The sequence below is a fragment of the Miniopterus natalensis genome, chromosome 6 (assembly GCF_054644295.1).
Source record: "Miniopterus natalensis isolate mMinNat1 chromosome 6, mMinNat1.hap1, whole genome shotgun sequence".
NCBI lineage: Eukaryota > Metazoa > Chordata > Mammalia > Chiroptera > Miniopteridae > Miniopterus > Miniopterus natalensis.
The window spans coordinates 54,304,858-54,365,805 of record NC_142086.1 but is presented as its reverse complement, the minus strand read 5'-3'; the positions used below and the strand labels follow the sequence as shown (position 1 = coordinate 54,365,805).

General features: G+C 40.5%; 3 protein-coding genes, 5 non-coding genes and 2 pseudogenes across 12 annotated transcripts; 7 read left to right on the top strand and 3 right to left on the bottom strand.

Annotated features, from left to right (window-relative positions):
* Positions 1-390: 390 nt before the first annotated feature.
* Positions 391-6,694, top strand: EIF4A2 (eukaryotic translation initiation factor 4A2). 3 transcript variants are annotated; one of them, XR_001602245.2, is made up of 12 exons: positions 392-489; positions 1,290-1,335; positions 1,423-1,555; positions 1,834-1,973; positions 2,738-2,906; positions 3,017-3,126; positions 3,368-3,511; positions 3,828-3,965; positions 4,210-4,299; positions 4,522-4,601; positions 5,062-5,172; positions 5,890-5,980. XR_001602245.2 is itself a non-coding variant. In XM_016200076.2 (11 exons), the coding sequence occupies exons 1-11, from the start codon at positions 461-463 to the stop codon at positions 6,032-6,034; spliced, it is 1,224 nt and encodes a 407-aa protein (XP_016055562.1). In that variant the 5' UTR covers positions 391-460; the 3' UTR covers positions 6,035-6,694. The 3 variants fall into 3 exon arrangements, 2 of the variants coding, with proteins under 2 accessions (XP_016055562.1, XP_016055563.1); XM_016200076.2 differs by lacking the exon at positions 5,062-5,172 and having other exon boundaries at positions 391-489; positions 5,890-6,694; XM_016200077.2 differs by lacking the exon at positions 5,890-5,980 and having other exon boundaries at positions 5,062-5,562.
* Positions 1,665-1,732, top strand: LOC148092916 (small nucleolar RNA SNORD2). Its single transcript, XR_015714726.1, has one exon. It is a non-coding gene; the product is annotated as a small nucleolar RNA SNORD2 (small nucleolar RNA).
* Positions 3,173-3,299, top strand: LOC148092915 (small nucleolar RNA SNORA63). Its single transcript, XR_015714744.1, has one exon. It is a non-coding gene; the product is annotated as a small nucleolar RNA SNORA63 (small nucleolar RNA).
* On the top strand, positions 3,559-3,736 carry LOC148092914 (small nucleolar RNA SNORA81). Its single transcript, XR_015714747.1, has one exon. It is a non-coding gene; the product is annotated as a small nucleolar RNA SNORA81 (small nucleolar RNA).
* Positions 4,015-4,146, top strand: LOC148092913 (small nucleolar RNA SNORA63). The gene has a single exon (XR_015714743.1). It is a non-coding gene; the product is annotated as a small nucleolar RNA SNORA63 (small nucleolar RNA).
* On the top strand, positions 4,328-4,467 carry LOC148092912 (small nucleolar RNA SNORA4). The gene has a single exon (XR_015714713.1). It is a non-coding gene; the product is annotated as a small nucleolar RNA SNORA4 (small nucleolar RNA).
* A 2-nt stretch (positions 6,695-6,696) lies between the features above and the next one.
* RFC4 (replication factor C subunit 4) lies at positions 6,697-19,050 on the bottom strand. Of its 2 annotated transcripts, none has more exons than XM_016200080.2 (11): positions 18,803-19,050; positions 17,463-17,605; positions 15,332-15,410; positions 13,461-13,540; positions 11,262-11,381; positions 9,721-9,864; positions 9,421-9,541; positions 8,377-8,502; positions 7,113-7,193; positions 6,924-7,040; positions 6,697-6,843 (listed from the first exon to the last, which is right to left on the bottom strand). In XM_016200080.2, exons 2-11 carry the CDS (start codon positions 17,591-17,593, stop codon positions 6,748-6,750), a joined length of 1,095 nt encoding a protein of 364 aa, XP_016055566.1. In that variant the 5' UTR covers positions 17,594-17,605; positions 18,803-19,050; the 3' UTR covers positions 6,697-6,747. The 2 variants fall into 2 exon arrangements, with proteins under 2 accessions (XP_016055566.1, XP_016055565.1); XM_016200079.2 differs by having other exon boundaries at positions 18,820-19,050.
* A 6,792-nt stretch (positions 19,051-25,842) lies between these two features.
* LOC107527372 (MKRN2 opposite strand protein pseudogene) lies at positions 25,843-27,541 on the bottom strand (annotated as a pseudogene).
* A 2,703-nt stretch (positions 27,542-30,244) lies between these two features.
* LOC107527371 (POU domain, class 5, transcription factor 1 pseudogene) lies at positions 30,245-30,725 on the bottom strand (annotated as a pseudogene).
* Positions 30,726-35,506: 4,781 nt separating this feature from the next.
* Positions 35,507-44,374, top strand: ADIPOQ (adiponectin, C1Q and collagen domain containing). Of its 2 annotated transcripts, none has more exons than XM_087817892.1 (3): positions 35,507-35,588; positions 42,526-42,747; positions 43,854-44,374. In XM_087817892.1, the coding sequence occupies exons 1-3, from the start codon at positions 35,507-35,509 to the stop codon at positions 44,372-44,374; spliced, it is 825 nt and encodes a 274-aa protein (XP_087674018.1). The 2 variants fall into 2 exon arrangements, with proteins under 2 accessions (XP_087674018.1, XP_016055666.1); XM_016200180.2 differs by lacking the exon at positions 35,507-35,588 and adding an exon at positions 40,205-40,244.
* The last annotated feature ends 16,574 nt before the right edge of the window (positions 44,375-60,948 follow it).

Sequence of the window (60,948 nt, the reverse complement as noted above, 5' to 3'; positions counted from 1 at the left end):
GCCCTCCGGCGGCGAGCGCCCACCGCGAGCGCCCAGCGCAGCCCACTGACCCGGCCGCCCGCCCGCCCGCAGCGCGCCGGGGCTTCCGCCTCCCTGTCCGGCCGGGCTCCTCTGCGTCGGGGACGCGGAAACCCCGTAGGAGCAGGGTGGGAGGGGACCTCTGTGTGGACACCGTTTGCTGCAATATTCTTCCGCCTCCAAGCAAAGAGTCCCATCCTCCCCCCAGGGTCCTGGGATTTCCAGCGACCCTATAGCATCTTCAAATACCCAACCTGGATTTTCCCACCAACTTGCTTAGGCTATTTTCTAAGGTAAGGACCCCAGGACCACAATTTTGTAGCTAACGAAGAGCGACGAGAAAATTCCTCCGCAGAAAACGGGTTCCGGCCGCGAGGCTATAAAAAACGGGTGGCACGGTCCCGCTGTCTTTTCAGTCGGGCGCTGAGTGGTTTTTCGGAACATGTCTGGTGGCTCCGCGGATTATAACAGGTACGGCACTTTTTCCGCGGTGCTCGTTGGTGAAGGTCATGTGGCGCCATTGGAGGTTGTAGTACGTGGCGTGGAGGCAGGGAACTCGGGTTCGTAGGCGTTTCCTTGGGGTACGGTACCCCTGTGTCCTTCGAGAAGCTTCCATGATGGGTAGGGCCCCGGGCTGCAGGGAGACCGGCAAGGGTAGGAAGACGGATTGGTGTGGTGTCTTCTCCCGAAGACGCTTTGTCGTCCCGGCCGCTTCCCATGCCCATACGGAGCTGACATTTGGTTAAAGCCGTGGCGCAGTCCGTATTCGGTCCAGTGTAACCAGCCTTAACCTTTATTTGCGGCCAACGGCGCGAGTTGGAGTGCTAATGTTTAAGTGGGGCGGGGGGAGGGCGACAGCGCCCATTAGACGCGGCCCGAAGGTGCGCCGAGAACGGACCGGCGACGGGGTCCCGGTGAACCGTTGGCATAGCCCTCGCCAGGCCTTTGCCCGCGTCAATCACTCGGCTTGCGCATTGTAAGGGGCGGAGCTGGGCGTGTGGAGCTCTCGCGAGACGGCCCGCCGCCGAGACGGGAGCGCCGGCGTCCACGGAGCTTTTCCGTCGGTTCCCAGTTCTTAATCTTTGGGCGGGCGCGCAGTAAATGAATTGTGTGCTCTGCTCCCGCAGCTTCCTTTGCTCTCTTAGTCGGAAGGGAACACGTGCAGGAGAGGGTAGCCTGACCTGACAGGTCGTAAAGGGCTGTCCCCCTAACGTGCAGTTGGGTGGCTTGGGAAAGGGATGTTGTCTAACTGCGGTCTTTTTTGTCTGCAGAGAACATGGCGGCCCAGAGGGAATGGACCCCGATGGTGTCATCGAGGTAAGAAATGTGTGTGGATTTTGAAACTCTGGAAAGGTGAGTTTGTTCATCCTATTTATTCCCTTTTCGATTTTTATTTTTTTATAGAGCAACTGGAATGAGATTGTTGATAACTTTGACGATATGAATTTAAAGGAGTCTCTTCTTCGGGGCATCTATGCTTATGGTTTTGAGAAGCCTTCAGCTATTCAGCAGAGAGCTATTATTCCTTGCATTAAAGGTAAAAGGACTCATTGGCATTTTTAAAAACAAAATCATTGTTTTACATAGACCTGGACCATAAAAGGGAAAATAACTTCTGGGGGACTAGTACCTACTTGTATTCCTTAAAGTGAAATGATGGCAATCATCTTTCGGGACTGACCTGAAATGAAGAGAATACTCATGCTGATCACTTGATTATTTGGGCGTAATTCATGTTCCAAATGGAATACATAGTGTAAACTAGAAGTGACGGTTTGATGTGGGATCGGTAAATATGTATCCTACTTTTTTTAGGGTATGATGTGATTGCTCAAGCTCAGTCAGGTACTGGCAAGACAGCCACATTTGCTATTTCCATCCTGCAACAGTTGGAGATTGAGTTCAAGGAGACCCAAGCACTAGTATTGGCCCCCACCAGAGAACTGGCACAACAGGTATTGATAGTGTAGTTCAAAAAACTGCTTGCGTGTTGCATAGGTTTCAGGTTTCACAACTGAAGAATTTAAAACTTAGTGTAAATTGGTCCTATCAGAGCCCTCCTTTTAACTGTCCATGCATGCAGGGAGTTTTTATTAAGAATTAAATAGGAACTGGGTGTGCAAATAGTGTTTGCAGGGTTATATAATAGATGGAGAAACTAAAGCTTTCTATTCAGGGTGGACTAGGTCTGTTCTCATTTTAAGTTTGAATGCAGTTGTGCAACATGAAAACTGCAGTGACATGTTACTAGTTTGTGATGCATCATCTTTTGCATGATATGTTTTAAAGACTCACTGCTAATGTAGGCTTTGAAGTGTACATTGCTAATAAAACTATAGGCTTTATTGAGGTCAAGATTATATATGTCACTGCCCTGTGGGAAAAATTAAAGTATCAACAATTTGTCTTAGCTATATTTGCCGAGCTTGATCCAGTACTTACATCTCTCTACACAACGAAGAATATAAAGGACATGTTTTTAGTTCTTAATTAATCTAGCTGGTACCTGGGGCAGTAGGATCCCAAGTGTGACAAGGCACAAGAGGACATTTCAAGGGAATTTTATCTTGAAGCAGATCAGTCTGCATTCTGAGCTTGGAAGTAGTTAAGTGCTATGCATGCATAAAAGCTGTTTGTAGACCAGATATTTGCCATTATGCTTTGCAAGTTTAGTCACAGTCTGTAATTCTGTTGGGTAATTGAGGCTTTTGCCTTTTAGATCCAAAAGGTAATTCTGGCACTTGGAGACTACATGGGAGCAACTTGTCATGCCTGCATTGGTGGAACCAATGTTCGCAATGAAATGCAAAAACTGCAGGCTGAAGCACCACATATTGTTGTTGGTACACCAGGGAGAGTGTTTGATATGTTAAACAGAAGATATCTTTGTAAGTATTGCTGTCAATTGTGTGTACTTTTTTTTTTTTTTAACTATAATAGTATCTCTGAGAATCTATAGTATCTCTAGAGATGATAGTATGATTTTTCTTTTTAACAGCTCCAAAATGGATCAAAATGTTTGTTTTGGATGAAGCAGATGAAATGTTGAGCCGGGGATTTAAGGATCAAATCTATGAGATTTTCCAAAAATTAAATACAAGTATTCAGGTGAGCTTTATTTCACCTCCTCCGCCATAGCTGGAGGTTAGGTTTAATGCAGGAACTGTTACAATACAACTGAAGTGTTTTATTGTCGTTCCCCCTGCTTAAAGCAATTGATGCATAACTATCTCTGTCTAGCACAATTCCATAGCTAGACAGAGACGCTTGGTCTCAAACATGGTTTTTTTGAGTACCGTAGAAGTTCTGCTAACTACTTGTGTGACAACATCACTGTCTTTTTTTTAAGGTTGTGTTGCTTTCTGCCACGATGCCAACTGATGTGTTGGAAGTGACTAAAAAATTCATGAGAGATCCAATTCGAATTCTGGTGAAAAAGGAAGAATTGACCCTTGAAGGAATCAAACAGTTTTATATTAACGTTGAAAGAGAGGTAATTTGTCTAATTTATTACACATAAAAAATGTAGCCAGGTTTTTTACCTTCTTGTATAAGCACTGTGCTAAAATTGCAGAAGCTAGGATCACATCTTGGTTTTTGTAATAATGCTAGCAGAGTACACACAAGAAGAACAGTAACGGCACTAGATGATAAAGACTGGGGTGGACCTCTTTCTTAATGTCCAATGTCCTTTGTCTTAAAATTTGGTGCAACATGTGTTCGAACAGCCTAGCCTAACAGTGACTTTCTACTGATTTTAAGTTGAAAACAAAATTGTTTTAATGACTTCTTTCTTTGAAATACTGTAGGAATGGAAGTTGGATACACTTTGTGACTTGTACGAGACATTGACGATTACACAGGCTGTTATTTTTCTCAATACAAGGCGCAAGGTGGACTGGCTCACTGAGAAAATGCATGCCAGGGACTTCACAGTTTCTGCTCTGGTAAGAGGTGTTCTGCTTTAGTAATGGTAATTAGAATGTCTTTTCATTAAAGCAGGATTCAGACTACAATATAGCTGCTAAGTGCTGTGTTGTCGTTCCCCCTGCTCAAAATAAAGTTGTTTCTTAACTATACCTGTCTGCTAGACTCCTGTAGCAGCCAGGGACGCTTGGTCTCATACATGTTGTTAAAATTAGATAATTGATTTGACTGGTGATTCTTGAATGAAGGTTTTTTAAATTGCAGCATGGTGACATGGACCAGAAGGAAAGAGATGTTATCATGAGGGAATTCAGATCAGGGTCAAGCCGTGTTCTGATCACTACTGACTTGTTGGTAAGTAAGTCTTACTATTCATTTTAATCTACCAAAAGGTATTTTGGGGGGAAGGTTTTTTAATAACCTTTACCAGCTTGGGCTATTTGGGAGAGTAAAGAAGACCACACTCCACAGTGGGCTATATCACTAAACATTATAGTTCACTACTATTCTGTGGCCTACATTACATAGGTGTCTAATTTATCAATTAGAATTTGAACATCATACATTATGTTTCAGGCTCGTGGGATTGATGTGCAACAAGTTTCATTGGTTATAAACTATGATCTACCTACCAATCGTGAAAACTATATTCACAGGTGAGTAGATGGCACCTTGACTATTACTGTTTTGGTAAAATGAGTTCATGTATTGCTTTCCTTCTGACCGATTTGTGTGAAAGGTAACCTCAAATCAGGGAATTGGCTCAGCCTATAGACACAGTAACTTGGTAAGATGAAATTAAAAATTGTACTTGGGAAGACTGGTCATGCACAGTGGGAAAACAGTTGTAAATGTTGCCCAAATTGTGGGCTTTCATACATATGGATTAGATTGTTTTAGATCTGTTGGTCTTAGCTTATTTTTGAGCTTTATTTTTAGTGATGCTCTTGTGTGTCCATGTGCTTTCTTGGTGATTACTCTATAGTTGGGATTTTTCTTGGTGTCGTCTGGTAGCAATTTGAGCAGTCCCTGGTTTAGTTATAGTGGCTTTATCCCTAAATAAATTGAATTGTACTTTGTTATATGATGTAAAAAAAGACTTTTTAAAAAATACAGGAGTCGATAGCAGCAGTTGATGACGAGATGGCACTCAGAAACGGCGTTGACGTAATTTAGGACGTGGAATCATAAGCGAAACAGCACACTGTTTGAATAAAGAGCGAGTCGGTATTTATATTTGTTTTTCTTTTGTCATGATTATTTGATATTTTTAAGTTGTTCCAGCCAAGGCATTTTTGTATATTAGCCTATTAGGTGGTTTGTATTGTCTGGTTTCTATCAGGAAGGTAGAAAGTTGTTCTGGAGGTAAACACGTTTGAGTAATTTGAGTTACAACGTGTGAAACTGAGCAAAAAAGCAGTGATGAGTTTGGGTTACCATACCAAATACTTGTTTTCCCACTGGAAAAAGTTGTAAGTTTAGGCAATAGTTAACCTTGCAGCATTTGTATTTACAGTTTACAGTTCCAGAAGTTCGCGGATATGGATTACATAACTGTTCTTTTTTGTTTTATCCCTGGTGTGTTTACATCTGTCCCAGGCTGACTTCTGCTCTTGGCTGGCCCACTTTGGTATGGGCTTTTTAATTTCACTACCCCAAACACAATACTGTCATCTGCTTTAAAAATAATAATGCTCAAGACACCTGATAAAATCTCATTTTGCAGCCAGACAAGACAAGCTTTGAATCCTTTTGGCACTAACTGCAAAGGAAGATTTTTTTTCTCTAGATATTGATTAGCAGATAGTGCTCCAATTAGAAGCACGAACTATAACCTTGATAAGTAAACAGCAGCTGATGGTTAACAAGTGGATCATCATGTTCAGTAGTTCATGCATTCTGTTAGAAGTAACATTCTAATTGCTGGTTTCTTTTCTTACACAGAATTGGCAGAGGGGGTCGATTTGGGAGGAAAGGTGTGGCTATAAACTTTGTTACTGAAGAAGACAAGAGGATTCTTCGGGACATTGAGACTTTCTACAATACTACAGTGGAGGAAATGCCAATGAATGTGGCTGACCTTATTTAATTCCTGGGATGAGATAGTTTTGAATGCAGTGCTCGCTGTTGCTGAATAGGCGATCACAACGTGCATTGTGCTTCTTTCTTTGGGAATATTTGAATCTTGTCTCAATGCTCATAACGGATCAGAAATACAGATTTTGATAGCAAAGCGACTTTAGTCGTGAGCTCTTGTGAGGAAAGTCATTGGCTTTATCCTCTTTAGAGTTAGACTGTTGGGGTTGGGTATAAAAGATGGGGTCTGTAAAATCTTTCTTTCTTAGAAATTTATTTCCTAGTTCTGTAGAAATGGTTGTATTAGATGTTCTCTATCATTTAATAATATACTTGTGGACTAAAAGATATAAGTGCTGTATAAAATCAGCCAATTATGTTAAACTAGCTTATCTGCCTTTATTGTGTTTGTCATTAGCCTGAATAGAAGGCCTTTAAAATTGATTTTTTTTTTTTTAATTTTTATTTTTTTAGAAAGCATTTGAATGCATTTTGTTTGGTATTGTATTTATTCAATAAAGTATTTAATTAGTGCTAAGTGTGAACTGGACCCTGTTGCTAAGCCCCAGCAAGCAATCATATCCTAGGTAGGGTTAAACCCCCAGTAAAATTGCCATATTGCACATGTCTTAATGAAGTTTGAATGTTAAATAAATTGTATATTCACTTTAAAGGTGCTTTGGTTATTTTTTTTATTAAAAGCCCCGATATGAACTGAATATAGTTTTAACAATTCTGGGTTAACTGCTGCATCACAATAGCACAGAGGCTAATCAATTGTAGATGTTCATCAGCACCATCTGCTAAGCATTTATCTACTTCCTACAAAATAAAGAAAAGGTGTTTAGTAAATTTCTCTTTTCAGGTATATTTTGCTGAAATGTACAACAGTGCCTACTTACAGCAAGTTTTTCTGTAATAATGGACTTCTGTTTATCAGAAAGGTCATCATTTTCTACAACAACATCATGAAGTTGATTTACAAGCTGAGTTGCTGCATGACCCTCATTTATTAAGTCCTGTAACAAAATGAAATGGTGTCAGCATTTAATTTTCTCTTCCCCAAAGTAGTAAAGTAACTTGAACTTTACCTTTACCACAGCTTCTAGTTTGTCAAAAGAGCCACTCTGACATGCAGCAAATACTCCATCAATTGTCTTGGCTGGTATTACCTAAGAGGATATTTTTGTAAAAGCATTTTGTACGTTACTCTGCCAAGCCCAGGCCCACTCCCTTCTGTTCCATGCTTGGTTGGTCCACTGTGTAAAAAGACATTTCCTTACATAGGACATAATCTGCTATCCTGGTACTGTGAATCCAGAGTTGAGAATGCAAGGAACTAGAAAAGGGCCATCTCTAAGCCTTAAGCTGAATTCTGGGCTCCTGAGGTGATCCAGAAAGCTACTGGACTTGAAATAATCCTCTCCAGATAGCTCTGCCAGTACATGAATCCAGTCACTATTATGCAATAAAGGTGATGCATTTTTGACTTTTAAAATCCTTGAATGGCTCTTGTGAAGTACACAAAATTTCTTTTGCTTCTAAACATTCTCAAGTTTGGGCCCACTGGCTTTAACTGGCCAATATCCTAGAGGCTATCATTCTTCAGAGCAGTGGTTAAAATCAAAGTAATTTTAAGGGAAAGTACCTTTTTTCCTAAGTCAAGATGCCACTGAAGAGACTTGATTTAAAAAAATCTCTTAATACTCAGAAAAAGGGGACTAACGCTGTTTCATTATGGTATGAAAATGCAATATGGCCTGAGAGGAGTATTCAAAGATACGTGTGGCCCTTCCAATAAAAGATTTCTCTAGGTTGAATATGCATGTGCCTAATGACCCTTTATCAGAATAGATTCCATTTGTAAGAAAAGGGGTATCAAGCCTAACTGCCACATTCCTGAAACATTCTGATACTAAGTATACTGTTCCTAGCTCAGTACTTGGCACATGCTCTAGACTAAATGTAACCCCCTCCCCCAATCTTTGTTAAAATATCTAAAGTGATGGCATCTGGACGTGGGCCTTTGGGAGGCAATTCGGTCATGGGGGTGGAACCCTCATGAATGGGATTAGTGTCATAAAACAGCCCAGAGAGCGCTCTTCTGCCACAGAAGATATAGGCCATCGATCAACTCATGAACTAGAACTGAATCTGTGGGCACCCTGACCTTGGACTTCCCAGCCTCCAGAACTAGTAAATGAATTTGTTGTTTGTAAGCCACTCAACCTATGGTATTTTGTTATAGCAACCTGAATGGACTAAGCACATAAGAAGCTTTCTGTATATGCTTGGATGAAAATTTTCGAAAAGCCATGTAATCTAAAAGAATTTCAGAGTAACTAGTGCTCTTACCCCAGCAATGTCTGTGATCACCTTCTCTGTGACCTCCTTCCCACCTGTTAATCGAGTAGCACTTTGAAGAAATGTAATGGCCTTTCTTAAGTCTCCTTCTGATACTTTAACAAGACAAGACAGTCCCTGAAAAGAAAAAGGTTTTGTATGTGTATGAGTGTGTGTTTTTTAATCTATGATGACCAATTAAGGCTTTTTGATTTTAATAAAGTGAAAAGCACTACATTTTAGCCTAGAGTTAGTGGGGGGAAATAAAATCTCTCCATTTTTGAGGGAATATTATCAGTCCTATAGTGGCAGAATTCATGTAGACAGCCTCAGTCCAATGGGAGGATACAGATCTCTTTCCTTTGAAAGAAATTTGCAGAGATGTTCTATACTTACCCTACTTCCTTGATTAAATAAACAAAAGAAAATTGAAATTATGGTTAAATTCTGTTATAATGAATAAGAGACCTTTATATTCCATCACTACCAGAATTTTATCATACCAAATCTGTTTATTTTTTTAATATATCTTTATTGACTTCAGAGAGTAGAAGGCAGAGAATGAGATAGAAAACATCAATGATGAGAGAGTCATTGATCAGCTGCCTCCTGCATGCCTCCTGCTGGGAGTTGACATGCAACCCAGGCATACGCCCTGACCAAGAATCGAGCCTCGATTTCCTGGATCATAGGTCGATGCTCAACTGCTGAGCCACGCTGACAGGGCCCAAATCAGTTTTTGAAGTGGAGTTATTAGCTAGGAGACTAGCATCTTGTCATTATACAGAGATCTGTTGTTGCAGAATTTGCATTATATGTATGAAATCTGCCCCAGTTTTGGGTCACTAAAATACTGATAATAAACTTCTAATAGTAAGAGAAAAATTGAAGTTGTAATTCCTAGACATTTCAATTGTTGTTCATTTAGCTTAACTGCCTGAAGAATTGGCATCAGAAATTGAAGCAACACACATATGACTCCTTTCGGGGCCTCTTCATATGCATTCATCAAAGGAATTAGTAATCAAATAACTAATAATAATAATTAGTAATTACCTCATTGCTAATTTTGACATGTTCTTTATCAGCAATGTCTAGTAATCGCTGCTGTTGAATTTTATCTGACAGAGGTTTGAAGCGGAATTTAGAACATCTAGAGGTCAGAGGTTCAATTATTCTGTAAAATATTGGAAAAAACAAGTCAGTGTCTAAAGGATTTCTCCCAAAGAACTCATTTTTTATCAAGATTTGATGGAGTTGATATTAATGTAGCCTTGAAATATTTTTTTTCTCTCCCTAACTGGAGGTTATCAAAATAAGGCTGCACAGCATCTATCTTTAGGGCAATATACATACCGACTGACATAGTTACAGATGAGACAGAATCGGGTGGTTTTAGACTCTTTTTCCATGGTACGTCTTAAAGCTGCCTGAGCAGCTGAGGTCATAGAATCTGCTTCATCCAGAATCACAATTTTAAAAGGAGGACATGGCTTCCCACTGATTCAGAAAAACACATAGAAGTGCTAATTTACATATCACCACAATCTAATTTTAGAACATACTCATCATCCCAAGAAGAAACCCCATGCTCATTAGGAATCTCCTCTTCTCTTCCAACTCTCTGAGCCAGAGGCAGTCATCATCTCTACTTTCTGCCTCCAGATTTGTCTATTCTGGACAGTCATATAAATGGAATCATATGACATCCATCTAACACATTGTCTTTTGTGATTGACTTCTTTCACTTAGCATAGTATTTTCAAGGTTCATCCCTGTACTTCATTCCTTTTTAATCCCAAATAATATGGCAAATAGATATACTGCATTTTATTTGTCCATTCATTTGTTGATGGATATTTGGGTTGTTCCCACGTTTTGACCATTATGAATAATGTTATGAACATTTGTGTACATGTTTTGAATAGACATGTTTTCATTTCTTGTGGGTATACTTAGGGCTAGAATTACTGGGTCATGTGGCAACTCTATGTTTAACTTCTTAGCCAAACTTTTCAAAGTGGCTGCATCATTTTACATTACAATCAGCAAGGTATAAGGGTTCCAATTTCTCCACATCCTTGCAAATACTTACTATATTCTGTATTTTTTATTATAGCCATCCTAGTGAGTGTAAAGTGGCATCTCATCATGGTTTTGCATGGCATTTCTCCAATGGCTAATGATGTTGATAAGTATGTTTACATGTGGATCTTCTCTGGAGTAATGTCTATTCTTTGCCCATTTTAAAACTGGGTTGTCTTTTTATTATTGAGTTGTAAGAGATCTTTATATATTCCTGATTTAAGTGCCTTATCAGATATATGATTTATATACATTGTCAGTTCAAGGTAGATATAAAAAATTAGTCATACACTTTCTACAAATTCTTAATGTGTGCTCTGATATAAATTCAAATACATACCAGATACCAAAAATTTAATCTTGAAACTTTGCCACCTAAGGAGTATTAGCAGTTGACTAAACATCCCGGTTTAACTCAGGGCAGTCCTATTTAATTATTAATAATACCACCTTTCACTCTAAAAGCATCCCAGTTTAGACAAGAACTTATCTGATCACCCTAACTGAAATATACACTGAAGCTTAAGATAGCTGATTTTTTTTTAATAACACAATAGCAAGAGTTAGGATTTTTGTTACATATATACCACCACACTATCACATTTGATTAATAAATACTCTTCAGACAAAATATCAATGGAAAACCCTTGACAGCTAAACAAAATTAGTTATAATGGAAAGGTCATTTCTCGCTTTAAATAATTTAGATAAAAATATGATCTAACATGAAAAAGGAGTTGTAAATCTGGCAGAAGTCTGTATTTTAAACATATACAATGACATGGTATGGAGAAGGGAATAAGCTTACTTACTCTGAACGACTTCCTGATACAGTTAATTGAGCAAAATTCTTCACTTTCTCTCTAACTACTTGTATTCCACGTTCATCAGATGCATTTAACTCAAGAACTCTTAATCGAAAAAGTTCATGCCTATGTCAAAATGAAGCAAATATGAAACATCATAGAGCATGTAAGTAACAGGATTAACCACATTTTAACATCTGCACATTCTGCGGTAGTTTAAAATCCACCTACTAAACAATAGAAGGTACACAATCGCTTCTGTATTTTCTCTTTTGCAGAGACATGCAGTTAACATTCTGGCTTTCTGCCATGCTTTTTTTAAAAAAATAGGTAAATGGATTTCACATAATGCATAAAATTTTAAAATCAATTTTCTACTTAGTACCGTGTCATAACCATCTTGCCATGTCATCAGAACCTCCAGAAATACCATTTTAATAACTATGTGACATTCCATCCTACGAATGTACCATCATTTACTTAATTTATTTAGCATCCTTCTATTGTTAGACATTTAGATAGTTTTAAGTATGTTACAATTTTAAATAATGCTGCAATATAGTATATTTTGAATTATCCCCATAGGGTAGCTTGTTATAAGGAAAATTACTAGATTAGAACATGAATAGTTTTTTTCAAAGTCAGTCTTTAAGAAAATTATTAAAAGTAGCAAAAATATGAGAAATTAAAAAATAACTAAAACAACTGGCATACCCAAAGCACTATTTTGAAAGCTTCCTTCCAGTCATTTTTCTACATATTTATACATATTTTTTAAATTAAAAAAACCCCTAGATTTAGATTTGTTTTATTTTTACTAAATGGCATAATATCCTAAGTATTTTTTCTGTGGGCATAAACATTTATAAAACTGTGCATATGTTTTCTATTTTAAAACCACATATACTATTAAATTTAAAATTTATAATTAAAGTAAGTTCTTTTAGTTCTATAAGGACAAGCATTCTTTTTAAAAGGATATTTTAAAAGTTATATAATTTATACTGACCTACTCTAGAATAACTAATAATAAATTACTTAATAATTTCATTATGACTACATTGCTAAGGCTGGTTCTAACTGAGGAGTTGTGGAATAATCAAAAACCTTACAATTTCCTTAAGAAACAAAAGTTCCTGTCAAATAAATACAATATTAGGTTCACAGCAGCTTCAACTTTTGTCTTCTCATATTTGGTGGTTGCAGAGGCATCTAATTATTTTCATATGTAGGATTTCAGATGTATCCTTTGGTCATATCCTAATATAAAAATTCTGGATAAATTCAAGATACCATTGCTATGTTGGAGCATGTTGCATGGGTATCAGACCTGGGCTGGTATCTTTTATAGGTAAAGGGCTCCTAGACGATGTTGGCTAAGCCAAGACAGGATCTGGGAAGAGAATTCTTGGAAGGTGGCTCAGAGATTTTCTGCTGTACCTGGAACCATACTGCATCAGCTACTGCACACTCTGCTTACACTCAGGATGCCCAAGGGCAAGGAGCTGGCCTAGCCACTCCAGAGGCAGGGCCTAGGAAAGCCAGAGCAAGAAGGAACTCAAGAAGAGGTGGTGCGGGTCAGTAGTATCATACACAACAGATTTGATTACACAACACAGACGTGAACACAATCATTAAGGGAGTGTGATAAAACTATTGACGTGACTGGAGATAGGTTGGGTTTTCTGGGCCCCAAATCATAATAAAAAAAAAAATCACGTCCTGGCCTGGTGGCTCAGTTGGTTAGAGCATCATCCCGTGCACCAAAAGGTTGTGGGTTTGATTCCCACTCACGGCACATACCCAGGTTGTGGGTTCAATCCCTGGTGGAGGTGCATACCAAGAAAATGGATCAATGTTTCTTAATCAATATTCTCTCTCTCCCTTCCCCACCTCCCCCACCCCCCCTAAAAATCAATAAAAACTTATCCTCAGGTAAGGATTTAAAAAAATCACCAGGTTCCCTGTGTGTAATATATTCAAACATTTGAATAAGGTTCAGAATGAAGGTTACAAAAGATGTAGACAAGCTAATTTACTGGAGAGGAGGAACTGGAAATGGGCCCGCTGGATTAATAAAAAATTCAGAAACAAAAACAAACCCAACAATTTCACAGAAAAACCAAAGGCAAATTTTTAGAGAAAGAAAAGCAGTACTAGAGATTTTCAGTGTCAAGCCTAAAAAAGAGAGCTATTTCAACTTACCCAAAGAGTTCCCTAGCTGCTGCCAAAATAGTGGATGTTTTTCCCGTTCCAGGTGGCCCGTAAAACAGGAGATTAGGGAGCTGTAGAGGTTAAATTTTATTTTTTAAAAATTGTACTCTGGCACAAATAAATGAAGACTGGAAATGTCTGGAACAGTGCAATAATTTTCCCAATAGAGAGGGCACAAGTATCTTAATAAACAGATTTCTTAATATAACTGGTATCATAGCATTCACACTTTCTAAATCCCACTTTTCCACATAATACTATGACTTTTTCCCCAGCATGTCTTTCTAATATTTTAAGCTGAATCATATTTATGATTGCCCTATACCTAATCTACTTAGGTGGAATTTTCAAAGCTGAAATTAGAAACCTTTTATTTCTGAAGGGAATCCCAGGCTTCTGTCAGGTCTCTATCCCACCCCTTTGCTCAGCATTGGGCAAGATTTTATATTTTAAAAGATGTCAGTTATTTCAAAGAGGTAATAGAACAAAGGAATAATTGGATTTGGCCAATAATGAGGAAAAAGGAGTGAAAAGACATAGTAGGGCTTTGAATGAGCTGAAGTTGCAAGAAAAGAAACATTAAAAGAGCTAAATATGTATTAAATGCCAGGTAGCACTCCACATCATGATCATGTACCCTGTAGAATGCCTGCATATATCAGGGAGAATTTATAAGAGAAAGAAAGAGTAAGATTAAATAACTGTTTTCTTCTTTTATACATTATGTCTAGCTAGCTTGGCAGCTCAACAAGCAGGCAACTGATCTGTGGTACAGATTAACAAACGTACTAAATTCTAATGAGCTCTCTTACAAAACCGTACATTCTTCAGTATGTCCTTTCATGTAGGGAAATAACTGCACACAGGAAACTAAGCAGTAGTTTATTTGCTTCTACTCTTGCCTAACCCCCACATTCCACCCTTTCCCATCCGTTCATTCTTCACCCAAATCAAAGTCAATCTTCTTGCTACTTAAAACTATTCAGTGGCTTCATACTCCACGTAGGAAAACAAAAGCAGACAAATCAGTTGGCTTACCATAGCCTTCAAAGACATCCATGATCTGCTCACTGCTTCTCTTACCTTCTAGACTCCAATTTACAATGACCTCCAGTAACTAAACACTTTATGGCCTGCACATATGCTGTCCCCTACAAGCTAGGGTCTGACTCCTTTATTCTGCCTGGCCAATTCCTACTGCATTACAAGTCAGAAGCCTTCCCTGACAACCCAATCTAAAATGGGTCTCCTCCGTTAATCTCTCATCAGTCTTTGTTGCACTGGATGCAATTAGCAATTATTTATTATTTATTTAACTATTGGGTTTAATTGTAAAATACCTGTCTACCTTACCAGATAGTAAGCATAAGAAGGTCAAGAATCATTTTTTTCTTTTCACATTTGTACTCTCAGCATCTTGTGCAGTACTCAATATATGCAAAACAAATAAATCAACATATAGATAACCATATCAATTAGAAGACTATTACTGTTACATTGGTAACAAGTAGCTTAAGATACAAACTATGAGATTCACTGAAAAACAAAACCCAAAAAAAACACTCCTAGGCTCCTTTATTTTTAAGATTATCAAAATAAAAGTGCATGAGTAAAGGGATCCACAGTCTGTCTCGCTCAATGGTCTATATATGAGTACTATATAACAATGCCATAGGATAGAATTGGAGATGTTCAACAAATACTTGTTGAACTAATCATTCATTGTACAAATAGTCATCTAGAGCCCACTGTATACACAGCATAGTATTTAAAGGGGTTGGGGGGTCATAAAGGAAGGAAAGGGTGAATAAATTAAGTCTTAAATCTCCCAATGACATTAAACATCACCTGTTACTACTCACATCAGCTCCTTCTAAAGACTTTTTCAGCACTGCAACCACTTCTTCCTGGAAAGCAACTTCATCCACACATTTTGGGCGACTGTAAAAAAAACACACAAAAAAACACCCCACGGAAAAGTCTCCAAGTGTTCTTTTTGCTAAAATACCGATGATAATTCTCATATATTGGTAATGAAATGAAACTTTCATAATTGGAAGTAGGTGGAAACCCCATTTGTATTTACCTTAAACAAATACATACTAAAGGAGTGAAGTAATTTTTCACTTTCTAGACACATAGTTTGCATCTGTTATGCTTACATAAATTAAGCAAAAGGATTTTATTTTATTACACTACAAATGCCAACTAGTTAAAAATTTAAAGTGAACACTTACACCCTGGCTGGTCTGGCTCAGTGGTTAGAGTGTCAGCCCATGGGCTGAAGGGCCCCGGATTCAATTCCAGCCAAGGGCATGTACCCCGGTGACACGCTCGATCCCCAGGGAGGCAACGAATCGATGTGTCTCTCTCACATTAATGTTTCTCTTTCTCTTTCTCTCTCTCTCTTTCCCCTCCTTCCACTCTCTCTGAAAAGCAATGGAAAAAATATCCTCAGGTGAGGATTAAAAAAAATAAAAAAAAATAAAGTGATATTATTTATATATATATACTAACCTTCACCCAAGGATATGTTTTTTTATTGACTTTTTTAGACAGACAGGAGAGGAGGGAGAGAGAGGAAGAGAAAAAAAAGAGAAACATCAATGTGAGAGAGAAACATTGGTTGCCTCCTGTAGGCACCCTGACTGGGGTTGGAACCCACAACCTAAGTATGTGCCGTGAATGGGAATTGAACCCACAACCTTTTGGTGCAAGGGAAGATGCTCCAATTAACTAAGCCACCCACCAGGCAGGAATATTATATTTTCACAAGATCATGCACCTAAGCTGAAAAGGGAGAATTATTTAGTAACCTAAGGATAGGCAACTATTTTGGTTAATACAGTTACATAAACATAGTTATTACATTGTTAATTGGTTAATACAAATTTCTTCCATTACTCAACTGCATAAAAAAATGAATATCTATTCACTTCATTGAGGGCTCAAAATAAGTTTAACCAATATGAAGTATAACATATAATTTTCACTTTAAATCATTAACTACTGATTTTAAGAGAAGCTAGAACAGTTATATTCCCAACCCTAAGATTAGGCTTTGTGCTTAGTTTACTAATCAAAACTCCTTCTCAGTCATATTTTTCTAATGAATCGGGTCAGTGCCAGACATGAATTTCATGTTAGATAATGTTTTCTAGGAAAACCAGTGTATGTTATAAACTAGTTTTATATTCAAATATTCGCAGAGGCCAAGTAGACAACAAGAGTGAAGAAAGCAGAGTATAAGGCAAGAGAAAATAGGGACTATGGTGTACTGAGGAACGTACGATCTTTCCAAAATGAGGAGCAGTATCCAAGTCCATCCAACTGTTGTCAGGTGAGAATTTGCACCTAGTGTTGCCTAATCTCCAGAGAGGCTGAAAACCTAGATATTTTTTCTCCCCTTGTATATTTTTTAATTTAAAAAAATCTAGATTTTTATGTGAAATTTGCCATTTTTAAAAGAATTGTCAGTGCCAAACAAAACATGAGGGTCTTATTTGGCCTATAAGTAATCTGTAAACCCTCAGGTTACAACTACTATTTGTCATAATACCACTTAGCTGATTGAAATTTAAGTGCCACTTCAAAGTATTGTTTTTGCCAAAACGTATAAAAAACAAAAACTCAACAATTTCCACCTATCAGTAATGAAAGAGAAACAGATTATTTGGACTTAAGTAGAACTCCTGATCAAATGCCAGCTTATTAAAAAAATTCTGTTTTCTTCAATGCTATAATCCCAACCCCTAAAACTGTACCTGAGTTATAGAGAAGACTTAGTTCATCCGTAAAATAAGGGAATTAAACTAGATCATTCTAAGGTAACTTTCAGTTCCAAGGTTCTATTAACATAATTGAGTGATTTTTAAGGACAACATCTAAGCCAAGCAAATCATCCCCCCTTAGGTTAAAAAAAAAAAAAAAAGATCAACACTGATTAGAAATGTAATTTATTAGCTATTTCAACAAAAACACAAGAGTTCTTACTATTTTTCCACCCATGGAACAGGTTTGGCTTTCTTGTTTTCTCCACTACTTCCAGCAATGGCAGCTACTCCTCGATCCTTGGTCACTGGTGGTTTAGTACTGATAGATGTGCCTTTTAGAAATGCCTGCATGGTTACTTCACCCTGACCAAGTGCAAGACAGAAAAATAAAGCTCTTTTGAAGCCATTATGAGGAAGTACAGCCTGAAAGCACACTTAAGTTTGTGCAAAGATATTCAAATAGTTACTTAATAAAGGACATCACCCCATGAGCTAGCACCCTCTCAATGCATTGTACCAAAGACTGCAGGGACATAAAAAAGGCCAAAGTGCTTAAGGAAATCAAAATGCATTTACAATGAAGGAGTTACAGAATAAAGATAAATCTTATGTCAGAAAAATTTTTTTAACAGTTCCAAACATTTCGATAAATATGATGTCATTAATGGCCAAACTCTACATGGGCCTCTACCGTCTCTTCCATTTTAGTCATGGGCCTAGCTCTAGTTGACTCTGGAACAGACTCGGCAATTAGGAGAGCTAGGACCACAAATGAAAACCTTCACTTTTTTTTGGGGGGGGGGGGCCTAGAGCTCCACTCAAGAGCCTGTTTTACTGGAGAGTCCTACCATCTGGGCATCCGCTGTTAAAATGGAAACAGCCGTTTTTGCTCATTTTAAGAAATCAAAACACTGCGGAAAAGCCTGGCTTTTACAAATTCATACAAAATCTCACCCAGAAGATAACCACTATTAACATGCAGGTAAACAGGAGGCTATTTTTAGGCATAAAAAGGCATCATTAGCTTGTCCGAAAATCCCCAGCTTTGGTGGCAATTCTTTATTTTTCACTGCTATATCCCCAAGGCCTAGTGCACTGACTGGTCTAAGACCGATGCTCCATAATATTTGATGACGTAATTATCATTTATGACACACAGGCTGCCCTTCTGTAAAAGGAGCTAAGGCCTATTTCATAATGTAACTGAGCTAAATAAAATAATTGTACAAACACAAAGTTCTGTGCTTGACGTATGGGCATATACTCAATAAACAAAATAAACTGTTAATATCTGTAAACAGCCAAGGTTTTTAACGCGTTGGATTCCTCCGTCTCCGCCACAGGCTGCTAAACAGTAATCCAGCTCCGAGCAGGACTCCGGGAGATGCCGCATTGTGCCCCCAGGTCGCGAGGGGGCAGGGCGTAGCGGGGCGGGAGCGCGGTCCAGCCCCGCACGCGCCACGACGTGGGCGGAAGACCTGACCGGGGAATCGCAGGCGCAGTAGTGGAGGAAGAGGAAGGCGAAGGCAACCTCCGCAACCTCTCGGGCTGGTCGGTCACCTGACACCCCGGCTCACCGCGCGCGTTCTCGGGCGATGCCTGGGCCTTTCGGACGCTCGTCTCGGGAGCGAGGACGCGGCCGGCTCGTTCCTGGGGCTTCCGGGACGATGAAAGGGCGAAGCGGTATCGAAGCCTTAGCTCCGTTCCCCAATCTGAAACTATGAGGCTCTGGGAACCCCGAGCAGCCCGACAGGGTGACTGAGTTGCCGCTGTCAGCACAGTCGCCTCGGTTCCCGCCACAGAGCGGCGGACGAAGGGCAGGGCGGGAATACGCAGGTGCATGCGTCACTTCCGGCCCCGCGCTTCCGGCCCGGGTTAAGGGAGCCGCTTTCACGCGTTCCGTTTTGTTTTAGAGACGAGAAGACGCACAGGCCTTTAGGGATGCGTGGAGTGTAACTATGATGCCACCCTGTCCCCGTGCATTCCTCCCGCTGGAGACTGCGGGGCAAGGGCGTTTGACCCGACCGTGTGGGGGAGACCGGGCCCCGCGGACCCGACCTGCTCAGCGAACGTGGGCGGGGCGGGGTCCTCACGCTCGCCGGCGACGGCGGTGGGGAGGGTGTGCGGGCCTTGAGAATCCGAGAATCCCGTCGTTCACCGTAGTTCTTAAGAGGTCCGCCCCTCTTTGGGTTCCAACTTGCATATCCTGTAATGCAATGTGAGCTTCAAGCCAATGGGGCGTCTCGCTGGCATTTCCGAGGCGACACAGTTCGGCTTTCAACCTGCTTCGCCCCAAGGACGGTGCTTAGGGAGGGTGGCGTCGGTCTTTCGCCAGAAGAGGGCACCCTGAGGATCCCTAATCCCCTCTTTGGCCTACCTTTGGCCTGGTAATCACGGAGTAAATTGAGCGTGCTTTAAGGGCAGAAAAGGTTGAAGAAAATGTCTTTCCTTCCTCCCGCTTTTCGTTTAGTATGTTTTTATTGATTTAGAGAGAGAGAGAAAGAGGGGAGGGAGTGAAACATCCATCGGCTGCCTCCTGCATGCCCCGGGCCAGATGGAGCCCACAACCTGGGTGTGTGTCCTGACAGGGGCTGCAGCAGGCGACCTTTTGGCAACGTCCAACTAACTGAGCCACACCGGCCAGGACTCTTTCCCCTTCTGCGTGCATATGGCTTATACCTCTATTAGTGTCTGCCCACTGGTGAGAGGGAGGACCTTGCCGTCCGGCTATCGTCATTTTCTAATCCCAGAGCCCTGCCCAGAAATCTGATGGTGCAGATACTCAATAAAAGTTAACTAATTGATTAATAATAATGGTTAACTCCACCAGGGTACAAGTGCTGTGGGCTCTAGATTTCTGTTGCATTTGCATCACAGTGTAACAACTGTCCAATCCTGCCTCCCTAACCTCTCAGGTGTTGGTTCCTAAAGTACCATCCAATAAAAACCCTGCATGAAAATCTTAGAATCTGTTTCCTAAGAAATTCAACCAATGAGGGTTGGTACAAGAAATGGTCCTGGAAAAAGACTCAAAAATCAAAGTTTGAAGTTGGGTCACCTGCCAGCCTGCTGGTAATGAGAACCCCATCACTGGTGGTAGTGGAGCACTGATAACCCCTGGAATGCTATGCAATTGTTAAACTTTAACCAGTGGCAAACTAGAATGGGATGCCTGTGGAAGGGAGTGCACCAAGAGGTGCAATATCTCAGGACTTTTAGGAAATAGTAATTGTAAGAATTTTGAACTGGAATGGCCATTTGTGGGGGGGAGGGATCAATTCAAAATGAAAGAAAAACATTGTTAAAGAAAGATAATGAAAGACTGAGAGTGATTAATTGCCTTTGAGGGTGATTAATTATCAGACCAAGTGTGGAAGCCAGAGGGTCTTTTGGGCAGCATATGAAATGATTCACATATCCTGTAGCCAGAGTGCAAACAAAATCTGTGGGCCAAAAACTAAATTATAGGATTAGCAGAGTTCCAGAAAAGGTTAAATTCTCAACCCCACCAAGTCTGCTACACCAAGGTCAAGGTCCTGATTGGTGGGGTGGGGGTTGGGGGAATGCTGAGACTTAAAATGGGTCATCTGGGTCAATGCATTTGAAATTTGAAATTTCCATATTTCCCTGAACCCTGTTGACTTACAGAAGTAACCCATTCTTTTCTGTTAAAGGCTGATGATGTAGAGGTTTTTGCCTTCTAAGACAATACATATCTCTCCTTATCCCCCACTCTCCGCTCCCAACCACCAGAGTGATAGCCAGGATTAAGTCACAGTGCAGCCCAGCTGGAGAAATGCTGGGCTGGCTAACCGTAGAAAAGGACTACATGCTGAAGCAACTGCAGGACTGGGCAACAGGAACTGGCAAAGCAGGGCAGCATATATGGGACTGTGCTGGATAAGGGGGGCAGAATATAAAACTGGAAAAGGGGAAAATAGACCTATGACAGATTTAATATCTTGGCAAAGGCCCCAGGGGATAGTATTTAGTTGGTCCTTGGAAGCTTGGAAAAAGCCATGACCCACATTAAGCAAAGTGGAAATGCCAGAACTATGGTGGCTAATACTGGATGAAAAAAATCAAAAGACTCAGAGAAGTGGGATATACCATGTCAGGTCAAAGCCCATTAACCCACTCTGTTTTTAGGATACAGTGTTATTGTCCAAAGTGATAAGGAACGTGCTGATGAGAGGTCTCCAGCATGGTTAAGAAACCCAGTGTTGGACTGCCCTCTGTAGAACAAGGCTGCTAGTAGGAGATGCTTGGGCAGGGCAGGGCAGGGCAGGTCTCCCAGCAAGTGTCTGGCTCACATGTTTCCATTCGTGTTGGCACAGTGGTACTGTCCAGTGTTCCTATGAAGGAAGAGAAAGCTCCAGGTTCAGACCCTCAGGCAGTAAACAAGAGGCTTCTTTAAGGCAGCTCCAGCTCCCCAGTCAAGATGACCCTATTAATATACTAGAAATTGCCCTAAAATTTGCATATGCAATGTTCAGTTTTCTTTACCATTAGATGAGAGAAGAATATGGAAGGAACCAAAACAAAAATATAGTTTGACCATTTAAAATCTGTGTAGGAAGAGCTGCCTCTGAACTAGCAGGATCTAGAGTGGCTCCATTCCACCATCTAGTGGGCAAGAAGGGAAAAGAGACATTTAGAGCAAAATAATTGATCGTAGATTTTGTTGTCAACCTCTAATTACCAAACAAGTGTTTTCTGACTAGTATAAACTCCCTACTAAGTTCAGCTATTAATAAATTCATTTAACTTTTATAAAGCAAAACAACAACCCAATCTAAGCATTAAGCACTAAAACTAAGTTCCCTAAAACATTTGTATTTGCAAACTGAATTTCGAAGATGGTCTGTGGAAGAAAGAGAGAATGTTCTCGAGTTCTTATCACCATGAATTTTCTGGCCCACCTTCCCCATTTATATTATCCATCTTATGTATCACTTTTGCATTTATTTTGCTACATAGACTAGGAGTAGCCTTGAGCCTCTGAGAGTTATGTCTTCCCAAAATACTGGGTAAAATCAGTGGGAGAAAAAATCATTCCATTTATTTTTCAAAAATGAACACCAACTTAAAATGTTGATATAGTCAAGATGAAAATTGGTTAAGGCCTGTGTGAAAATTAGTTTTTTGTTGGTTTATGTATGCATGTCTTTCCATTTTTTACTTATTTTTTAATTTATTTATCTTTATTTTTGAGAGTATTACAGATGTCCCCCATTCCCCCTCTCCATCCAGTTCCCACCTCACCCCAGGCCTTTACCACACTATTGTCTGTGTCCATGGGCTATGCATATTTGCATCTGTTTTTATTTATAAGGTCATTTCTTAACATGTCTATGATGATTTGCATTTTGTCCAGTGGAAGACACTGGCAGCCGAATCTTCCCCAGAAGGCAGTGACAGCAGCCTGCCTGAAGTGGCCAGTGCTGATCTGTGGTGTGCCAGCACACGTTAGACTAACTCACCCACTACCCTAGATATTGTTCCCTTCACTGTTATGTGAAAAACTGAGGCTTGTGACCCATCACAAACAAATCCTGACTGTGCCCAGGGCCTGACTGAGGCGAACAGTGTCAGTTTGGCTGGCTGGCTGACTGATTCCATTTCCTCCCCTGGGAAATGAAACACTTTCACCAAGGGATGTTCTTTAAGGTTTTCTCTAATTCTAAGAATTCCTCTGCTAGGAGCTGTGGGGTTTATAGAAGTGCAAATGATTTTGTTTCTGTTGCCAAGTAGCCCAGGGTCCAATGGAAAGGACAGTGCTGAGGACACACACAGAGTGGGATGTGGTTATTATAGAGCATATGTTCTTGAAGGGACATCATGGCAAGCTTCTGTGTGACCTCCCACCACATTTCTCCACTGGTCCTCACCTTCTTTCTCTGTTCTTCCTTTCCCATATGTGGTGGCATATTTTCACACTTCCTATAGTGCACATGCATGCAGGCAGTCTTGATGTAGGTTTCTCAGCAGACTTCTCTGCTTTGGCCTGTCCAATGACCAATCACAATAGATGCATGTCTCAATGAGGACATGTAAGACCAGAGCTGGACAGAAGAACTTTCAGGGTTCTGACTATTAGAATAGTCAAGAAACAATCACTTGGGTCTTCTGAAACACTTTTCCCACTGACTAGCTAGCCACTCATGACAGAAACAGCCCAAAGCTTTCTCAATCAGCCCCTCTTCTGATTCTCTTTCTTTTCTTTCTTCCTTCTCTGCCCTGGCCTAGAATGATACTTTTCCAACTGTGGGTTTTAATCCATTAGTAGGTCAGAAAATCAAGTTAGTGGATCTGGACCAGCATTTTAAAAAATGAAATAACACAATGCAAACTATTAAAGGGAATCACCCATAGGGTAATATCATGTAAAACTTGTTTTAATGTGTATCTGCGTGTGTGTGTACACTGGGTCAAGATGTGTTTTAAGGCAATAGGATAGCCCTGCCCCTCTACCCTTACCTGTGGCACCATGAGATGAGGAGGCCATGTGTGCTGACAGTCCCCAGCAGGGAGATGGCATCTGAGTCTTGGCAGTGCTGGGAGGATGCTTCCTTTTTCCAGGCTTAGGAAAATCATTACCTGGAGGTGGGGAGTGGCTCAGATGACCCTGAAATAATGCAATCAATTGACCAAGTGTGTGAGAACCCCTCTGTCTGGTCCTTTCTGACGTTCTTCAGCTCTTTCTGGCTTTCTCATTGGTCTAGCCATTTCTTCACACATACCCTTGGAGATGAGTCTCACCTTCCTCCACCTTTTGATTGCTGTTTCTTAAACATCTGTAGGAAAGGAGGGGGGTTAAGGCCAGCCAGCTGTGACATGCAGGTGAGCTCAGCTTCAGAGGAGGCAGAAGAGTGCTGCTGCTGAGTCTCAGGGTGGTTCTGCAGAGCAACTTCGTTAGGCATTTGGCATAACCAACCATGACCTCTACCTGCATTCAGCAACCATTGAAGGGTTGAGGAGATGTCTTTCCCAAAGGTGGGGACCTGCTTTAGACCCAACCCAGGCTTGTGAGTCAACAGATTGGGATTTTTAAAGCACACAGATCTCTTTGCTGCATGAACAGCACTGACCATGTTACCAAATCAAAAGAGAGTGTGATCTGTGGTGGCATATTTTCACACTTCCTATAGTGCACATGCATGCAGGCAGTCTTGATGTAGGTTCCTCAGCAGACTTCTCTGCTTTGGCCTGTCCAATGACCAATCACAATAGATGCATGTCTCAATGAGGACATGTAAGACCAGAGCTGGACAGAAGAACTTTTAGGGTTCTGACTATTAGAATAGTCAAGAAACAATCACTTGGGTCTTCTGAAACACTTTTCCCACTGACTAGCTAGCCACTCATGACAGAAACAGCCCAAAGCTTTCTCAATCCTTTGGACCACAGTCGTTTTCTGAATCTTTGGAAATGGTGCTGGCTAAGTGCAAAGTGCCCAAACCTCCTGGCCTTGCAAGAAGACCCTCTCCACACACCTCCCATCCCAGGTGGGTGACCAGAGGAGCCAGTTCAATACCAGTCATCATGGCTGGTGTTCCCAGATGCCTCCCCCAGGATGGTCCACTCCGACCTTCCATTTGGCCCAGTGAGGCTTGTATTTTTTCAAGGGCCTCACATACAGTAGCCACTCAGGAAATAGTTGCTGAATGACTTGTGGTTACAGTACATTTTTAAAGCCCTTTGAAAATAAAAAATAAAGATGACTCTTCTGTGGGTAAAAATTTTATCTTTCCATTTGTTTGATGAGAATACAGAACAATGATATCAAAATCTAAAGCTTTTGGAAGAATTATTCACATTCTCTATGGTTTAAAGATATTGCCTGTTGTCCCCTAGAAATAACATGTTCCAGCTGACGTAGCTTGAGTAAGGCCAGCCTTGATTCTCTAAAATTTGGTGGTGTTTTGAATGAATACTAAACACTAACCATGCATTATGCAATATTTAGAGGAAATCATCTAAATCAGCACATTCCAGATGTGTCTTTCAGTAAGAGAATACAATAAGTGAGCAATTTTCTTCCTCAAGTTGCAATATGGGAGAAAAGAAAGCACTTATCCTGGCTCAAATAAATTTTATAGGTGGAACACCTGCATCCTGTTACTAACCCCTTCATTTCCCAAACTCTGACTGCAGAACTCTTTCCTTTGTGGAATGCCACATGCCATGTGTATTAGTCAGCTGCTGCAACACCAGACCCAACAATACAATGGCTTAAGTTTATTCCTATCTCATGTACCAGTCCAGGGCAGGTAGGAAGACTGCTCTGATCCACACAGTTAGCCAGGATTCCCAGTTCCACCTGGTTTTTCCACCAGGCCTAGTTTTGTCTGTATGGTCAAAACTGGGTCACAGGCCTATAGCTAATAATATGTATTGTATACTTGAAAGTTACTGAGAGTAGATTGTGTTCTCACCACACACACACACACACACACACACACACACACACACACACACAGAGTTAACTATGTCAGGTGATGGAGGTGTTATTTATCTTGATCTTGGTAGTTAGTTCACAATATACATGTATATTAAGTCATTGCACTTTATACTTTAAATATATACAATTGTATTTGTCAATCATTAAACTTGGAAAAATCATGTAGCTGTACAAAAAACAAAGCAAAACAGAATACCTTACCCTCCAAAAAACTGGGTCACAGGCATATCTGTGTTCAAGTTCACAGGTAGAGAAGAAATTGAAGGACCACATGTGCAGTATTTTAAGACTCTATCTGGAAGTTGCATACATCACCTGTCAAATTCTGTTGGTGAAAACTTTGTCATATGGTAACTTCTAGCTTCAGGGAGGGGTAGAAATTATAGACCCTAATAATGGAGGCTATTTCCCAGCTATCAGTCCATTAATACATATCATAGTCCCTCAACCAGCTTGCAGTAAAGCAGGGGCTAGAATCCAGGTCTTCCAGCTCCTGGTCCCGAGTTCCCATTGCCAAACTAGCATTTCTGTACTCAGACAACATATATGGAGTCCTGTATGCCAGGCTCCATATCAGAGTACAAGGATGGAAGACAGTGTTGTAAAACATAGTCTCCTAATTACTATTTACTCTGGTATGAGGTTTTATATGTGGATAAACTTTCAAATATAACTTTAATAATTGTATCTCATAACTTTGCATCATGCTGCTTTCATTGGTCAAGAGGATGGGTACTCCCAATGAGGAATAAACACCTAAAGTGAACAGAGTTAGACAATTCTGAAATAGACACCAATGCACTTGAAAAGTAAGTATATGAAAAAGACATTTAAAATTGAAACTGAAAGATAAATATGCATGAAAATGGGTATTGGGTTCACTAAGTATGTAGCAAAAAAATAAAGCTGGATTTTATTTCATTTTTTAAAACAGGGAATTACTTATGCAAGACTCCAAAACAAAGAATCAGATTATCTTTCCTTCCTCTTGTTGGAAACCCGGGGCAATTTTTATTAATTTTGTAAATTCTTACACTGCAATAAGCTGAAATATGCTTAAAGGATAGCTATAACACTTTTTTAAATTAACCAGTTTAATGTATTTAGAAGTCCCTAGTACCTATTAAAAGTAATAACTCCAAATGTTCTCTCCCTTCTGTACTCAGCACAAACCACTTACCAGAGAAGGGCTTGGCTCTTGATCAGGGTCATCAATCACATAGAAGCCACATTCTTCTATTGCTTGGTAGAGCGTGATGTATTTGGAAGCCTTCTTGGTCCTCGAGACCACAAATTTCTCTGTGAACTCATCTTTGTCCAGATGCTCTTTGCCTTCTGTGGTCAGACTGCAGCTAATCAGTTGGAGGGTGTAACTATAGCAATTGTGATCTTCTTCATACCTGTGAGGCAGCCAGAACCCCATGGTGGAGAAGTCCTCCAGGTACTTGTCCCACTGATCTATCAGCCTAAACATGCCAGGCTACAATAATGGGATACTTATGTCTGCTCCCAGCCTGCTGCTTCTCGCTGGATGCTGTGCTTGGTGTAATCGTATACGACTCCATCTGTGTTGGTTATTCCAATGTGAAGATCAGACCTCCCGTCATTGTCCCTAAGAAATGTCCCTTGACTTGGTCTGAGGAGGAATGAACATTTCTCTTGATATCCATTGGTTAATGGGTTGGATATGCTAACAGGTGCTTCCTCCAGCTTCCTAGAGCCCATGTCCTGCCCGCCGAGGGGGCAGCGTTGCAACACACTAAAGCTGCAGATGTTTTCCTACAGTGGTTAAATTTAATCCCAGATTTTCTTTTAGTTGAAACAGGAAAATCCATATGACCCTACCAAGCCAAGAAAGCTGCCACTTAGATACCAGCAGATAGTGGACCAGTCAAAGACTGCCAAATGTACTTGAAAGCCAGTTAGAAAGCTTTCCTCACTTTAAAAAAGTCCACCCTACTAGAATTAGAAAATCCCACCCTAAAAGGACACTCACCAGACTGTCATAGGAGTTTCTCTTTCCAGCCTATAAAATTCATTCTCCTTTTAACCCCCTTTCAATCTCTACTGGAATAAAATTGATGGCAGTGACTCCCTTATAATAGTAAGCTTCGAATAAATAGCCTTTGATTAACTCTATAGATAGTCTTTGTCCTTTTGACAAAATAATTACAGGTTGGTCAAATAGTGAATTAAAAGAAAAATAAATCATGAACATTCTAGAAGAAAATATATTTTGAAGAATAACTTTAGAGTGGGAGGGATCTTCCAGGCAAAACACAAAATCCAGAAGCCAAAAAGAAAGTGGTAAAAAATTAGGCTAAACACGAAGCAAAAAAATTTTTGTATAAAACATTTTTAAAGGTAAAAGATGAAATTTCAAAACATATAACAAAGGATTAATTTCCTCAGTGTACAAAAACTTTTAGAAATTAATGAAAATAACTCAATAAAAATGGACAAAGGAAATAAACACAATTCATAGGAAAATAAATACAAATAACCAATAAATATATGAAAAACTTATCCTCGCACATAATCAAAGAATTACATATTAAAACAAAATACTTTAAAAAATCTATTAGGATGTCAAAATTTTACATGACAGTATGCAATGTTGGTAAGAATATAAGGGAACAGGTGCTGTCGTGCCATGTCGGGAGCAGGATAAATCACAATTGAATTTTTGAAAGTCAATTTACAACAACTACCAAGAGTTAAGATGTGCATACTCCTTGATCTTGCAATTCTACTTTTAAGAATCTATTTTATGAGCAAAGAAATATATGAACAGGGATATTCAGGTTTTTTATGTGTAGGTTTTGTTTGGGCATAGTTTTCATTTTGGGGGAATAAATGCTCAGGAATGTGATTGCCGTTAACTTTTTTAAGAAACTGCCAAACTGTTTTACAGAGTGGCTGTACCATTTTTCATTCCCATTGGCAATTTATCAGTGATCCATTTTGATTGTGTCATTTCCCAAATTTAGTATTCTCAATGGGTTTTTGATCCTAAAAAATATGTGCTATCTCTTTTTCCTACCTTTTAAAAAAATCAGTCTGTAGTTTATGTTAGTGCTCACTCTTAGAGTTGTGCCGTCTATAGGTTCTGGCAAATGTATAATGATATGTATCACCATTCTATGTTCCCTATGGTTTTCAATTTTAGCCTCTCCAGGAGATGTGTAGTGATATCTCATTTGGGGTTTTCATTTGCGTTTTCCTAATGGCAAATGATGTTGAACATCTTTTCACGTGCTTATCTGCCCAGGGCCAGCTGGTAGTGTGTGGGTTCTTGACTTCATGCAGGAAGAATTTCACAACACAAGTCCAGATGACTGTGAGGGAACATTTGTTAAAGCTGGGGACAGTAAAACAAGAGAGGGCTTAGCGTAGAAGAAGCAACAGGAGGGCCTAGGCTGGGCTGCCGGAGCTCTCTGGAAAGTCAGAGAAAAGGAGGCCTTGGGGTCAAGTTCAGGGCACTAGCCTGCAATGAGCTGCCACTGCCCATTGCTACCTACCTGCAAGTCTGTGGGGTCCCTTAGAGTTTAGGAGATGTGTGCCTGTGCCAGGAGCGGGGAAAGGGAATGTCAGTGTAAGGGGGGGGAGGGGTGCTCCCCAAAGGTCCTTTGTCCTGAGGTCTTTCTTTCTTTCTTTCTTTCTTTCTTCTTTCTTTCTTTCTTTCTTTCTTTCTTTCTTTCTTTCTTTCTTTCTTTCTTTCTTTCTTTCTTTCTTTCTTTCTTCCTTCCTTCCTTCCTTCCTTCCTTTTCTTTCTTTCTTTCTTTCTTTCTTTCTTTCTTTCTTTCTTTCTTTCTTTCTTTCTTTCTTCCTTCCTTCCTTCCTTCCTTCCTTCCTTCCTTCCTTTCTTTCTTTCTTTCTTTCTTTCTTTCTTTCTTTCTTTCTTTCTTTCTTTCTTTCTTTCTTTCTTTCTTTCTTTCTTTCTTTCTTTCTCTCTTTCTCTCTTTCTCTCTTTCTCTCTTTCTCTCTTTCTCTCTTTCTTTCTCTCTCTCTCTCTCTCTCTCTCTCTCTCCCTCCCTCCCTCCCTCCCTCCCTCCCTTTCCTTCCTTCCTTCTTTCCTTCCTTCCTTCCTTCCTTCCTTCCTTCCTTCCTTCCTTCCTTCCTTCCTTCCTTCCTTCCTTCCTTCCTTCCTCTTTCTTTCTTTCTTTCTTTCTTTCTTTCTTTCTTTCTTTCTTTCTTTCTTTCTTTCTTTCTTTCTTTCTTTCTTTCTTTCTTTCTTTCTTTCTTTCTTTCTTTCTTTCTTTCTTTCTTTCTTTCTTTCTTTCTTTCTTTCTTTCTTTCTTTTTCTTTCTTTCCTGTGTCCCAGGTTTCTTTATTTAAGATCAAAGTGATAGGTGATGTGGGGATTAAAATCAAGAGCATCATTGAACTCCACCTTCCCTCCAACCAGTTCCCCAAATTCCTGCCCCCACACCATTTGTGCTCCCAATTCTGTAGAGAAGGAAGAACTTAATCCCAAAGCCCTGGGACAATTCTCGGGTTCTTTCCCTCACTCTCCCTGTCCTGGGAAGGCAGGCAGCTCAGTTTGAGTGCATGGGAGAGCCTAGAGTGGTGGCAGACACAGAGGGAAAGGTTTCACCCTCAGGGAAAGGGACCGAGGAGTACAGCGTAGTGAAGCGAGGGCCCGCACAGCCTGGGGCCCTGGTGCCAGAGGAAAGGATACTGGTCCCCCTGAGGAAGGAGGCCCAGAAACCTCAAAATCCTCTCGTTCGGAACAGTCACTGCTCGATCGTTTGCCCTTCTGGTGACGGTTGCAGAACCACACCCGGCCCATGTCCTTCTCCAGCCCAGGCTGCTGGGCCATGTGGCTGATCTGCTGCAGGCTGGGCTTCGGGCACTGCAGGAGCATGTTCTCCAGGTTGCCCCTCACTCGGGCCTCAATACTCGTTCCCTTTCCCTTTCGGGCCTGCACAAGGGTCTCTGCTTTGCATCTCTCCTGCAGGTTCTGGCTGTTGTCAGCTTCCTCCAGCCACTTCTGCAGCAGGGCCGCAGCTTACACATGTTCTTCAGGCTGAGCTGCAGAGCCTCGAAGCGGCAGATGGCCGTTTGGCTAAACACCTTCCCCAAGAGAACGCCCAGGGAGAGCCCCCCATCGGCCTGGGCGTATCCCAGGGCCATCCTCTTCTGCTTCAGGAGCTTGGCGAATTGCTCCAGGCCTTTCTGCAGAGCTCTCATGTTCTCCTCCTCGGGGTTCAGCTCCAGCTTCTCCTTGGCCGGCTTCATGGCCCCCAGCAGGGCAGTGGTGGGCTCAGGGGACCCTCCTGGGAGCTGCTCTCCATCCCGGCTCCCGCCTCGCCCTCTGGCTGAGGGGTCTCCAGGCCGCCTTGGGGTGCCAGCCCCACTCCAGCCTGAGGTCCACAGTTGGCCATCCCCCCGCAGAACTCATAAGGCAGGGGGCATGGGGGAACTCCCCACACCTCAGCCCAGGTCCAAGCCCCTGCCTGACTCCAGACTGGCCGGGAGGGCCCTGGAAGCCCAGCCAGGTCTGAGGGTCAACCCAGCCTGGCTCCTGCCCTCCTGGCCCATCGCCTCCATGCCTGGTGGGGGTGAGAAGGCAAAGTCGGAAGCCAGGTGTCCCACCACGGGAAGGTCGGTGCCCCAAACAGGGGCTTGGTGGAAGGAGGGCTCTTTATTTCTCTCTTGGAGGTGGAAATCTTAAGGAGGTCTCAGGGGAGTGTCTCAATAGAATATGCATCAGCTTTCCAGGTGTGATCTTTCAGGGTCGTGGACTCCACTGATTGATGCCAGGGCAGGGGGTCACTGGTCAATGTAGCTGGTCCTGAGGCAGCCGTGGCACCTCTTGTCTGGTTTTGATGCTTATCTGGACCTGGAGCTGAAATACAACTGAGGCCTAGATGTTATCTTTAGAGAGGAAGCACTTAGGTCGTCTAAAGTGCATGACCAGCGATATGCTGGGGGAGGATAGGCTCTCCTGGGGATAAGGCTCTTGTTTTTCCGTTTCCACCCTTGCTAAGCAGCTGGGGCTTCCTGCCCTGGTGAGTTTCTGTACCTGGCCCACCTAACACAAACCATTTACTCCCAAGGGTCCTTGGTTGAGGGAAGATAGGGTTTGCTAGGTGGCTGCAAGCTGCTGTTTAACAATCTGTCTGTTTCCCTATTACACTTGCCCTGGCTTACTGGCCTGTCTCACAAGAAGATGGGCTCTTGTAGATATAAATTTAAGGCTTCTTGTCTGAACTGGCCTCCTTGCCAATAGAAGTGGGTTATTATTACTCTAAAGCATGAGTGACAAAACAGATACTTTGGTATCCAAGGTTGCCTTGAATGGAGTGCAATTATAGCCAAGTCTTTGGAAGAGATAAAAGAATATTTTCCTTTCTTGACATTTTTGCTTACTCTGCCATCTTGTTCCAATCTTCTGTATTATTTTTCAAAATGGTGATTATGCTTAAGATTCAATTAAGATTGTTTTAAAAATCACAATAAGAGAAACTATGTGGCAATGTATAACCATAGTTAATGTAAACTTGGCCTGCTATTTCAATATCCCAATTCACATGCTGAAGGGGATTGAGCAGTAGCCGTGATACCCTGGAGGAAATGATCACCTTGTTTCATTCTAGCAACAGTTCTGTCCTGGGAAAAAGACTAGCTTCCAGGCATTTCCCTCTGAATGCTTTTCAGTTACAGTTTCTAAATCAGTAAGCAGCAGAATTGCTTCTTTCTACATTAATGGCCTTTGTGATAGATGGCAGGTTTCCCTGAGGCCTCAGAATGGCAGGCTTTCACAATGTCACTGGCTGACAGTCAGACCCAGCACAGTCTTGGTGTGATTTTAGGGCTAAAGTCATTCCAACTTGCATAATAGTTAAAGCCTGCAATAACCAGCTGCAGTCCCTAAGGTTGGTCAAAAATACTTCTTATGCCAACCTCAAAGCTACCCTAAAATACATGCATGAATCCTAGGGTCTCAGAGTCCATCTGGAGTGGTGAAGAACATGAGGTATTACAAAGTGTAAGGATTTTTTTTTTTAATTTTTGTTCAAAATATTACACATGTCCCTTTTTCTCCCCATTGACCCATTCCACCCCACTCCACCTCCCTCCCCAGTCCCTCTCCACACCATCGTCCATGTACACCATCGTCCATGTCCTTGGGTCATGCATTATGCATATAAATTCTTTAGTTAATCTCTCCCCTTTCATCCGCCCTCCCCCTTCCATCCCTCTGGAATTCATCAGTCTGATCCATGCTTCCATATCATTGAATCATTTCTGTTCATCAGTTTATTAAGTCCTTTAGATTCAACATATAAGTGAGATCATGTGATGTTTGTCTTTCTCTGCCTGGCTTATTTCGTTTAGCATAATATTCTCCAGGTCCTTCCATACTGTCCCAAATGGTATGAGATCCTTCTTCTTTACAGCTGCATAGTATTCCCTGGTGTAAATGTCCCATGGCTTTTTTATCCACTCATCTACTGATGGGCACTTGGGCTGTTTCCAGATCTTAGGTATTGTAAATTGCACTGCTATGAACATAGGGGAGCATATATTCTTTCTGTTTAGTGTTTCAGGATTCTTAGGATATATTCCTAGAAGTGGGATCACTGGGTCAAAAGGCAGCTCCATTTCTAATTTTTTGACGAACCTCCATACTGCTTTCCACAGTGGCTGCACCAGTCTGCATTCCCACCAGCAGTGTACTGGGGTTCCCCTTTCTCCACACCCTCTCCAGCACATGTTTGCTGATTTGTTGATGGCAGCCATTCTGACAGGTGTGAAGTGATACCTCATTGTGGTTTTAATTTGCATCTCTCTGACGATTTTGTAGTCCAATGGATCTAGGTTCAAATCTTGGATCTGTGCCTTGAACAAGTTACTTAATCTCATTAAACTCCAGATATGTTATTTGTAAGATGGGAAACAACCAGCTATCTCAAAGGGAAGATTATAATCATTCACTGATTCAACATTTATTATTGCTTACCTTGTACCAGATCTTATTCTAGGGCCTAGAGGACACAATATTTAACAGGCAACTTGCCTGCTTTCATGAAGTTTACATTCTAGTAAGGAGAGAAAGATAGTAACACAGACCAAAAAATAAATAAGAAAATACTACAATAAAAATAAAACAGTGGTGAAACAGAGTTGCTGCAGTTTCTCTGTATTTTCTCCTTGGTTCAACCTTCTTGGTAAACTGTATAGAAACTCATTTTCATGGACCCCTTATCTAAGCTAGTGGGCCCTTGAAAAGGGTCTCATCACTAATTTTAATGGCTCAATGGTGACAGAAGGAGATTTGACTTTGGGTGGGGAACACATAATACATTATACAGATGATTTATTATAGAACTGTACACCTGAAACCTATATAATTTTATTAACCAATGTCACCTCAATAAATTCAATAAAAATTAAAAAAAAAATTTAATGGCCTAATGTGACTTCTCTGGAAATATTTGCATACAGCATGTCCTGAAATAACATCATTTCATTCAATGTTTTGTTAACATTAGGAACTTAACTCTTGTGTATATCAATTAGACTATGGTAAAACTGGTCTTCTTTTATGTCACTTCACTTAAAGTTGCAGAACCTATTGATGGCATTAAGTGAGGACTTAGTGTATTAGCAGAAGCTCAAGGCCTTAGGTCATACTTTTACTTTACTTTGCTGGTGGACTTTGAGGCTCTGTGTGGCTAGTGGAGGTGGTATTTCGGCGCAGGCAGACACTTGCCTGGTCTCTGTCTGAAAACAGTTCTGAATGTCTTGTCGAAGTTGTCGCTGGGATCTTAAGTCCTGCTGGGATCATGATTTAATGCATCAGAATTTGTGGCTTGCAAGAACCAGCTTTGATCCTGCCCTTCAAAAATATCATGGGTTTGCCAAGAAAGAGCCAAGGTGATGAATGTTGCTATTTCAAGCCCAAGCCTTCTAGGAACACCAATGTGGGTGGCAGCCTCTGGTCCTCCAGGCTGCTCCAGCCCAGAACTGGGTTCCCTAATAGAGGGATTGTACACATGCTTAAGGTATTGGTAAAAGAGAACTCACACATAGGGAAAATTAGCTTTCAAAGCCTTATTTAGAATTTTGGAACCAAAAAAATCTCGGAAAATGGTATTCTAATACACACTTTATGTAAGTTTTATGTTACATCGAGTGTGAGTTACATAGGGGTGGGGGCTACATAATCTTTTGGGATTCAAGGCCTCTATAGGTCATAATCTGGCCCTGCCCACACCATGCAGAAACTCCCTCTCACCTCAGTTCTCAAAATTAACACAAAGTCTCTCACAAAGCTGGGGCCCAAGCCAGAGAATGAAAGATGTGTTCTATTTCTTACTCTGTTGCAGCCCCTCTGACTGTCCCCCCTTCTGTAGTGCCAGGGACTGTACCATACAGTTTCACATGTCATCATGTAAAATGGCCAAGAGTGTGATGATAGTAATTGGTGCCTCTGACTTTTAGGGCAATCTGTAGGGACAGGGGGTCTCCTGGACCACTGGGTGATTCATTTTACATGAGAAAATTTCTCCCTTGATGCAGAAATATATTGTTTTCCTGCTCCTGGTTTTGACCCTTACCCCATCTTCTATTGCTGTTATAGGAAGCAAAAATAAAGGCCAAGGCCTGGGAACATGAGTGTTTGACTGAGTCTCCACTTGGCCTCTCAAGCCTGAGCTGGGTTGCCCCAGTTCCCCAGAGTAGAGACCTGGAGCAGCTGCCAGGGACAAGGTGCCGGCCCATTGGTCTCTGGCCCTCATTGGGTGGGCCAATGGGAAGGGACAACTGTGAGGTGGGGACTGCCTGCCCCCATGAGTACCAGGCTGCTGAGGCCGGACCATCTCCTCACTTCCATCCTGACTGCAGTCTGTGGGTGTGATCCCACACCTGAAGGTAAGAGCGATGTGATTAAAGTTCGAGGCTGGGGTGGGGTGGCTGCCTACAGTGGGGCCTCTGGCTGGGGTGCGCCCACACTCTCCTGTTGCAGCGGGATGGTGATGGATACAGCAGAACTCTGCAGCTTCCTCAATTCTCTCACAGCTCCAAGAGACAGGGGGCTGCTCCTCTGGTCAAAATGCCTGGGACCATCTTGAATTTTGCCCAGTTCATTCAGTGGCAAGATGCCTACCCAGAGAAAAAGTTAGGGTCAGTGAGGGGGAAGGGATAGACCAGTGGTAGAGTCCAGTTAGATGAGGGGAGAAGGGAGATCAAACGCTTCTCACAGAAAGAAGCACAGGAAGGGGCAGCTTGGAAAAGCCCGAGCTCCCACCTCAGACTGAGTTTGAAATCCAGCCCTTCCACGCGATTCTATTCAGTAAATGAGCAGATTCTACCAGCCAGACACTGGGTGGGGTTCACGAGACACAAAAATGAATGAGACATGGCCATTGCCTATAGATTTGGGGGTATCTGTAGATATGGGAATACATACAGAGATGTGGGGATATCTCACAGGGTGATTGAGAGGTTCGAATGAGACAAAGTGAGCAAAGGGCCTGGTATATACTGGGGACTTATGAAAAATCTTATTTTTAGAAGACATTTTCTGACAGAAACAACTGGGTCTGCCTGGCCTTTGCCAAGCCCAATTCTGCTCGTCCCAGTGAACAGTGTTGGAGGCATCCTGGTGGTTTCCAGCTGTCGACGCAGAGGTCAGAGCGGGAGGCATGTTAGAGGTCAGGCCAGTCCTCATGTGTCAGAGGATGTGGGTCCCTGGTTGGGAGGGTCCTGGTTTTCAGATCAAGCTTTGCACGGGTGCAGCTACCTCACTCCTGGTGACTCTTGTTTAGGGGTAAGGCTGGCTCCTCCTGACAAGGTTGGGGAGCAGGGGAGCCCTTGATGCTGACAGAGGATGCCCAAAGGAGCATGAGGATGCCGACTTCATTCTTGAAGTGGAACAGCGGAAAGCGAGCTCTGTGGCTTAACGGGCATTCCATGCTGCCACCCTCCCTTAATTCTTGAGGAGTTGTAAAGAGAGACACAGAACTTGATTCTTGACCTTTCTAAGGTGGCTGCAGGGACAGACTTTCCATCTACTTCTTGCCAAACCAGGAGACCAGCAGCCCCAGACACTTGGCTGAGGTCAGGAGGTAGAAGCTCTGGAGACAAGAAGCTTTCAATCAGTAATTTCTCTATGTGGAGAGAGACTGATCTTAAAAAGCTGGTGGAGGGATGCTCTGCTTTATCAGTCCTTTGAGAACATGAGTGTGTGTGTGTGTGTGTGTGTGTGTGTGAGAGAGAGAGAGAGAGAGAGAGAGAGATTGAGATTGATTGATTTGGGTATGGGGATGCTGACAGCTCTCCCAGGCTGAGTGAAAGCTAATCCTTGTGGGATCTGAGTTAATTCCTGCTTCTGCCATTTATTATTAGGTTGTACCATGTGAAATTGCCACTATTCTACTACTTCTGACTTTTAAAAATGGCAAGCCCATGTAATTCAAACAGAGTTGTACGATTTCAAGCCAGCATCTTGGCCTCCCCAAGTCTCAGATTCTTCTACACAGTGAAGTCAAAAGCCGGGCTACAGGGAGGGTGAAATGAAATGGGACTTGAAAGTGCCTCTTGCAATTTACACTCCAGGGTACTCTTGCTCATTTCAAAGTGTCCTCAGGTCCCTCTTCGTACATAACCTCATTCAGCCAACTAAGAAGCTGAGTCTGAGACGCCCTTTTAGAGGCTGTGTAATGTGATGGAAAGCGCACTGGTCTGGAAGCCAGATGGGAATCTCACAGGGATCATCTCCTTAATCTCTCAGTTTTCCAATCTCTAAAGTTCAGGTTATTTTCCTTGCTTCATGGAGTTCTTGTAAAGATTAAAATAAATAAATAAAATAATGTGCAAAATCTCCTGGTGTGAGAGCTAGCTCCTAGGAGAAGCTAATGAGTGCATCTCTTTCCTTCCCCGTAGCCCCCCCCCCCATTTGTAAAAGCAGGGCAGGGGTGAGATGGTTTCTGGGGCTCCTCTTGTCTCCCAGGGACTTTGTGAACTGTGTTTTACTGACCTTTCTGCCAGAAGAGTTGGCACGGGGCTTGGTGACTTCTTTCTCCCATGCTGCTCTGTTCCCCGCCAGTCCCAAAGGAGACCACATCCTTGTATTTCACAAGATTCTGCTGTTGTGACTGAAATTCCAGCAGGTCAAAGTGGAATTTCTCACACATTTTAACATATGAAAATGAGAGATCATCATATGGCCTTTGAGATCTAAAGAACACCGTGGTCATCCCCTTGTGCAGTTTTAAAAGTGAGCAGGTCCTGTGCACGATGTGCCATGAATGCCAGTGCAGTAGAGGGAAGCCAGCCTTCAAATTTCAAATGGCACCTCTGCACCCTTCCACTTGTTATCCCGGGACAGGAGTGACCAGACCCCTCTGGTTCTCAGATTCCTTCTGTGGGAATGGAGTCCTACCTTCTGGAATTGTGGGGATGAAATGAAACTAAAGGGGTGGTCCACACAGCTGGTCCAGAAATTGTTTGCTTCCCTTCTCTTCACTTACATGTGTGGGACACTTCATAAATTTATAAAATACTTTTTATACTTTTAGTCAACTGGTTCATACAGTAATAAAGTGAAATAAACTAGACAAGGATTTATATCACTAATAATCACATTTACAGGCAAAGAGCTTGATGTCCAAGAGGTGGGGTGGAGGCAGGTAAGTCAGCAGCGAGTTAATGGTGGAGCCTAGACTAGGAGCCAGGTCACGTGCATCATGATCTGAGGTCTATGTCCCCATCCTACGGAGTGGAATAGTAAAGGGCAGATGTGTGACCCTGATACTGTTCTCCTCTCCTGGCCTATGCCCTTTACTGGACTTCGGAAGGCCAGAGTTTGATTTCCGGCTCCTCTATGGGTAGTTATGGGATCTTGGCCAAGTCACTTAACTTCCTTGAAGCCCATTTTCCTCATCTCTAAAATGGATATAATGAGAGTAAACATTTATTGAACACTGACATGTGCCAGGCACTGTTCTAAGTACATTATATGGATTATGCCACACAATTTTCCTATTAATATATGACTGAAACATGTTTTAGGTAAGAACAAATTCCTTTCACCCAAGCACGGAGACCATGGAGCATGTGCTCCATAGTTCTGCCTCAGACTGTCTCTCAAAGTAGCTGTGAAAATTAAATGAGATATCAAGTGAGGTAAGAACTTTCTACACGACAAAAAATTGTAAGTGGAAGTTGGCATTGAACTTCATGATCCATGTAAAAGGTTTCTTTATACTCACAATTGAGTCTTAGATCACACAGGTTCATTTAATACTTTTTTCCCCTATGGAAGTAGAAGTCTTTCAAAATCAAAATGTAGCCCGACCGGCATGATTCAGCAGTTGAACATCAATTTATAATCCAGGAGACTGTGGTTCAGTTCCCCGTCAGGACACATGCCTGGGTTGCGGGCTCCATCCATGATCTGGGGCTGGCAGGAGGCAGCCAGTCAATGACTCTCTCTCTCTCTCATTGATGTTTCTATTTCTCTCTCCCTCTTCCTTCCTCTCTTTGAAATCAATAAAGATATATTTTTAAAAGTTTTTTTAAAAAGTAACAATTACTATATCTAAACAGAGAGCACAGCCTGGCTGGTGTGGCTGGGTGGTTGAGCATCAGCCCATGAACCAAGAGGTGGCTTCATTCAATTCCTGGCGAGGGCACATGCCTGGGTTTCAGGCTCTATCCCCAGTAGGGGGCGTGCAGGAGGCAGCTGATTGATGATGTTTCTCTCTCATCAATGTTTCTATCTCTATCCCTCTCCCTTCCTCTCTCTTTACAAGTCAATACAAAACATATTAAAAATAAACAAAGAGCACAAATAATTTTGGAGTAATTTTTTGAAACTTAGGCACCTCTACACTGCCAATTGTTGTCAATTACTGATTTTTTTCACCCAGAACTAGGTTCGAAGACAATCTTTGTCTTCAATCAGAATCTGTTCTTTGCTTCAGAGACTTTCTAGGATCGTGTACCCATCTTCCCCCTCCTTTCAGTTCCTCCATTCCATGCCACTGTCATGGAACCCTGCTCTCCCTGTTAGTGGAAAAATCTATCCCAGTGAAGTGTTGAGACAGAATGCTGTCCCTTGGGCTGGGAGAATGCACTCCCTTCAACAGTTTTGGAGCAAACCCTCCACTGCCTATTATCTTTGGGGTCCTCTGTAGCTGCTTCCACCAGTTCTCATGTTCTGGATTCTCTCCTCCTGCCCCTCTGCGGAAAAGAAAACAGAACCTCATAGATTCTGCCCCCCTCATTTCTGGAGAAAACAAGCACAGAGCCTCTCAGAGGTCTTCTCAGTTTTAGTGCTAACCCCATAAGAAGAAAGAATGGAGGCGACAAATAGAAAGTTTAAAGACGTATGAAGTCTTAAAAGTCTCAAAACAAGTATTTTTCCTAAGTACAAAAGGGGCTTGGCTGGTCTCTTCCTTGGCTTCTCATTTAACTTACCTTTTTTATCTTGGGAGACGCTAAGCCTAGGCCGGCTCATTTTATTCCCAGGAGCTACTGAGAACATTCTCCTGAGCTCTCCAGTTCCAGGAGAGGGCGACAAAGGTACACGAAGATGGTAAAAGTGAGCCTTGACTCATGACCACCAAGGGTCAGCATCGATGTCTGTGAGCAGCAGGTCTCAATTGCTCTCTGTCCTCTCCATCCACCCATCTCATTCTCAATTCTCACTTTACTTATAAGATCACATTTGAACTTGATATTTGAAAAGTGATGCATTAGATCACTAGAGAGAGTTATTTTAATTAAAGATGTTTTTAAACAACTAGTCTTCAAATAGGAAGAAATCATTTGAGTATTTTAGATGACATTTTACACCAAAACAAAATGTCAGAGATGGATTAAAGAGTGAAACAGCCCTATTATTAAACAATAGAAGAAAATAAAAATAAGATATTTACCAAACCCTGGCATGAATAAGGACTGTTTAACAAAAGAAAAATCTGCATACTAAAGAAAGTATTGCTATAAAGAGATCACACAAATTAATTCAAAAAGCACATTGTGTCCCTAATTACCTAAGTGACAAAAACGCTAACAGAGGTGACATGAGTGAGAAAATAAAATTAGAAGAGGAAATTAAATTAGAAAACAGGCCTTTAATAAAATGTACAGCTCACTAATCATCAAAGTAGTGAGGCACCATTTCTTTTGTTCAGTCAGCTAACAACAAAAAAAGTTTTTAATGATAATATCCAGAGCTGGGGAGAGTAGCTAAGATACAGTCTTTTATACACACACTGAGATACTACCGGGTAACAATATAACAAACTGCAATTTGGGAAAATGCATCAAGAGCATTAAAAATACTCATAGTTTTTGGTCCAGTAATTCTACTTCTGAGAATATGTCATATAATAATTTGGGAATAAGCTATATGCTTAAGGATATTTGTTACAGATTTAATAATAATATTTTTAAATGGAAATAAACCAAATGTTCAACAAAATGCAAATTGTTATGTATATTTTGCCTGTATCCATTTGATGGGCCATCACACACACATTTAAATCAATGACTGTAAAAACTAGAAAAAGACAAGGCAAAAATAGGGGAATAAAATTTCTATGTAAAGTATGTTTCCGCTACAATTACAAATGAACAGATAAATTCTTGGGATTGAGGATTGTTTTGTTTTCTGTAGTTTCCAAAGTGTTTATATTACTAGTTTTAATGAATACACACACGGGTGTGTGTGTGTGTGTGTGTGTGTGTGTGTGTGTGTATATGTATATGTGTGTGTGTATGTATATATATGTAAAAGATGACTATATCTATATATATATGTATATATACATGGAAGATGGGTATACGTATGTGAAACATGAGGTGGTTTTGTCACATAGAGCCCCAGGTAATGGGGCATAAGAGTGGATTCCAGACATCATGCACATCTTTGGAGGTAAGATTGCCAATCAGGGTCTTTCCTGCACCCCTCACAGAGGAGCTGTTTCCTGAAGCCAAACCCAATTCTGGAGATTTCATGTAATCTATAAGAGATAAGCAAACTGATGAAAGAAGTGCAATGCTGGAGATAAATGAGGGCACCAGGGAACACAGAGGAGGAACAACCAACCCAGTTGGGGGAGGGGGAACTGGGAGGAGTTTCTGAGAAATGACATCTTGAATGTCCTGAAGTCTGCATAGGGATTAGGCATGTGAGGAGGTGCAGCAAAGGGTGGCCCAGGCAAATGGTCAGTGGGTATTCTCTTAGGACAATGTGTCTCTGGTTGTCTGACTAATCCTAGGCAAGGCTGTGTATGTGTGTGTGTGCACATGTATGCATGCATATGTGGGTACATGTGTGTAATATACCAAATGGCCTGACATCACCCAGGAGAAGGGGAGAGGAAGGAAGAGAATGGGAGGAAAGGAAGAGGGACAGACATAGAAAATAAGGGAAATGGAAGTAAAGAAGAAAAGGAAAGGAGCCGAGAGAGAGGAGTTAGTTAGAATTGTATGGAATGATCTGAGTCAACATTCTTGAAAAACTCAAGGGAAAGATTCTTGACATGTTGACTATTGGAGCTTTTCCTGTACCTGGTCCTGTGCTCAGATATGAGTAATTTGGAGGAGTGTTGTGTCGTCACTGAACTCACAATCCTGTTGAGGAAAGGAGAGTGCACGCAAGGAATATGCTAAAATATTGCCAATGTCAGGGCAGAAAGAGATCAAGGTGGGCTGAAATAGAAAAGTCTTCCTAGAAGAGGTGAGTATTGGGAGAGCAGGTCTCAGAAGCAGACTCTGCTGAAATGGTGAGTCTTGCTTAGATCCTGAATAGGTGTGCTATGTGGGGTCTGTTCTCTCATGGCTGATCTGATTCCAGGGCTCAGGATGCTGTTGCTACAAGCTGTTCTGCTGTTACTAGTTCTGCCCAGTCGTGGACAGGATACCCCGACCAAAGAGCCTGGAGTCCTGCTTCCCCTGCCTAAGGGCGTCTGCACTGGTTGGATGGCGGGCATCCCAGGGCATCCTGGCCACAATGGGACCCCAGGCCGTGATGGCAGAGATGGCACCCCTGGCCAGAAGGGTGAGAAAGGAGATGCAGGTAAGAACAAGGTTTTTTTTGGCCTTCTTCATCAGACTTCTCCTGGGTAGTGGCGGGCTTCTAGAATTATACTAGGGCATTAGTTATTGACTAAGGCCTAGACAGAGGGAAGAAGCAAAGTGTTTTCATATGACTCATAAGCAACCTAAAGTGGACTTTGGGTTGGTCTGCCGGTGGTGAGAATAGGTGGCACCTGTAAAATCAAGTATCCTTGACTCTGCTCTATCCACATCTTCCCTGTCCCCTTTCCCATCCCCACCCTCATCCATCCCTATTCCCAATCTGCTCATATCCTATTTCTATTAATTTCCCCTTAATTCCCAGCAGCATTCAAACACACTTAATGTACACCTCTTGCAGGTCACAGTCCTGCTCCTGAAGAGCTCCTAGTCTAGTTAAGAAAATAAGTTTAATGCACAAGACTCTGTGAGAGGTTACTATAAGGAAGCCTACTCCAAATATGCCAAATTGAATGTGGACAACTGCCACAGTATGGAAGAGAGAAAAAATGCCCTTAGGGCAGACTTAGATTTAACAATGAAGGTTTTCAGGAGGAGGAAGGGCTTAAGCTAGGTCTTGAAAGATGAGTGGACAGAATAAAGAAGGGAGGACATCCTACACAGAGGAATAGAAGAACAGAAGTATGGTTGGTTGAACCAGCACATAAAGAGTTAACAGATGGAGGGTTGATGATGGAGACTTATAAGATATTGGTTGGAGCCCGGCCAGGCGTGGTTCAGCGGTTGAGCGTCGACCTAGGGTCCAGGCTATTGGGGTGCGATTCCCCGTCAGGGCACATGCACAGGTTGTGGGCTCAATCGGTGACTCATAATTGATGTTTCTGTCTCTCTCTCTCCCTCTCCCTTCCTCTCTCTGAAATCAATAAAGATATATTTTAAAAAAAATATATTGGTTGGAAAAAATGTATGGGAGTCTGCTCTGGGGGATGTGGAAATAGGAAGTATAACTCTCCCCTTTGGGAGCTTCCATTGCTCTATAAGTGAAGCAAGTTGTACATAGGGGCTATGGGGACAGTGTTTTAAGTTGGAAGCAACTTAAACAGGAGTTCTGTTTCTTATGGTCACTGAGATCTTCTAATTCTTTAGGTCTTGTTGGTCCTAAGGGTGACACTGGTGAAACTGGAGTGACTGGAGTTGAAGGTCCCCGAGGCTTCCCAGGAGTCCAAGGCAGGAAAGGAGAACCTGGAGAAAGTGCCTATGTATACCGCTCAGCCTTCAGTGTGGGTTTGGAGACCCGGGTCACTGTCCCCAATGTTCCCATTCGCTTTACCAAAATCTTCTATAATCAGCAAAACCACTATGATGGCAGCACTGGCAAATTCCACTGCAACATTCCTGGGCTCTACTACTTCTCCTACCATATTACTGTCTACCTGAAGGATATGAAGGTCAGCCTCTACAAGAAGGACAAGGCTATGCTCTTTACCTTTGACCAATACCAGGACAAAGACGTGGACCAAGCCTCTGGCTCTGTGCTCCTCCATCTGGAAATGGGTGACCAAGTCTGGCTCCAGGTGTATGGGGAAGGGGAGCATAACGGGCTCTATGCAGATAATGACAATGATTCCACCTTCACAGGCTTCCTTCTCTACCATGACACCAACTGATGACCACTTACCCAAAGCCTCTACTGGGCCAAACAACCCAGAAGTCAAAGAACAGCCCATAGGTTCTCAGTGTAGTTAGGAGACCGATGTTATTCTTTAGTTGGAGAGTTCTGAACACTATTCATTGATTTACTTATTCATTCATCAAGTACCTTTTTTAAAAAGTTACAGACTATGCTCTCAGTCCTAAAGAAGATATGTTCCCTGGCCTCAAGGATCTGGTACATAGTGGCAATAAAAGGATAACAGCATTTACTGGGGCGCTTCACATACATGACAAGATAGCTGACTACGAGAAAGTATTTGATAGTGCGATTCTATGCTTCTTCTTATGTTCATGCCAATCCTGTGAGGTGCGCGGAAAAGATATCATTCTCCTCTTTTTGCATTTGGGGCCCTGAGGCTTAGAGAGTTAAGTAAATGCCTAAGGTCACACAAGTATTAAGTGGTGGAGCAAGAAATCACACTCAGGGCATGGACTCTTTCTATTACACTGTGCCCTTTTCCAGAAGTACTTGTCTTTGGGATATTGATAGGGGGCATCCTTCATTCATCTCATCTGAGGGTCTTAACTCATCATGAGTTAAGTTGTTTTCTCAGTAGAGTTCCCTCAGAGCAGGTGGTTCTATGACCAGGCTCCATTTCAGCTCGACCACTCAGTGGCCCCTGCACTTCTCTTTCCTTATGCTCTTCTCTCTAATCCAGAAAGCTACCTCCATTTCCACATGCTGAAATCTTCCCTGTTCCTCAAAGTCACCTAGTCAGGAAGCTTCTCTGATGTGATACTGTTTCCTGCAAACCTTCCTCATGTACTGCACCCCTGTGTTTCTTCATGTGTTATTGTGGATGAGAGCCCTGGGCATGGGAGACATCTCCTAAGGTTAAGGACAGCTTCCCAGAAGGACCATGTTTTCTACACATCTGAGTCCCCTTGCAGATCCTTGATCAATGCTTCATGAAGACCAATCTCTTGAATCTCACATCTACCCAGAACTAACTCCATTTCAGTCTCTCCATATAACTAATCCTTATCTGCAAAAATATTGTTATTTTAGGAACTCCCTGATTTTAAGCACCCAATCCTTGCTCCACTGTATAGTTTGAATAATTTTCACTAAGGTTAGGAATGACTGTGCTTTCCAGAACACTTGAAGAACTTTTCCCCAAGGAGGTAGTTTGAGCCTGTAATGCAAAACCTATGAAGGAATTTGAAAACTATTCTTTCCTTGAGTATCAACTGAGTCTGGGAAGACCTGGGCCTTCTGAATCTATTCTTGTTCTATAAGAATTATTTAAAAAGGGGGGGTGGGTGGAGAAAAAGATAACAACTTGAAGAGATATGATAATTAGCTTGATTGTGGCGATTATTTCACATGTATATCTATATCAAATCATCAAATTGTACACCTTAAATATATACAAATTTTAATTGTAAAATATTCCTCAAAAAGAAAAAAAGAACTACAAGTGGGTGATAGTGGTAAACATCCTCTCAGGCGATAATAGCTTGACTAATGCTCTTCAAATGTTTTAGCAAAAGCAGAGTTAATAGCATTCTGTATAAATATAGAAATGGAAAACATAATGTTTTTGCTTACAGTTTTAAATTCTGAATGATTCCCTTTTACATATGCATTGCTATTAAGTGATTATTTCTACATATAAAACTTTGTCTTTAAAAATGCTTTTATATTATTTTATACAAGTAAATATACTTCTCAGCATTAAAAGTAGAAACACTTGCATCACATGGCTTTTGTTTCATTTTTGGAGAAAGACATGGGTTTAGAGAGAAATGAAGGGGTAAACCTTGTGTCAGTCAGGACTCTATGTTGTGAATGGCAGAAAACTCAATTCTAACAAGCAATAAAAAAATTTTCCTTGCAAAAAAAAAAAAAGGTTTTCCTTGCATAATAGAAAATACCAGAACTGTTCTGTCAACCAGAGGCTCAAATGATATCATTAAATACCCTTTTCTGTCTGTCCTTCCACTTTGTCTTCAACAGCATAAGCTTCAACCTCAGGCTCTACACAATATAGTTCTAGGCTCTCTCCCATGATATCAAAAAGACAGCAGTCTGCCAGTTGTCATACCTTCTCACCACATCATCTAGCCAAAGGGACATCCTCGTTTCTGGTGGTTCCCAGGAGGAGAGAGGAAGTTTTCTCTCCTCAAAGCCCCAGCAAGCATGCCCTTGATCTCATTGGCTCTGGCTGGGCTGTATGCCCATCTCTGACCAATCACTGGAGACAAGAGGATGACAACCCTTATTGATTTAAGTTGATTATGGTTCAGTCAGGGGAAGGGATGTTTTCCCTAAAGAAAATCTGGATACAGTCACCAGAAGTGGGAGAACAGATGATGAATGTAAAAGCAGCATTTGTTTACAACAAACCGTTAATGTTATGTTTGGGTTTACTCAGGTTTCTCAGAGAGATATTGCTGAAAAACTACTATTGATTTTCTCTAAAATTTCATGAAATAGCTAATGTCTGATCATGCTCACAGTTTTGCATCTGGTTAGGATGGGATCCTCACAGCACTGGACACGATGTCACACTCACTCTAAACTCTCTTGAGGAGGATCAGTTCTTCATAGAAATAGAGAGGGCCAACCTTCATAAGACCTCCTGAGAGAAACTGTGGCCAAGAATTTTGGATTAATGGTCCCATGATGTTCAGGTTTAATTGTGGATTTTTCTGTTTCTCTTCAGTTCTGTCAGGTTTTGCTTCATGTATTTTGAAACTGTCTTGTTAGGTACATGCACATTTAGTCTTACATCTTCTTGTTGAATTTACCCTTTGTCATTATATAATGTCTGCCTTTATCTGTAATTTTCCCTTTTCTGATGTCTACTTTGTGTGAAATTAAAATATGCACTCTAGCTTTATTTTGATTATTGTTTGCATGGAATGTCTTTTTCCATCATGTTACTTTAAATCTATCTATATAATTATATTTAAAATATGTTTCTTATAGACTGCATGTGATTGGGTCTTGTTTTTTATCCAATCTGAAAATCTCTTTCATTTGATTGGTGCTTAGACAACTTATGTTTAATGTAATTGTTGTTATGGTTGGATTTAAACCTATTGCTTTATTTGTTTTCTATTTACCCCCTGTGTTTCATTCTTTTTCCTGGCTGCTTTTGGATATTGTGAGTATTTCACAGTATTTCATCTTAATGTATTTCTTGGCTTTTTGGCTGTATGTCTTTGATATATTTTTTAGTAGTTGCTCTAAGGATAATAATGTATATACTCAACTTTTCAGAGCCTACATAGAACTAATATTTTACCAGTTCAAGTAAAACATAGATGCCTATAACCACATAGGTTCTTTATCCTAATTCTTTTATGTTATGATCATCATATATATTATACTTAAATACATTGAAGTATTACAAACAATGTTATAATTTTGGTTTTCAACAGTCATATATATTTTAAAGAATTTAAGAAGACGTAAATACTCTGTTTATACAGATAGTCATCATTTTTCTTGTTCTTTCTTCATTCCTTAAGTTTTACATTTCCCTCTGGTATAAATTCCCCTCATCCTGGAAAACTTCCTCTAGCATTTCTTGTTTTAAAAAATTTGCTGATGATACATTCTCTTAGATTCCTAAAGGATATTTTTGCTGGATATAGAATTCTGAGTTGATAGTTCTTTCCTTTCAGTATTTATTTGATTTATTTATTTGATTTATTTATTTATTAATTATTTCCCCACACTTTGAAGATATTGTCTCACTCTCTTATGGGCTCCATGGTTTTTTATAAGAATTCTGCAGTCTTAGCTTCCCTTTTGTGTAATTTATTTTTCTTCCTGCTGCTTTCAAGATGCTTCCTTTATCATTGGTTTTTAGCAATTTGATTATGATGTGTTTGGGTATGATTTTTTTTCTTTTAGCTTAACCTGATTGGGATTTACTGAATGTCTTGAACCTGTAAACATATGTCTTCCACCAAGTTTAGAAAGTTTTCTGACATTATTTCTTCAAATATATTTTCTGAATCCATCTTTTTGTTTTTTCCTCTTGAGAGTCCAATGATATGAATGTTAAATTGACAAGCCCCTAAGGTTGTGTTAATTTTTTTCAATCTTTTTCTTTGTTATTTTTATTGTGTAGTTTCTACTGATCTATCTTGAAGTTCTCTTTCACCTGTCATCTCCATTCTGCTATTGAGCTCATCTGGTGTACTGTTAATTTCAGATATTGTATCTTATAGTTTAAAAATTTCCATCTAACTTTTCTTTAAAAATTATCTTCCTCTTCTGAGAATTTGTATCTTTCCATTTATTTCAAGAATGTTCATCTTTACCTCATGGTTATAATAGGTGTTTTATTTTCTGTGTCTGGAAATTCCAGTTGGAGTAATATTGAAGTTGGCATCTGTTGACTTTCTCTTCTCTTGAGTATTAGTCAGACTTTCCTTGTTCTTTGTGCATTAAGTAGTTTTGGATGATATCCGGAATATTTTGAACATTATGTTATAAAATTCCTGGTTCCTTTAAAATCCTCTAGAGAATGTTGATTGTGTTTGTTTGTTTGCTTGTGTTAGCAGGTAATTAATTGCCTTAGGTTCAGAGTACAAGCTGTACTCTTCTGTGATTCCAACTCGATTCAGTTTTCAAGCCTGTTATGCTATTTGGGTCTGTCTGTCCTAAGTATTACTCAGAGTTCAGTCTGGAACTTTGGTTGTTCAGTTCTTGAAGCCTTTGCTATGCTTTTTTGAGTTTGCTCTGCATGTGTACAATTGGGCATTGAGTCTGGGACTTCATGTAGGGTCCCATTCAGAATTAAAAGATGTCTTTTTCCAGCTCTTTCCACTCTGACATTTCCTATATTCTCCATCCCCCAAGGACCCACCCTTCCTGGGTCTTTTGACCAGGAAGCAAGGGTTCTCTCCAAGTTTTAGTTTCCTACGCTATTCTCTTGTTCTGTGTGACTGGGGTTGCCTTTGGGGATAAAGCAGCAAGATAAAAGAAAGAAAAAATAGTAACAAGGAGTATCTCACATTCTTTGGTCAGCACATCCCCTTTTACATAGAAAGATGGATTTTCTTTGGGAATTTTAGATCCCATGTTGCCTCTGCTACTATGACAGTGCAGCCTAGTGGCTGGGGCTGGTCTCAGGGCAGAGCTGGGAGAAGAAAGAGAAAATAAAGCATGTAAATAGTATCTGTGGTTTCTCTTATGCTCTCTGTCATGCAGGAGTTGCTTTTCCTGGTGTTCTGGTCACCAAGAGGTCATTTCTTTTGGGGTTTTTCCAACAGTGCCTAATGCACAATCCCAGGTCAGATCCATGAGACAAAAAGAAAAGAACTTCGTAAAACTCACTCAAGCTGTGGGGTGTTTGTTCAGGTTTTGACTTCAGTCCTCAATCTACCTGCTATTGTTGACTTTTCATGTATTTCGGTGTTTTTTTTAGGGTTTTTGTGGTTTTTTTGCACTTTATTCAGTTTTTGGTTATAATAAGTGGAAAATGTAGACTACAGTTGACTTACTTCATCTTGGCTGGTCCTGAACATGCCATGTTCCATAATACTCCTGGGGGGGGGGGGGAGGAGGGATTAAGGAATAGCAGGAGCCATAAGAAGGCATAAAATGTACCCTGAAATTGATGGAAGTCAAAGAAAATAAGTTCAATCATGAGATAAACCATTGTTCCATTGTTGAAGAGACAATCCGGAGGGTACTCAAAAACTCCTTGACCAAGGGAGGCTGGAGTCAAGTATATGGTCTTGCTTGTAACCCCGGCCTCCGATTTTTCCTGTGCCTGGAGGAAATGATAAGAATACATCACATGCCGTGAAAAGACTAAAGCAGTCAGCATGGCCTCACCCACAGGAATCAAAGGAGAAATATTTATCTCCAAATTCAGAGAGAGAGAGAAAGGGCGGGGAGAGAGAGAGAGAACCAGAACTCTGGTTCCCAGAAGCTTTCCACATTTTAGTTCCAATCCTTAACACTCAGCTGTATCGCTCCCCATGGGTCCCAGGTCAGTTTGTAGATTTTTGTACCATTCCCCCTTTCAGTTTAAACTACCTTGATTTTTTTCTGTTACTCACATCCAAAAAATACAAGAGGTCCGGAATTAGTCTGTGACTGTGCCTGGTTACCGAGAATATTTGGTAATGGGGTAATACAATCAAGTCATTAGGCCCCAAGAAATTAAACCTAGAACTCTAGTTTTATTTACATTTACTTTATTGGCAACTAAGTTCTTAGCTAGGAAATTTTTTGTGGGCAGAACTTTCTTTTTCATCTTTGAATTCTTTATAGAGATCGCTCACTCACTCAGTGAGCATTTATTGAGTATCTATTATGTGTCAGACATATAATAATTAAAAAAAATACTAGCAATAATAATAATATAAATCACCATTTTGAAGTACCTGCTCAAAATGTATTATTTTATTTAATCCTTACAACATCCTATAAATTAAATATCATAGACCCTATTTTCACCAGATAAGAAACTGGTGCTTAGAGAAGCTAAATTATGGCCCAAAGCCACTACTAGTAAACTGTAGAACAAGGATTCAGATGTATATGACTCCAAAGTTCATGCTTGCCTAAAGAATGAAGCATAATTCCACTGGTCTTTTCTTCTTAGTTTCAAGGCGTATGGGGGCTGGGGCATTTACACAACCTGTAACAATTCTGTAAATACTAGTAGTGGGAAAACTTGCCTTTGTAAAATGAGTCATTAAATTTGCTATATGAGGGGAAGTCTGGTTGTTAAAAGGAAATATGATGAAATGTCTCACTCATCATTCATGTGGACAAGTTCTGAGACCGCACTGAGATTCTTTGTGTGATGTAAAAAAAAAAAGGAACTTGCAAGGAGGAACTGGCAAAAAGCTTGTTTATGCCAGCTGAAATGGGCAGAGTCAATGTTCAACCACTTGTTATTAAAATATTTTATGAATAGAAATAGAAAAGTTAGCTCTGGCTGGGTAAATCAGTTGGTTAGAATGTCATCCTGCTATGCTTAGATTGCAGGTTCAATCTCCTGTCAGGCCACAAACAAATAGCAACCAATAAATGCACAAAGACGTGGAACAACAAATCTCTCTTTCTCTCTCTCTCAACCCTTCCTCTATCTCTCTAAAATCAATCAATAAGAAAAAACTTTTTTTTAAAGATGGGATTATTTCTACAAGAGGGTTCCTATGCTGGGATTAACTTTCCTTTGGACTTTGACAAAAATCATATTTTGAGCATTTCTTTAGGTTTGCTTTTCCTACATGTAATTTCCTTAAATTTCCTCAGCCACTTAGCACAGTTTTCAGTGATGGTATTGTGGACAAGAGAGGAACAAGACAACCAAATAAGATGAGGCTTGTCTTATATTAATCTCTAGTGTTCATAGAGAGGAAACAGAACATTGGGTTCAGAAATGTTTGGCAGGGAAGATGTGGCCTGAGGAAAAGTTGCAGGACCACTCCACTCACAAGAGGGCCACCTGGAGTGACCTAAGACACAACCTTTGCTTTTCCAATACCTTTTTCTAGAGAAAATACACCATTTAAAAGGGATAAGGGGAATAGGAAACTTGGGTAACACAATATATTTGTTTAAAAATTAAGATCACACTGAACATTCAGTGTTTGCCCTGCCTTTTCAGATAACTTGGGTGTTTTTCTATGTCATACAATACAGTTTTTAAGTGTGATTTTTGTATGAATGCATAATGTTCCATATATAGATGTTTCTCTGTCAGTCTAGGTAGACTAGGTAACAGAAACAATAGAAATTGATTTCTCACAGTTCTGGAGGCTGGGAAATCTAGGATCAGGGTGCCACCATGGTCAAGTCTGGAAGGTTCTTATTCCTGATTTGCAGATGGCTGTCTTCTTGCTGGGTCCTCACATGCTGGAGAGATGATCTCTCTCGTGTCTCTTCTTATAAGGTCACTAATCTCATTCATGAGGGCTCCAGACTCATGATCTAATTACCTTCCAAAGGCTCCACCTCCAAATACATTACATTGGGCTTCAACATATAAATTTTGGGGGATGCAAACATTCAGCCCATAGCAGGATGTCACAGAGGCTTATTTGGATGATGTTTATATCTAGAAATGACACATGTTGGCAGATGTGTATGTAGTTGGGGCAAAATGCCTGATTATTTTGGAGAGCATCACAGAGCCAAAATAACTTAGAAATCTCCCCTCTGAGCTAGTTGGCTCAGTATTTATTACAGCCAAAATATGGAGATGAAGAAAATGCCTCACAGACACATGGATGTGTTTGAATAATATTGTTAACAAAGCAAAATTTATAAAATCCAGGCTTATGAAAGTTTAACTGTTTTCTATAATTTGAGCTTGTAGAATACTTCTTTAATATTCCCTAGTGCACACACACAGCTGTTGACTGGCTGAGGTCTGGCAAAGGGCGAGTCAGTGTTCAGTTAAGAATTGAAATAACATCTCTTTTTCAAATTCATACCACCCTTTCGACTTATTGGAAGCAAGATATTATCTGGTTCATAATCTTGCTTACTTGGCAGACACATTTATTTTAGTAAGTACAAATACATTAAATCTGAGTCCTAAAGATAAAGATCTTACTATTTTTCTTACTCATGACAGAATTACAGCCACAAAAAAAGAAGCATGAATTCTGGTATTGAAATGAAGAAGTTCTTTTGAGTTGCTTTCCCACCTGGAAAACTTTTTCTCAGAGAATGATTTCATGATGGTGAGTCTGTGAGGAATCATACAATGCTGTAAATGTCTGCAAGCCAAACTACTCTCACAAGTGAGTGTTTTCTTTGAAAACTGGAAATTGTGACGCAGTCCATGCAATAGCATACCCCCTGTTTCCAGTAATAAACAGAAGGAGAGCTGAGTGGAACTCAGGTTTAATAAAAATTTAAGATATTTCCAAATAGTAACCTGATCAAATATGAGATAAAATATGCCATGATTTCCCAGATATATCCAAAGAAGCTACCATTACACCCCATCACTCCTTATGGTAGTGCAGTCTCATAAAAATGAATTTTGAGAGAGAGCTGTCTTTAAAATGTGGAGGGAATTATAGCCCCCACAGTGAACATGAGAACTGAGATGTGAATCTGTTGTTTCCTTTGCTGTTCTTTAGCTCTCTTTCTTGGACATGAGCTTCTCACCTGGCTGAGTATTATCCATTATATAAAGATGAATGTTTTTTTATCAAATATAGCTGCTGATGTAAGCCAGCTACTCTGTGCATACCCAAAATTCTTAAGGATAATTCATCAAGGGTGATTTTAATGGATTTGGCTAGGGCCTTAAGTATTGGCACTCACTGATATTTGCATGTTCCTCTATATTTTCTTGCCCTGTAGTCAGGTCTGGTCAATGGAATGTGAATAGTGATGGGTGTCATTTCCAAGCTAAAGTAATTAAGTCTCTGATGTGCCTTTCCACACACTGTGTTCTCCTTCCACAGTGAGAGCAGAGGCTAAATGTTAATAATGGATGCTGGTACAGTCATTGGGTGAAAGGAGCCTGTATCCCCGAGCCAACATTTGGAGGACAGCCTCCCTAGAGAGCTCCCCAAATTACATCAGACTATGATTGAGCAAGAAATAAACCTTTATTTTGGCATGATTTGCTGTGTTATGGAATTTTTGTGGTAATTTATTATTGCTGCTAGCATTTCTTATTCCTTTAGAACCCAACTTCCCAACTCTACTGTGAACTCTCAGGTAAACTCAATACTCCATCCATGTTTCCTCAAACAAAGCACAGCAAGTTCCTGGATACAATCCTGGAAAGAAACATTTAATTGTCAAAGAATACACCTGGTGTCAAGCTTTTTGTTCAAACTATCAGTTTCAACTTTCTCATAAATTTGGTAAGAAGATTTATCCTGTTAAAAAATGATCTTTAAGATATCTTATGTATTATTCTGGGAATATAACATAATAACATTTTTATTTATATAATTAAATAGATATATTAATTTCATTATGTTCTAAAATGAGTGGTGTGACTTTCATGTGCTCCTAGATACATTTGAAAAACCTTGTATTCTTCTTGGGACTAGAGGCATATATAATAACTAGATGGCCTTGAAAGCTAAAAGAGTGATATTGTTTCCATCCATCCATCTATCCATTCAATAAAAAAGTACTGGCTAGCTATTATTAGGCAGGATCTGTGCTGAGTACAGAACAGAACTGTGCTGTACAATTTGTTAGACACTAGCTACATGTGGCTTTTAAAATTTAAATTTAAATTAATGTAAATAAAAATTTTAAAATTCGGTCCTTTAGTCACACCAACCACATTTCAAGTGCTCAATAGCAACATGTAAATATCTTATTGGACAACACAGAAAAACATTACCATTATCCAGAAAGTTCTACTGAACTGTACTTCTAGAAGGAAGATAGACATATAAACTCATAATTTCCCTTCACCTTAATCATTGTTTCCATAAAAACTAATAAAATATGCTTAGGAGTTAACAGGGGCAGATGCTTCAGATTGCCAGAGAGGTCAGGAAGTCTGTGGACTGGGGATCACATCTGAACTTGGTCTTAAAATGTAAGAAGGGATTTACCTAACTGAGAAGGAGCAAGGGAGGACATTCCCATAAGAGTGTAAAGCAGATACAAAGTTTAAAAAGCATAAATAGACTGATGAGGCAAGGTGAGAAGTTTAATGCGACTGAGAGAAAAACTTTGTAGGATAAAAGACCACAGGTGAGGTTGGGTGTGGCAAGAGCAGGCAAAGAAGAGATTGGTAGGGTAGGGTGTTTGAACTTAATCTTTTAATGATGGAAGGTCAACAAATATCTTTTTAAGCAGGAGTGTGATATAATCAGATGGGCATTGTATTAAGGTCACTTGCTGGCCTTATTGATTTTGAAAAACCAGATTGGAAGGTATTTCTTCTGGGTCCCAGCAAGGGAAGACAAAAGTGGTAGTAATTGAGTTGAAGAAGAAAGACGTAATTCTAGAGATATTCTTATATTGGAATTATAAAGTCAGGATGTAATTATAGACTAACTTTTCCTGCTTAATTCAATTAAAGTGTGGTATATGCCAGGTGGAAAAAGAAATGTGAGTGTGTATTAGGTGCGGGCGGGTGTCTCAGCCTCTACTCAGAGAATAAACAGACATAGGGACTGGCACCATCTCTGTCTTATCATCACAGGCAGTACTATTGAGAAAGTGGTGTGTTTATCAGTTCATCCTGGAAAATCCTCTGTAACCTCTCTAACATTTGGACACTTGAAGTTACAAGAAAGCCAATTCCTCTTAGGAAGTCTGTTTTGTTAAAGGGGCTCTTTAAATGTTACCTCTGTATTGAGAACTATTGCCTTTCTTTTCTTTTTAAAAAATATATATCTTTATTGATTTCATAGAGAGGAAGGGAGAGGGAGAGAGACATAGAAACATCAATGATGAGTCATTGATCGGCTGCCTCCTGCACGCCCCCTACTGGGGGTCGAGCCCACAACCCGGTCATGTGCCTTGACAGGGAATCGAACTGTGTTCTCTTGTATCCTAGGTCAATGCTCGACTGCTGAGCCACGCCAGGCCGGGCGAGAACTATTGCCTTTCAATGCATTTACTTTTTTTTAATATAAGGTAATTCTTTAATAAATGTGAGATATTCAACCTCAAATAAAATAATAATAATAATAATAATAACAGATTCAACCCCACTGTGTGTACACTTCCAGTGAAGTCTTTTGCATTCCATTCTAAGCTTGTAGCCCTAGATAAACACAGAATCCTGGGTGGAAATATGCCATGTTGAGCACTAGAAGCAGCATCACAGATCATTAGCAGAATAAAGAAAAAATGGTTAGATAAATGAGTATCACAACATAAAATGTACTGACGATGAAACTGTAATAAAGTAATGTAAGTGGGGTTTACAGTTCAATGCACTTATTTTGTCATCTTAAATTCCCACAGTGTACTCTGAGTTATTTGAACACAGGCAGGGCCATCTATATGTTGAGGAATGATGATATGAGTAGCAGGGGGAGAGGTATTTAGGATTTATGTGAGTATGAGCCTTTTACAAATGTCTTCTAAGGCTAATGAGTGCCTGTTGGTGTAGAGCTTTCAGGAGCTAATCACTGTTGATAAGATCCTGGTTCCTCTGTTATGATGAGATTTTTAATTTGCTTTTCAGTCTATCCAAATAAATTTTCAAGTCAATTATGGCTTCTCAGAAAGGGGCAGGAAGTGCTTACTGTCAGTTGACCTGATTAACCAGAAGCACAACTTCCCTTTGTCAGTTTAGCGCTGAGCCTGGTTTTCTCCTCTTTTGGGTAAACATCTTTTTCTTGTCCCTGTTTTCCCTGAAACCAGCACTTTCCTCATGGCTTCCTGTTTCTGAGCAAAATCTTCCTGAGATCAAACATGAAACCAAGCAGGAGAAATTAATGAGGCCTGCCCTGGGAGAGAATTTGAAGTCCTGAGATATCTCTGGGTTATGGGAAGTTCAAGAATTAGGAGGAGGCAGAACATTCAGGGCCCTCAGCCTGCTACTCATTCTCTCCACACAGGCTGGTGGCAGTGAGGGCAGGCGCTGAGGGACCGCAGGTGCTCCCTGGGAGTTTCCACTTAGAGCCCTGCAGAAAAACAGCATTTAAGCCCCTTTTCTTAATTGGAAAAGGGGTAAGATTAGAAATAAACACTTCTCATTTAAGATTGTCAGACAGATTTTTTTTTTTAAATCCTCACTGGAGGATATTTTTTCCCATTGCTTTTTCAGAGAGAGTGGAAGGGGGAGAGAGAGAAAAACATCGATGTGAGAGAGACACATTGATTGGTTGCCTCCCACATGTACCCCGACCGGGGCCGGCCAGGGATGAAGCCTGCAACCAAGGTACATGCCCTTGACCAGATTGAAGGCTAAAAATCGCTTCAAAATGAATACATTTTTGTTGCCTCCTTTATGCCATTTTAATTTTTTCCTGCACTACCAACAATTTTATTAGGGGAAGATCTAAGTGGTTATAAAAAATTTGATAGTTCATTTTCCTGATTTTTTTTGTTTTGTTTTGAATGATTTGTTACATTCTTCATATTATTGTTCTATAACAGTGTCTAATAGGAAAACTATTAGTTTGATGAATTCAAACTGTTTGTTGATATAAAATGTTAAGCAGCAAGTTTACTAATCATTTCTTAAAGCTGCATTGTATTAAAGCCTGTTAAAAGCTCTCCTTGTCATGGGGTTAGGATAAACACTTTATTTGTCTCACCTTAGAGAAGTAGAAACAATAGTGATTCTGGCAGTTTCCCTGAATATTAAACACAATGGAAAACCTTTGCTTTGCTTAAACTTGTTTTGACACCCCCCTCCCCCCAAATCATCCTTTCTTCTATTCATGTTAAACACACAATGACTAAAGTGGTTCTACTGGTTGAGACAGGCCGTGCTACACAGGTAATACACAGTCAGGCAGGGGATAGGCAACATAAATGCTGTGTTGCAAGAAACTTCTGTGGGCATTAGCTCAAAACCCTTCCCCTTGCCTTTCTTCCTGCCCTGTATCAGTTTTCTGAGTCACTATACCCTTGGTAGGAAATCTTGAAGATGTTTCATTACAAACAAGACTATCTGGTAGCAATGCAGAGGTAATGAGCTCCCCAAGATTTTAGGTAGGTTTACCAACTCATTAATTAATCCATCCAGCATTGACTTTTCCCCTGAGATTGTGTTGCTTGACGGAGAACAAAAGATGAGATTAAAAATAAGACATGGTTCATGGACAAGGAAGACTCAGTATTCTAAAGATGTCAATTCTTCCCACATTGAGCTATAGAGTGAATGCTATTCCAATCAAAACCCAGCAGGTTTTCATGGACATTGACAGGCTGATTTGGACATGTATATAGAAGAACAAAGGGCTGAGAAGAGCCAAGATTCTGTGATAGAAGAACATGGTTAGAGAATGTGTCCTTCCAGAGAATGAGACTTATTATAACACTATGGCAATTAAGACAATGTGGTTTACTTCAGGAACAGATGAAGAAATACATAGAATCATATATGAACCCATGGATATATGAACATTGTATTCATAACAAAGGCTACCTCACAGATCAGTGGACAAATAATAGATAGTTTAATAAATAATGCTGGAATAATTGGTTGCATACATTTAAAAAGCCATGACATTAAGTACTTTCTTTGTACCATACACATAAGTTAATTCCGAGAAAGTTAAAGACTTAAATATGAAAGAGAAAACTTAAAAATTTTAGAAGAAAATATAAGAATAAATTTTATAAGACTTTTAAAAGGATTTTTAAGACTCAAGCCACAAATTGGAAGAAATTATTTGCACCACATATTACTGATGATAAAGAATTAGTATTCAGAAAATATAAAGAACTAAAAATAGTCCTTTAAAAACTGAGTAAGAGTATGAAAAAAATACATAATTAGTTACTAATACATGAAAATATGGTTATTCTTATTAGTAATCTAGGAAGTTAAAACTAAAATCACAACAAGATATTTAAAAAATATAATGTGCAATACTATCAAACTGTTTAAAATATCCATACTGAAAACTATAAAATATGTGGATAAATGGTTAAATCTAGGTAATGCATAGAGGATACAGAAAGAATAATTGTACTATTCTTTCCATTTTTGTCTGTTTTTAAAAATTTTAATTAAATGTTATAATTTTGGAAAAATTTGGGGCATGACACAATTCAATCCATAACAATAAGGTACACACGTACTATTTTTTATGCCTTTAGTAGGCTACACAACCAATGGTGACCATCTTTGCTTCTATGGGGCCCAGGTTGGGGAGGGGAGGACTGTTGGACCAAGAAAGAGGTAAGGAAAAGGCATATTTGCATCCTTTTGTACGTTTTGAAGTATCCTATGCAGGTTATGCCTACTTAAAAATTTAATTAGGTAAAAATAAGGGGGAAAAATTGGAGTCTCACAATCTTTCTTTTTTTCCTGCATTTTAAACATTCTTTTTTTTTTTTCTTTGCAGAAGATGAATGGTTTATGCATAAAATGCCTGAAAGATCTGGATCTACATCCTTTTTCATTTCTCTAACCTAAGAAAGTATTTGTTCTGTGCAATCCCCAGCAACAACCTGCTGAGACTTGTCCCCCATAAACTATGTAATCTGTCTATACACTGATTCCTTAACATCGACCATATAGAAGGGTAGTAGAAATTTCTCTTAAGGATCCCCCATCTTAGACACTATAAGCCCTGTGAAGTCAGATCCTATCACTTCTCTGTTCAAAAACCTGTAAAGATTCCTGTTTCACTCAGAGCAAAAGCAAAGTCTGGCTACAAAGCCACAAAGCCAATGTGACCTGCCCTTTGTTTAATGTGACACTTCTGTGCTCCCTGACCCTTGCTCTCTGGCCCAGACACCCTGACTCCTGCTGCTTCTGGAAAGACTTCTCCAGAAGACTCCTGCCTGAGGGCTCTGCTATAGCTGTGGGAATGCTGACACCTAAATGTCCAGCACTCTTTCCTTTTAAGATTTTGTTCCATGTCACTTCCTCAAAGACATGGCCATTACAAACCTTGGCGATTATATTTACATTTGCAACCTGCCTCCCTCCCTTCACCCCACTCACTCCCTCAGTCCTGATCCCCTGTAATGCTCAACTTTTATGTTATTTTTCCGCAGTATTCATCATCTCCTGATCTACTGTATATCTTTATTGTCTATCTTCACTAGAATATAAGCTCCATGAAGGTAAGAATATTTGCCTGTCTTGTTCATATGATAATCTGGCACATAGTAGGTACTCAATATATATCTTGAATGAATGAACAAATAAGTGTACTTTTCTTTGTACCTGAGGAAAGAACTGAAACCAGAAAAGTCACTGTTCATGCTGTCTGTCACTACCAGAACCAGTAAGCAGACACAAGGATAGAATCGTTATGGGGGCTTTGTTCAGACGGCTGGCGATCTGAGAAGATGGTGGGTTAGGTGCCCTAAAGGCCATCTTACATCTTATCTCAAGCCGACCTTCTTATAAGGAGAAGAAAACTGTAAGTAAAGGGTTTGGAATTCAGGAAAAGGTTAATCAGATTTCAGTTACTGGAACAATAGCTTTCATTAATTACCAAGCCTACTAACTATATAAGTGAAGCTAAGCATTTTTAACTTCTTGAGTTCCTCATCAGAACCTGTGTTCCGTGCTTCATTGCCCCTCCTCTCCCACTCTCCCATTCTGCAGTGAAATACAAGCCCTTATTTATTATGATGAACAACTACTGGAGTAACCTCACCTCAGTCTTCAGGCCTCCCACTAGGCACTTGCCCTTTTGTCTCATTAATCCTTATAATGTCTTGTGATGTAGGTATTAAAAATATGTTCATTTTACCAATAAGGCTTATAAGTAATGAGTAGTTAGCTCAGGGTTACCAATTAAGCAAGAGTCCTAGGGCTTTATACAGACTTTCTGTCATAAGTTGAGACTTTTCTGGAAGTTCCTCTGTCCTTCCCTCATCTTCTCTCTCAGTCACTAACTACCTGCCCATCACCTTCCTGAAAATAAAATCTGCTTTACAAGAATTCAATGAGTGAGGGTA

What these genes read in the sequence shown, in the direction of transcription:
- RFC4 (XM_016200080.2), bottom strand. Translation starts at nt 17,593, where the DNA reads ATGCAGGCATTTCTAAAAGGCACATCTATCAGTACTAAACCACCAGTG. An exon ending in GCAGCTAGGGAACTCTTTGG is followed by an intron (nt 11,382 to 13,460) that starts GTAAGTTGAAAT and finishes ATTTTGACATAG; the next exon opens with GCATGAACTTTTTCGATTAA. An exon ending in TGATCACAGACATTGCTGGG is followed by an intron (nt 7,194 to 8,376) that starts GTAAGAGCACTA and finishes ATATCCTCTTAG; the next exon opens with GTAATACCAGCCAAGACAAT.
- EIF4A2 (XM_016200076.2), top strand. Translation starts at nt 461, where the DNA reads ATGTCTGGTGGCTCCGCGGATTATAACAG. An exon ending in GGCTCCGCGGATTATAACAG is followed by an intron (nt 490 to 1,289) that starts GTACGGCACTTT and finishes TTTTGTCTGCAG; the next exon opens with AGAACATGGCGGCCCAGAGG. An exon ending in ATATTAACGTTGAAAGAGAG is followed by an intron (nt 3,512 to 3,827) that starts GTAATTTGTCTA and finishes GAAATACTGTAG; the next exon opens with GAATGGAAGTTGGATACACT.
- ADIPOQ (XM_087817892.1), top strand. Translation starts at nt 35,507, where the DNA reads ATGAGTACCAGGCTGCTGAGGCCGGACCATCTCCTCACTTCCATCCTG. An exon ending in GTGTGATCCCACACCTGAAG is followed by an intron (nt 35,589 to 42,525) that starts GTAAGAGCGATG and finishes ATCTGATTCCAG; the next exon opens with GGCTCAGGATGCTGTTGCTA. An exon ending in GGGTGAGAAAGGAGATGCAG is followed by an intron (nt 42,748 to 43,853) that starts GTAAGAACAAGG and finishes CTAATTCTTTAG; the next exon opens with GTCTTGTTGGTCCTAAGGGT.